The sequence below is a fragment of the Podarcis bocagei genome (assembly GCF_964188305.1).
Source record: "Podarcis bocagei genome assembly, chromosome: 8".
NCBI lineage: Eukaryota > Metazoa > Chordata > Lepidosauria > Squamata > Lacertidae > Podarcis > Podarcis bocagei.
This window is the reverse complement of record NC_138133.1, coordinates 55,554,814-55,626,902: the sequence shown is the minus strand read 5'-3', so window position 1 is coordinate 55,626,902 and position 72,089 is coordinate 55,554,814. Positions and strand designations below refer to the sequence as shown.

Genomic DNA, 72,089 nt, shown 5'->3' with positions numbered 1-72,089 from the left:
GTTCTTGTATGAAAAGTTGCTTATTGTTTTTGTGTAAATGTTGGATAGGAAAAAGTTCCATAACTTATTAATTCTAGTCAACATTGTATTTTCACTCTTGGACTAGAAGGCTGTTAATTCACCATCGTTCAGAAACGTCACTAATTGCAAGTGTGATTTGATATGTTATGAGCCTAGGATACATGCAGATAATGACTGTAAAATCAGTAAAGCTAGTTATTTCTTATTTCTATTTATTTATGAATTGCTTCTTATGAAGCATCTCAAAGTGATTTCACAACATAATTTTTAAAAATGCATTTATAAAAGCAGTGGCTTGCATCTAATGCAGCCCTAGACAAGTGTCCTGTCGGCACAAGGTTGTTCACTTTTCACTTGTGCCTCCCCTAAATCTGTTCTAGGGGTTCCCTTGACCCTCTGGAGCAGATTTGAAGAGGGTGTGGGAGGAGCAGGGTGGGGACAGCAGGAAGCCTTGCGCTGACGGGAGCTTACTTAGCGCTGCACTGGATACAAGCCAGTTAAAACAAACATAGGAAAACAATTACATATACTGTTGAAACAATTTCAAGTCCAGTGCTGACACCAACTGGGATAAAAAGTTACCCACGTCCTGTGAACAACACAGGGCACTCAACACTGTAGCGACAAGCTGTCTGTGACAGTAGCATTTAAGCAATAAAAATGAACGGAACAATGATTCATGATACTTCAAAATATTCCTTTTTTACAGCTGCCTCAATAATATAATTGGTATACTTGCCACATGACTGGCTGCTTGCTGACTGGGTATTTCAGATAATTCATAAATTATGTTACACTTAAAAGTTCTTTTTAGCTTTCTGTTGGCATACTTTGCCCTGTTCCAAGCGCGCGCGCGCGCTCTCTCTCTCTCTCTCTCTCTCTCTCTCTCTCTCTCACACACACACACACACACACACACACACACTCTGAAATATTATCAGAGTCGAGAGTGGATTTCATGCTCTTTATTCAGCTCATAGTGGTGAGGAGGTATGGAAGTTTCCCAGAATGTCTGCTTTATATACCTTATTTACACAATGGGCCCCACGTGATTGGCTAATTCCAGGATTCACCTGTAGGCCAATCAGGTTGCGGATTCACTTCCACCTGGAGCTGGATTGGGTGGCTCCTGTGGACCAATCAGACTGCTGCATTTTGGATCCTATTGTTCTAGGACCAATCAGACTGCTGCATTTTGGATCCTATTCAACTCAGTACATAACACACCCACACTTACACACACCCCGCATTACCATTTTAACCAATTCTTCTGCCTGACAATCTAGCAGTGCAGTTGGTTCCCTGTTCTAGCCACCCACCACACTTCCCAGAAGCCAGGATAGCTGAGCTTCTGCTTTCAGGTTTAACAGCCAGCCATTTGACTTGAGACTGCCTAGATCAGGCATGGCCAAACTTGGCCCTCCAGCTGTTTTGGGACTACAATGCTCATCATCCCTGACCACTGGTCCTGTTAGGGATGATGGGAGTTGTAGTCCCAAAACAGCTGGAGGGCCAAGTTTGGCCATGCCTGGCCTAGATATTTGATCCAGCATGTCATCATGTCAGCACCTTACTTAAAAACAGGATGATACTGCCTCCCTTTTCTGTTATCTACAACTCTTCTGTTTTCTGTGCCTGCCTTTCCTTTAATTCTTTCTTTGGACTGGTTTGTTTGTTTATGGCTGCCCTTGTTTCCTTTCCCCTATAACTGGAATTCTTCCTCTTGCGACACTCTATCACAGGCCTTTTCCTTTAAAGTGCATGTTAAAAACCTAACTTTTTTTTGTTCTCTTTCCTAAATATGTTGGTTTTATTTTTGTAAATTGGAAAAAGAGTTGTCATTGATTGAAGTGCCATTTTCTACAAATTACCCCTTTTAACTTTTAAACTTTTAATATTTTAATGATTTTGTTTAAAAAGTACAAACGTAACAAAAAGAAAGAGAGCAAACACACACAAAATATAAACCATAAAGAGTCACATCCTGGAAGGAGAAAAGTATAAAGATATAGCACAGCTCCAAAAGGATAGCTCATACAAAAATTCCCTTTACAAATAACAAAGATATGTAAAGACAAAAGTATTCCCCACCTGCTAGTTCTTTATGTGCATTATTGCACGTAAAGGTTCTAAAACATCTTCGTTGAACCAAATATTTGCATATACTGGTGACACTGAGTGACTGTGCACCTTACAATTTGTATAAGAAATAAAACCATGCCATATAGCAGGGATGTCCAACTTCCAAGAAACTACGATCTACTCCCACTAAAAAAAAACTAGCAATGATCTACCCATTGTATTGACCAAAATTGTTGAGCTTTTTTTGGGGAGCATTGATCACAATCAGGAATACGTGATTGACCAGGATCGACCAGGGACGCCCCACAATCGACCAGTGGGTTGCAATCGACCTGTTGAGCATCCCTGCCATATAGCATAAAAAACCCCCAGTCATTTGAGCTCTATTTACCATATTTTTCACTCTATAAGACACACCAGATCACAAGATGCACCTAGTTTTTGGAGGAGAAAAACAAGAAAAAATATATTCTGAATCTCAGAAGCCAGAACAGTGAAAGCAGCAATCCCCCTTGCTGTTCTGGCTTCTGGGATAGCTGCACAGCCTGCATTCGCTCCATAAGATGCACACACATTTCCCCTTACTTTTTAGGAGGGAAGAAGTGAGTCTTATAGAACAAAAAATACGGTATTTTATCTTTGTGCATATTCTTACCTCCTCCTCCTGTCCTTTGTCTGAAGAACTTGCTGGATCTGATCCAAGGCCCCTCTAATCCAGCATGCTGTTCTCACAGTGGCCAACCAGATGTTTTAGAGATGCCTAGAAGGAGAACATGAACACAATGGCACTGTCCCACTTGTGATCCCCAGCAACTACTATTTGGAAACATACTGCCTCTGATTCTGGAGGTAGCATATAGTCATCATGGCTAGAAGCTTTTGATATACCATATGCCATGAGTTTGTCTCCCCTTTTGAAACCATCTGAATTGGTGGCCATTGCCACATCTTGTGGTAGCGAATCTCATAGTTTAACTATGCACAGTGCTTGAAAGCATCCCTTTTGTCTGTCCTGAATCTTCTACCATTCCATTTCATGGATGACACTGGCTCTTTCATGTCAGTACCTAGATTGTCAGTCATCAGGAGAAGGTGTCTTTGAAATTTTTTTATCCCCTTCCCACCTCTTATTTGGCGATATTCATGTCTGTGAGTGATCCTGTTTGCATTCCTTGAAAATCTGGAGTCAATTCTGCATATTTTTCTGTGCACGAATGATGGCTATTTATGTGAGAAGCCTAACCTAATTGTCTGTGAGCACATTTACTCCGTATGTCATTTCAGGTCTCCAAAAATCTCATTTGATGTTCTAATTAGTTGCTTCCAAAAATGCAGCCATGATCTTAACAACATTCTAGATTTCACTTGATAACCTGAGTCCAAAGTTTGCTGTTGGCAACAATACCCAGCATCTTTCGGAACAAATGCCTGTCAAGGGCTTATCTGAAAAGATAACGTGACACTTATTATATTATTGGTCTCTTTTTTCCTTATATTGCTTATATTGCTTATATTGTTAAGGAACCATTATGTTTCATTTCTAGGATTAGAAATCAATCCACTAGGTGGAGAACTTGCCTCAAGTATGTATCTAACACTGAAGTATAGTCATATTAATTCAATGAAATTATATTTTTAGTAAGTGAATCTTAGTATGTCAGTCTTTTATCTACTGTATTTTCTAGCAAAGAGTTCTTGAAAGTTCCTGGGAAATATTAATTGATTAATTGCTGAATTATATGCATAATAGAAGGCTTAACTGCTGGTGCCTAGCAAAAATTGCAGAGTTGTTATTTTTCATTTATCAAGCATACTATTTGGTTTATTTACTGAAGATGTCAGACACCATGCAGCCAACCATGTTGGAATCCAACAATATCTAGTTCCCCATTCCTGTGCTCTGGGCATAAACAGGACTCTGAATCCATATGATTGTGTTTACTGCTATGTGAACTTTCATATGTAGCTAGCATTATAGCGCTGAAAATCACAGCGGAACATTTGCCAAGGAAAGAAATAGTCACAAATTAGAATATATGTGTAATGAACTTCTTTACTTTGCAAAGATTTTGACTGGCACCATCATTTTGTGCAAGGATAAATAAAGCCATTGCAAGAGTAAACTCTTAATAGCGTTGTCACTGAATTCATGTGGATACAAACAGCTACACTGCAGTGAAAACCAGCTGGAAATGAGATAATGGAAGACAAGAGTTTCCCCTGAGGAATCTTGAATGAAAAAGTCAGTTATAGTGTGGGGTTTTTTTTGGGGGGGGGGAGAGGAAGGCTTCTGGCAATTCTTAGTGTTAAGATAAAGCTCAGGTTGCACTCTCTTGGGAAAGTTTGAGAGGATAGCTATAGATTAAGGGATGTTATGTAGTATTTGCACATTTTTAACAAGTACATTTTTACTAAAGATCATCTATAACTAGGGAGTATCATCTACAGCCTATCATCCCTGAATATTTGTCATGTTGGCTGGGGCAGATGGGCACTGAAAGGGCAGCACATTGGCTACTCCTAATCTAGAGGCATTAGGGAAAGGAAACCATATTAAGAAGGAAGGAAGCAGGGGCACACAATCTTAAAATTACCTAACACTTAACTACACAATGCATTAATTATGTGGCTTGCTGCAGCAGTATCAGGTGATCTTAAAAAAATTAATCCCTAGCAATAATTAGCAATAATTAAAAGTTTGATTAAAAATGAAATACAAGCAAGGTCATGAAATGGCACAAGGCTTATAGTGAATACTGCCCAGTGATCTTCAGATGAAGGGTGGTATACAAATTTAGATAAACTGCAAATGGCTCCCCACAGCCGCCATGTCACACCCACTTTTGTGGACAGAACACAGTGAGATGTACCGTATTTTTCGCCCTATAAGACGCACTTTTTCCCCTCCAAAAATGAAGGGGAAATGTGGGTGCGTCCTATGGGGCGAATGCAGGCTTTCGCTGAAGCCTGGAGAGCGAGAGCGGTAGGTGCACACCACCCCTCTCGCTCTCCAGGCTTCGCGGACCTCTCCTCAAGCAGCGGGAACGCTCCCGCTGCTTGGGGAGAGTTGCCGGCATCCCGAAGCCTGTGCGCGCTGATCTCAGTGCGTCCAGGCTTCGCGGATCTTTCCCCAAGCAGCGGGAACGTTCCCGCTGCTTGGGGAGAGTTGCTGGCATCCCGAAGCCTGCGCGCGCTGATCTCAGCGCGTCCAGGCTTCACGGATCTTTCCTCAAGCAGCGGGAGCCACCGCTGGGCTCCCACGGCTTGCAGAGAGCTGCCTGTTTGGGGGCTGGGGTCGGGGGAAGCTCGGGCTGCCCCAGCCCCGCGCCTGGGGGGGAAATAATTTTTTCCCTTTATTTCCCCCCCAAAAAACTAGGTGCGTCTTATGGGACGGTGCGTCCTATAGGGCGAAAAATACGGTATTCATAGAAAAATGCAATATTCCTGATAGTGTGGAAAGCGCAGTTGTCCTTATAGCTTATAACAGAACAGAGATTATTGGGTAGTGCTAGGAGCCACATGGGCTCTGACTTCTTCTATGCTTATCTGTCAAAAGCAAACATGAAAGCCCCATTATCATTGGCTTTCTAGAGCAAGGAAGGTCCATTAATTACCCTGGCACTCCAGCAGATGACATCATCATTTCTGTTTTGGAGGAAAAGGTCCCGAGGGAGCTGTTCTCGCTCAAGTTCCCCTTCCACTATACTGCTGTATGTGTAATACTGCAAGACAAGGATCTCTTCTACCCTTGCTGAAAGTGGAGATTATTTTGTAGCGAGCAGCATTGCCAGAGACATCAGTTTAGCTGAGCATGTGATGCAAAGTCTCCAGGAGAAGCTCAGGATGCTGACCACCTCTTCCTCAACATGCTCAGGGTTGGATCCCAAAGGGTAATCATCCTTCATACAACATGACCACCAGTCTTCATCCACAGAGCTACTTTACTGAATCAGGGTGCCTGTGTATAGAATTCCAACTGACATATATATATAGTACAGCAATAGGCTCTGGCATTTTAATACCAATTGTTTGAAGGAACTAGTGAGGAAAAGCAAATCCGAATTACTTCCCCCCTTCTCCATGCATTTTGAAAAGTTTAATTCAAAGGAAAAAATTAAGAAAGTGTGTGTTCAGTTTTCAATTTTGTATCCCAGTGTTGATACAGGTCTGTATCAAGCCACATTGCATGAGGAGAATATATGTGAAAAATAGGCCATGGGAAGGTCTGGAGCAGGGAAAGTAAATGAAGGCTTTATTACATATTGCCAACCTAATGTGGAGTCCACATAGTATGATGAATGTGGCAATATGACGATTGATCTAGTGATGAAGAGCAATGTCTTTTTAAGAGTGTTCCTATGATGTTGATAAATATGCAGCTTCCAACCAAAGCCTATTCCTTTGATTTATTAACTAATATTAAAATGATTTAAATGAGGAAATGGGGTTAATATAAGCAATCAATCCTGCTGGATTTTCGCTTAATATTTCTGCTTCTCAGGCTGTGTTGGCTTGGAGCTCTTCTTATGACAAAAGCACTTTCTCATACTGAGCAGCCCCCTTTTGCATGCCTAACTCCTACTGGCAGGTATAAACAATGAAAAGTGGAGATGACAAGACATCCCCAGAGACTGTGTGCATTGTCAAACCTGTGGTCACTTGCCGTATGAAAGAAATGCTATGGCTAACAACACCTTTGGCTATGCAGAGCATATCTATGGCAATATGTATATAATGCTAAGAGTAAAAGCAGGGGCTGCCCAGAAGTGAAATAGCCTCTGTTAAGATTAAGTAAAATCTTTGTTGGTCATGTGCATCTTACACAAAAAAGGAGCTGTTCCCTCAAGTACAGTGGTACCTCAGGTTCTGCCCATCACTTTCCCAATCTTTAAAACCGATTTAAAATCCACAAGGGAAGGGAGGGGTTTAAAATCTCATCTGCTTCTGTAACTGAAATAAAATAAATTATTTCGACACTGAAATAAGCATGTATATAATGAAGTGAAGGAGTAAGAGCCGGAACTATACTCAGCTAATAAATACTGTATTTTGAGATATATATTGACCTCAAAGTAGCATTCCAGTTGGTAATATTTTGGCAGAACACAAACATCGTCTGTTTTAAAATCCCATTCATTATGCCTATGGTTTCAAGGAAGATTACTTGCAAAAACAAAACTAAAACCCCTTCCCTTGGGGTCCTAGCAGGAAAGGTGGGGTGTGCTCTTATCTTTCTCACTTGCTGAATGCTTCAGTGAGCTGGTCTAATGCCATTAGGCTGCATAGATCATGTGCATGCCAGACATGAATGCTTCCTTTGTCTTCCTACAGCAGCAAAGCCTGTAAACCTGATAGAACTGCTTTTCATTGCTGAGTACGGTTGCAGTAGCGGAAAGTCACCCTCAACTGAATGTCTTCTGATCTTGCTCTTATTGAGGAATAGTTAATAGAAGCTAAATATAACAACTGTTAAAAAGCGTATTGTGCATGCTGTGGTTAAATTGCTTCACACATCAGGGGAAAGCAGAGATGCACAGAAGCTGATCTGGCAATCATTGTGTACTTTTCTTTTTTTCCAAAGAAGGTTGTGTGTATTTGTGCAGAGGGGAGGCAATCAAATGAAAACATATAACTTGTGAAGAGGCAATTGTGATCATGGTGAACAACTCTGGAAATTTTGAATCAAGGGGGTATAGAAATGTATTAAATGAATCAATAGATTAGACGGTTAGATGAGTTTGAATCTGACCCTGGAACACTTCTAGATAGCAATTTATCCTGGAAGACATTTAAACAACTTCACAACTGCTCCAGGAGAGGCAGATGGCGCTGTAGCTTGAATCCTGCAGCATAAGAAGAAAGGCACCAGCTGCGTGATCCCTGTCTAGTTTGCATGGCTGACATCTACAACATGGAGTGTAGAGTATCCATGCAAGGCAGGAATGGGGAACATGTGGTTATCCAGATGTTGTTGAGCTACAGAACCATAATCTCTGGCCCTGCTGGCTCTGGACTCTACCAGCGTTTGTAAGGTTGCAACTTCCCCATCCTTGCTGTAAGAAATTGCCTCTTTGGTTTCAGCAAAGGGAAATTAGGAACCTTTTGCTTCTTGTCATGATGAAGAGGCAACAGCAGATGAAATGCTTGCAGAGAGATGTTTGCTTCAATTGGATGGATTCCTCCTATCTGCCCAGCCCTGTCCAATTGGTTGCAGAAATCAAAGGTGGCAATATAAAAGTCTGGTCATGTAAGCCCCTCAGTTGTACCTAATCTGGGGTTGTGGGTGGCTGTAGTCAGGGACTGGCTGGGCGAAGAGGAGTGGTGGGAGGCAGCAGCCAGGGAACCCCCAGAGGAGGAAGGCTCAGAGCCAGGGGACTGGTGGTGGGACACTGAGGAGAGTTCAGAGGGGGAAGATTGGGAGGAGGGGCTGGATGCTGAAAGGGAAACAGGGTTTACTGAGCAGGAAGAGCTGGTGACAGGGAGCAGTTCAGACTCAGAGGCTGAAGCAGAGGAAGGTGGTCAAGAGGCTGCTGAAGAATCGAGGGTGTGTCCCTCTCCTGTTGTGACAAGCTCTCCTCCCTCTGGGCTTCAAGAATGTGCAGAATAATGAGGAGAGCAGAACGGAGGCGCAAACCATCCTCATGCCTTTCCCCCAAACTTTCAGATAACCCATCTAAGCTTTCCTGGCACCTCTGAGCTGAGCTGGCAGGAAGCCTCAGGTGGAGGTCCAGGTGCAGTTCACCCTTGAGCTCCTTAACTGCCACATCTGCCTGAAATGCAGGTCTAGGATGTGATCTTCACTGGGCACCAGTCTTCCACTTTTGTGCCAACAATGCCAGCTACTTATTGTTCTTCTTCCTTTCCAAGGGCTGGTGGCACCCCAGGTAAGTCTGACTTCCCCATGCCACCTCTGCACATTCCTCAATGTGATCCAGGCTATGGTGACATCAGTTCAAGGCCATGTGGTTTGTGTTTTCAATCTGTGGCTGTTTGTCTACAGCATTTGCCATGTCTCGGCCAAGTTCGTTTCACAGCCCTGCTGCAGTCTTGCTGGGTGAAAGGTGAGTGATTCTTTTATAAAACTGCTTTTATCTTGTACTGAATGTCAATTGTGTGCTAGGTGTTGGTACACAAACGATTTATATATGAATACTGAGCACACACCCACACTCTAATAGTGCAGAAGCAATTTCTAACTAAACAGAAGCACAAACAGCTAAACAAGCATTGCAATGTGAACTGGCAAACTTGCCTTTTTTCCGAAAAACAAGCTTGAATGTGAGTTGTTCTCTGGAGTGTGCTTATGGGGGAGGAATAATCCTCCAAAAATAAAAATAGAAACCTCTGGCACCACTGCACACTAAAAAAACTAATTCCCAGTCAAGTGCACAATTGTGCATATAGGGTTAAGAAGTGGTTGACAATCTGGCTACAAGTTTATTTAAATTTGCTTCTGCCCTCCTAGTCTCTACTGAAAACTTTGTTGGTGTGGGGCACAGAATACATTGGAGGCTGTAGGGCAAGGATAGGAAAACTGTGGCCATCCATATGCTTCTAGACGACAACTACATTAGCACCAGCTATCTTGGTCTACATTCAGGGATGATGGGAGTTCCACTCCAGCAACATCTGGAGGGCCACTGCTTCTCAATTCCCGGTGTAGCGACATTAGTGATAGACAGCTTTCTGAAGGAGCCCTTCCCTCGCTTGAGTGCCTTCTTCACCATTTTATTCCACCCACTGTGGACTCACACCAACCCGGCTTATATATTTTTGTTTATTTGCATGTGCCATTAAACCTTATAGTATGGTGATTTCATTCAGCCCTGTGAAATATGTAAATTAGGAGCTCAGATCTGTGAGTTTTACAATTTCCACATCTTAAGATGCAAGCAGCGTGTTTTGACAAGGCACGCTGAACATTAGACACACTGTTTTCTTTTGCCTCAGCACACTACAAGAAAAGCAGTGTGTGAAATTAGTGCTTCAAAACAACAAGAAACGGAATAGGCAGGCTTGCAAATGTCAATTTCTCAAAGCTTTCATCACTATTTAGTACAGAATTGCAGCGTAGTTCTCACAGGCAACATGACTGTGGGTATGCTATAGGTGTGTAGAAAGCATCCAGACAGGCAGGACCTCTGCTCAGGCTGCACCCTAAATGACATATATCACACTCTTCCTACCATCCTGTCCCCACCCAGATGGCTATTGGAAAAGCACAGACAAAGTAGCCCCAAAAGGTGAAACACCTGTTGGTTCTTCGCAGCTAATGTTTTATGCTTCCCATTTTACAAGGAGCAGGATGGTTCAAGAAGCAGATTTTTTCAACTTCCATTTCATTATGAGAAGAGAATACAGTGGTACCTCGGGTTAAGAACTCAATTCATTCCAGAGGTCCGTTCTTAACCTGAAACTGTTCTTAACCTGAAGTACAACTTTAGCTAATGGGGCCTCCCGCTGCCGCCACACAGCTGCCGTGTGATTTTTGTTCTCATCCTGAAGTAAAGTTCTTAACCCGAGGTACTATTTCTGGGTTAGTGGAGTCTGTAACCTGAAGCATCTGTAACCTGAGGTACCACTGTACTGGAATACAATAGTGCTGTTTGTAACATCTGTTTATCTGGAAATACACAAGCTGAGCTCAGGGGAGGAGACAAGGATTAGCGGAGTAGTGTTAAGTCTTCAAACCAGTGTCAGTTTTTGCCAAAGCAAACAATAAGAGTGTGCACTAACCACAGTGTGGGGTTTAGACTCATCTTTGTCACTTCATGGAGCACTCCAGTTTGGTCTGAGGTGTTTTGAAGTCTGCTCAGGGCCTATCTGAGCCTAGTTCATTTCTCACTACGACCTCTGCCACCTTTGGCTGTTGAGAAATCAAAAATAGCTATAATGTTTTTCCTTTTGGCAGAAGATGATAAAATTTGCAGGCAGTGTCTCCCCTTCTAAATACTTGATTTTCCTTTAAGGGTAGTCTATGCAGTGTAAAAAAAAAAAGAGAGAGAGAGAGAAATAAAAGAAATAACTTAACCTCCCCATGTGTCTTGTGAGCAATTGGTCTGTAAGGTGCCCCTGGAAAAGAAATCTGTCAAATTGCAGGCAGATAGGTCCACAAGCATTTGAACTCAATTTATTTGGGGTTAGGAGGAACTCAGAGAAATTCACAGTCTGGGTGAAGTCATCCCCCCTTGACTACAAGCCAGGGCTATTAGTTGCAAGGGAGTTCCCCCTCCTGCCTTCTGGTTCTTGTGTTTTCCTTAAACTCCAGATGTAGGTATTAATTTTGCAAAGTTGCTTCCTCCTCCACCCCATCCACACTCTGGTCTTTTCCTCACACAATAAGCTTATAAACTTAGAGACATTGTTTTCCTTTTAGTAGACAGTTGTCTGTAGCTTTTTGGAAAAAAAAAACAAAAACGGATTGCCTAAATCACCACAAAGTGCTTCAGGACTTTTCCTGCTTCAACTAGTGAAAAAGCATAAAGATCCTGCTTTGTCTTGGGCCAGCCCAAAATCCCTCTGCCTCAGTGCAGGATTTATTTGAATCCTCTATACATCCCTAGTAAACAACATACCCTTGGATCTCCTCAGGCTTCTCCTTGATGGATAGTTGTAAAACACCCCCATGTTTCCTCCATCTTTGCTTTCAGAAACTACAAATTGTATTTCTCCAGCTTCCACTCAAGCAGCTAAGGTGTGCTTGGTAGCTATAAGCTAAAAGAAACCCACTATTGCTTGTTTAACCAAGCCTTTTGTAGTCATCAGTTCCCCATGAACTGACCCTTTTAGCCAGTCAGCTCTGCAGAAAGCCAAGAGAAAAGGTACCAATAGCCTCACTTCAGATGGCCATAGTAATCAAAGTCTTGAGCCTGGCTGAGAACAAAGTGACCCTAGTGGACAGACAGTGTATGGCAGGGGAGTGACGGGTGATAAGAAGTTCAACAGCCCTCGTCCTTGTCCCCATTTGTATTTTAAGACACCTGTCTCACATTCCAGCCCTCCCGCCCCGCCCGCCCGCCTATGACTGGGGGAAAGCTGCATTTAAAGACATGGGTCTGCCACTGTCGTGTGTCCCCTAACAACAACTCAGGGTGGGGGAGGGCAAGCATCGACAAAAATAAAGCAGGTCATTCACATGCCTATTCATTCCTAGAAATACAGTAACAGATTTGTGGTTTTGTGTTCTGCACTGCTCACACAGATGCTAACAACAATTAAACTATGTTTCCATAGTAGGTTTCTTTGCTTTGTTTTACAGATAAAGAAATTTTACAGACTAACATTTCACCCATTCGTAATCTTGGCTAGCTTGGCAAAGTCTATCAGCACTATGATTACCCCACCCTCCATTAAAGTTTGTTTGTGGTTTTTTTAAAAAAGAAAATGAGAGAGAGAATGCAGCAGAAAGAAAACAGCTTCAATGAACATTGCCATTTCTTATATTTGTGGCACATGGCTCTTTCTGCCTTTATAGGGGTGTTTTACTGCATTGCCCTTCAGAAAGCTAAGATTTCATTTCAAATTTGTCAACAAGAAGGTTTAATGTCACTTTGGAACTCTGTTCATTAGGGTTTTTTATATTACTTATAAATGCTGAGTACATTAATGTTTTGGAATATAACATCTCATCATCACACAGGCAAATGAAAAGAACCCAAATAAGACTCTCAGTACTTGCAGTTGCTCTAAATTTAAAGCCAGTTAACAAGCTAGAACATGAACAATTAATTATAAATGTTAGCAATAATATCCAGCACTTTAGTATTTTAGAGTGCTCAGAGGTACCCAACTAAAATGGAATTTTAACTGCTATAACAATTTACTTTGTTAAAAATCCAAGAATTGAGGATTGAAGTATGAAGAAATGGTGTGCCAGACCAGCTGCAGGATATTCTGCCTCCCTGTTCTACAATCTTCTGTTTAGCATTTTGAGTTGTGCAGAAGCAATTTGTGTTTCACTGATGAAGCAGATGGTCCTCTATAATGATGATCAGGTTCAGAAGTAGCACTAAAACATGAATAGGAAACCTGTGGCTTTTCAGAAGTTGGTTTATTACAGCTGCCATCATCCTTGACTATTGGGAATAACAAGAATGAGAGTCTGATAACACTTGGGACAGGTGGATGTGGGTAATCTTTAGTAATAAAAGTAAAGGGACCCCTGACCATTAGGTCCAGTCATGGCCGACTCTGGGGTTACGGCGCTCATCTCACTTTACTGGCTGAGGGAGCCGGCGTACAGCTTCCGGGTCATGTGGCCAGCGGGACTAAGCCACTTCTGGTGAACCAGCGCAGCACACGGAAATGCCGTTTACCTTCCCGCCGGAGCAGTAGCTATTTATCTACTTGCACTTTGACGTGCTTTCAAACTGCTAGGTTGGCAGGAGCTGGGACCGAGCAATGGGAGCTCGCCCCGCCGCGGGGATTCGAATCGCTGACCTTCTGATCGGCAAGCCCTAGGCTCTGTGGTTTAGACCACAGCGCCACCCGCGTCCCTAATCTTTAGTAATATGGGGCCCTAAAAAGGTAAAGGACCCCTGACAGTTAAGTCCAGTCACAAACGACTCTGGGGTTGTGGTGCTTATCTCGCTTTACTGGCTGAGGGAGCTGACGTTTGTCTGCAGTTTTTCCAGGTCATGTGGCCAGCATGACTATGCCGCTTCTGACGAAACCAGATCAGTGCACAAAAATGTCGTTTACCTTCCCGCTGGAGCTGGACTGAGCAACGGGAGCTCACCCTGTCGCGGGGATTCGAACTGCTGACCTTCTGATCGGCAAGACCAAGGCTCAGTGGTTTAGACCACAGCGCCACCCGTGTCCCTAATATGGGGTCCTATGTGAGGCCAAAATTTGGTGCCCCCAAATAGATCTTCTCAGTTTTGTTCAGCGCCCTGTGTGTGGGAACTGCCTGCACTGCCCTAAATCTGGCGTTGCACCTGAAGAACCACAGGTTCCCCAGCCCTGAGCTAAACCATCGTTTAATGCTATATGTGTGAGCCTAATCCCCAGTCCCATCTCCTTCAGTGTAGATGCAAAGAGGAGATGGGAAGCCTCCACTTCTGCTTTAAACTAACCATTTTGTTGTTGTGTTCAAACTAAAAGCTGTGGTTAGTTTTAACTGAGGTTTATCTGAACAAGGCAGGATCTTGGTTTGGTCTTGGCTTGTTCTAGCAAACCATAGTTCAGATGAAACAACGTTTGCTAGCTTAAAATGGGAGCAGATGGTTCTGATCTCCTACATGCAGAGGAGGAAAAGAGTAGTGGGGGAAACAGAAGAGACTGGGGGTCATGTACATAACATTAAACTGGTTTATCACTGCATATCACTATATGTCCAAGGGCAACTTTTGCACATTAGCAAACAGCCCGATGAGGCAGAAAATGCTTCATTTCAGCTAGGTGGGCCTGATCAGCTTTATACATTACTGTGAAGAACATCATACCTCTATGCTCCCAAGTAATGTCTGAGGAAGCAGGCACCACTGTGAGCTAAATGTCTCCCAATGGAGAAGTGCAAGCCACAACCGGTTCTTACTCAGAAGCATGAAAAGTTGCGTTGCTTTTCGATGCTTCTGTGTTATGTCCTAATAAGCAATATTTACAGGTACTTGATGGGGCATCTCACCCTTGTTCTCACTACCTGTGTTATACCCAAAATATTTTCCTCTCTTAATATGTTCAACAAGTGGGTTTCCTTCATTAAAAATGGTCAGAGACCATGGCAACTTCACCATCGCTCTGGGACCCGTTCTGGGGGCTGGGGGCGGGGGAAGCTCGGGCTTCCCCAGCCCCACAAGCTCCAGGAGCAATGGCGAGGTTGCGCAACTTTGCCTTCACTCCCGGACCCCCAGCCCTGAGGCTAAAAACGAAGCCAGGACAGCGAGCGGGATCCATCCCGCTCGCTGTCATGGCTTCTTTGCTCTTTGGGGCTGGGGGGGGGAGAGGAATAATTCCCCCCTTTTATTCCCCCCAAAAAAGTGCGTCCTGTGGGCTGGTGCGCCCTATAGGGCGAAAAATACGGTAAGGATTACGTAAACAGACAAAACAGGAGGCAGGCTAGGCAATAATTAATTCTAATATTTGAAATTCATTATTTCTTTGGTTTTAAAAACTGCACTTATATTATGTGACCTTTTACTCCAGCCCTTGTTTGTTCACATGAATCTTTAGCTTCTCTCAGCTCACTCAGTTACTTTAGGTAATATTTAATTTCTGACCCCACCACAATAAATAAAAAGACCAACTGAAGCCAAGAGTGTCCCAAATGACCTGATTAGTCTCCCTAATTCTTTCAGGAATCCCTTCTGGCTTTCAACCTGATTAAGATTAGGTGAATGATCTTTCAGCACCTCATGACTGCAGTTTTTGTTTAGAAAATCTCATTCTATTCCTTTTATTGAGTTTGAGTTATGGTAAAGGACATAGCTTAGTGATAAAGCACATATTTTTATTGCAAAAAGGTCTCCAGGTAGGACTGGTGACTCCTGCCTGAAACCTAGGGCAGGTGTTACCTCCAGACAGCATAGACAAGTTACGTGGGCCAATGGTCTGATCTGGTACAAGGCAACTTTCTGCATCCTATGTTGCTGTGCATTTTGTATCCTGCATCTTTACTACAAAGACATCATGGATGAAATTCAGCATCATGCTATGACAGACATTCCATCTGCACCAGCATTTCAGTCTTCCAAACAGAATGATCCTCGCTCTCTTCCCCCTGTGTCTCGTTCTGTGGTTTCTACTGACCCCTGAGCCAATTTAGTGGAAGCCTCTGCACAGGGCTTCCACTGATGGAGCTTGTTTGGTTAATCCTGCTCCATATTGCTATTTCATACCCCTTGTTATGTGTCAGCCCCTTCCCTTGCTCTGCGTTACAAAGTTCTTGTTTCCTCTTTTGTTTTCCTCTTTGGCTAAATATTTTAGAAAGTCTTTCAACTATCTTGCCAAACTGAATTTTGTTGTAGCTGTAATTTCCCCCCTCCCATAGTGTTCTTCAGATTTAGCATTGCCTTGTTAAACATGGAACTGAATCACTGCTTGTATATATGCATATTGGTAGGTCATCACACACACTATAAATCAATGGATGTATCCTTCATATTTGATAGCCACCAGGATTACTAGCCTGAGTCTACTAACCAGCAGTCAAACAATGTAAAGATAGCCTAGGAGTGTGTAAAGATAGCCTAGGGGGTAACAGATGCCCCCTTTTCCCCTTTAGAAAAGTAGCTTTGATCGACTGGGATCATGTGGGTCAAGCAGGGAAGATTCACAACCATATGTTTATTCCAAAACTTCTCCTAGTGACTCTCTACCCTTAATGTTCAAAATGAGTGCTTTGTGCAGGCAGTAACACTTCTGAAACCTCTTGGGAGAGCAAAAAAGGGCAATTTGGAGAAGGGTGTTGAGATAATTAAACACTGTTTCCCTCACATACGTAATTCCTCTACTCCCAACCATCTCCTCTCAGAGCTGCTTTTCCTAAAAACAAGTAAAAGTGATGGGTATCTACTATACATAAGTGTACACATTGTGTAACCCATGCTGGTGGGCAGTACAATAAAATTCCCCCTGAGTTCTGGCCCAGAGACAACCTTGAATAAGCAATGTTACCTTCTTTATTATGGAAAACCCCTATTATATAAGGTATGCATTTCTGTTTTTGTTTTTCTGAAAAGTTAATCTTTCCCCCAAGCTTTGTTTACACAGCCTCACTGCCCTTGTGGCCATGTAGACTTATAGTTGGGCACATCCTTGTTTAAAGCAAATGTAGAAAGAGGAATAACCTTCTGGTCCCCAAAGGGTCAAATTAGATTCAGCACATTGACTCACTTCAGAGTCTTGCTCGTTGATCAAAGAACAAACAACAAAGGTCCTGCAAAAAGAAGCTTGTGTTGACATTTCTGTTTCAGGGTTTGGTGTTCTTTGTCTTCTTCCTCTTTGCACCTTCCTCTAATAAAAATGTACAAGCACAAAATGTAGTTCATAATTTGTTCTCATGTTTCTGAGCACCTTCTGCAGCTGCGTATAATGTGCCTACAATTTTCACTGCCAAGATGCACGCTAAGGGAAACTTTGGAAGTCACTCAGGACACTATGCATCACTGCTACGAAACAGCCATGTTGAAATCCACTTTTAAATGATGTTTGTGGCATGTGTAAAGAACTACAGGCAGGGCTTTTTGAAGGGTTCAGCTGGGCTAGTTCAGTACATCAGATTGTGTATGGCAAGCAATGTTGATCTGTTCCACAATAGGTTGACTAATCAGTGGCTTCAGGATAGGCCCACTACCTGCATATTTTATTTACTGTTGCTACTAGGAACTTCTCCTAAATTTCCAGTTTGGTTCCAAGGCATGCACAGCCTAAGATATGGTTGTTAAGGAGTTTTCTTATAAAATTAACCCGAGAAGTCATCCTGCTCTCCACAGTGATCATTACAGGCTGGAGGTTTAGGATAATTGGTACCTAAGTAAAGTCCTGTCAAATTGGACATGCATTTGAGTGTGGCAATTGAGTTATAAGACAATGAGCATTTGTCTTGTTCATTCATCCTGATATGCTTGTAGAGCCTTTACACATGTCTTCCTACTAGTCGTTCATTCACCCCACACTTTTTAGTGCATTTTCACCATCACTTTCCAAATGGCAAAAAGTCATGTTTTTTAAAAAAATTAATTTGTTGCAGCACGGTTTTAATCCATTTTTATTACACAAATATAAACTTCAGATATGTACTTGAACCCCTCCCTCAAAACAATGAGAGTCTGGAATGCTTAGTAATAGCATTCTAGGGCATGAAAAAGAAGTAGTCTTCCTTTCTTAAAATGCAAATGAGTCTAAATCAAAACAGAGCGCTAGAGGCTCTCCAGCATACAGAGTAAACTTGCTACTCTGGAGTCATGTGGTCAGTGCTTTGGTCATTGTGCCCCGGGACTTTGCAACATATCTTTCACCAGTCTTTCCACATAGCAATATAGTGGTACCTTGGGTTACATACGCTTCAGGTTACATACGCTTCAGGTTACACACTCCGCTAACCCAGAAATAGTGCTTCAGGTTAAGAACTTTGCTTCAGGATAAGAACAGAAATCGGGCTCTGGCGGCGCGGTGGCAGCAGCAGGAGGCCCCATTAGCTAAAGTGGTGCTTCAGGTTAAGAACAGTTTCAGGTTAAGAACTGACCTCTGGAACGAATTAAGTACTTAACCCGAGGTACCACTGTACTTTGTTCTTTGAACAGATGCATTCTAACATGGGACAGTTCCTGCTCAAATGTCGGCTTAGCTACAAGTCTAGACACAGCTGGACACACACGTCACAGTTCTCCAGTGAGTTGGTTTCAAACAGGGAAGTTGTGGTCCTTCAGATGTTGTTGGCCACAACTCCCATCCTCCCTCTCCATTGGCCATGCAGGCAGGGGCTGATTTGAGTTGAACTCCAACAACATTTGGGTCCTCACCCCTGTTTTAGAGGCTCCTGGAGGCAAACAAATCCCTTCACCTTGTAGAGCATCTATCTTTCTTCACAGCCTAATTGTTTGCCTTAAATGCCTGGATTTGATTGCTCCACATGCCCACCCATCCCTGTACTGTATTATATTTCATTAACCCATATCATACACTGACTAATAATACCATCACATTTCAGGATTCTCTAGAAACGTATATAAAAGTGACAGGGGCCAAACAAACATCAACCAAGCTTCCTGACTCTCGTATGTGTTTCTCACATGCAGTCATAGACGAGCTGTTCTCCAGTGCAAGTCTCCAGCTCCTGCTTTGCACACACACACACACACACACACACACACACACAGAGAGAGAGAGAGAGAGAGCCTGGCTGCCTGCAGAGAGCAGACTTCCGCAAGGCAGCCTTCCAGAGACAGCCAGAGTGCTCAGAGGGACGGAGCTGCTGGAGAGCGCCTGGGAATGGCTGACAGCTACATTGAGGAATCGGATCTCTTTCCTGAGAAAGAGGAGACTTTGGAGTGGGGTTATGAAGAAGGTAAGGAGGTTGGGGCTTGAAACTGTGAGCTGCTAGGTGGGCTGAGCGAGTGAAGCATTTTCATTGTGTGCCTGAGTGTGCGTGTGTGAGAGAGAAAACTTAAATATAAAGTTCACATTTAGTCTTGTCACCAATACGCCTTGGAAGGTGTCATTTTAGCACATTGTGTTTCAATGTGCAAACTATCGGGTTAAGAAAAGCATGTTATTTAATTTTAGGTTAAAAAACCCCCAACCAACACAAAACAGAAACTCTAGAACTGCTTCAGCAGTAAGCCCTTCTCTTTCCGAAGGCAAAGATGCAGCATTTCCACAAATAAGTTGCACATTCCCTTGCTGTGTTTGAAAGTCAAACACTGTAGCTCTGACAGCGCCACTGGCTGTACACACAAAAAGCTGGGTTGCTTTTGTTGCTTTTTACTGTCCAGTGAGCACAGACTGAGGGAAATCAAAAGGGATTTCTAATCTCTCACATTTGATAATCCAAGCTGAATTTAATAACATGGGTACAGAAATGTTTATGGCTAGGACTCACAAATGGCAGCAATGTGTAAATGAAGCAGACAGTTACAGTTGCATATTCAGTTGTGGAAATGATGGTCTTGTGACAGAAGGCTAAGAAAAACAAAAATTGCTGGTTAGATGTGTTAGCCCACTAGCGGGGGATCCTAAAAGATAGCAAGTTAGCAAGTTAGTAATACCTCTTTATTAAAGCCAACTAAACCTTCACGAAGTAGTGGGTGAACTTTCAAGCTTACAGTGTGTGTGTGGGGGGAGGGGTATGGGTATTACCCGCAGTGTTGCTTGGATATGGTGAAAAGATCCAAGTCTACAGTTTCTATGATGAAGTGAAGATGTTATGAAAACTTAATGAGATTAGATTGTGTTAAGCAAAATCAAGATCTTGGGTGCAAGCATAGTCTGACATTTTCTTCAATCCAAAGAAGCATTCTGGTGAACACAGATACTTGCTTATTTGCTTCATGATGTTTTATTTGAAACTGATTTTGTCTCAGCAAAAGTTTCTCTTCAAAACCAGAACTGGGTTTCCATGATTTGGGCTTAACTGAATCAGATGCTGGTTGAAAAGACATTGCTGCCCAGTTCAGATGGGTCAGTGATCATGGCAAGCATTTTACATTTGCTTCTTGGAATATAGAAATGTTAATTTCTTTTTTCAAATATATTTTGTCCCCTAATGAAACTTCTTTGGCATGTCTCACAGCCACCTGGACCAAATTAACTGTGCCCTTTCATTTAACGTGCATGTTTTAAAAAAATATGAACGGCAGGAGCTGGGCTGGGCTGGGCTGGGGGGTGATAAATATCAGGACTGCAGTTGATAGGTAGGAGAGAATAACCTGATGAAAATTGCTCTTTGAAGTTTCTGTTTTCATGGCAAATGTAAATTTCCTCCTAATGCAAAGAGCAGCTTTCAATGAGTGTTTTCCCATCAGGACTACAGCAGGGGAGGAGAGCGTTAAAACCCACCTCCCTATCTGTTGTGGATCTTATTACTTTTAGCACCCTAACAGTTTTAAAATAAAGGCACAGTAAATGTAAAGATTCACTTAACTAGTAGTGGCTAGGGTGGTGCTGCAGAACCACCCTCCTCACACTGTCATTACTGCCATTTATTTGGATGATGCGGGGAGGCAGGGGACAAGATGTCAGGGCTGTGTTGGCACTGATGGAGTAAATCCTGCACTCCTGCAAATGTGCCCACAAAGCTCTGAACGTCACCACTACCCTGCCGCACCAGTGACACTAGGGTCAGGAGGCCAACAACGCTCCCCGCTATGAGGACAGATTCTGCATTTAATATCATAGATATAGATACGGATGATATAGATATATAGGTAAAGGACCCCTGACACTTAAGTCCAGTCACAAATGACTCTGGGGTTGCGGCGCTCATCTCGCTTTGCTGGCCGAGGGAGATGACGTTTGTCCGCAGACAGTTTTTCTGAGTCATGTGGTCAGCATGACTAAGCCACTTCTGGCGAAACCAGAGCACATGGAAATGCCATTTACCTTCCTGCCGGAGTGATACCTATTTATCTACTTGCACTTTGACATGCTTTCGAATTGCTAGGTTGGCAGGATCTGTGACTGAGCAATGGGAGCTCACTCATTGGCGGAGCTTCATGCTCTGGCACCGGGGGGCAGAGAGCAGGCGGAAGCAGGGCGTGCGGCCGCAGGGGTGTGGTGCCCAGCTTGGGAGGGGGCAGTCACGATGGCACCCTGCTGGGATTGCGCTGCCAAGGGCAGTGCATCCCCCCCACACTCCTCTTCCTCCACCAGTGAGCTCACCCTGTCATGGGGATTCGAGCCCTAGGCTCAGTGGTTTAGACCACAGAGCAACCCGTGTCCTCTAATATCATATATAGTTTGGCCCTGAGCCTAGGACTTGCTGATCAGAAGGTCGGCAGTTCGAATCGCCGCGACTGGGTGAGCTCCCATTGCTCGGTCCCTGCTCCTGCCCACCTAGCAGTTCGAAAGCACATCAAAGTGCAAGTAGATAAATAGGTACCGCTCCAGCGGGAAGGTAAACGGCATTTCCATGTGCTGCTCTGGTTTGCCAGAAGCAGTTTAGTCATGCTGGGCACATTACCTGGAAGCTGTACGCCGGCTCCCTCGGCCAATAAAGCGAGATGAGCGCCGCAACCCCAGAGTCGGCCACGACTGGACCTAATGGTCAGGGGTCCCTTTACCTTTACTATTTTGTACTTTGGACATCTAGAAGGAACAGGAAGATTTGGGCGAATCCTTTTAAGAGTTTTAAGAAACTTGCATCAGCATAAGGAAGTAGACGGAATATATTTTAGGGCTCATGATTCGAAGAGCATATAGAAATAGTTTAATTTTTAATTTCAAACAAGTATGTTTTCTTTTGTCCTAGGGGTTGAGTGGGGATTAGTCTTTCCTGATGCTAATGGAGAATATCAGTCTCCTATTAACCTGAATTCAAGAGAAGCAAAATTTGACCCCTTGTTGTTGGAAGTATGTTTATCACCAAACTATGTTGTGTGCCGTGACTGTGAGGTCATCAATGATGGACACTCAGTTCAGATCCTCTTAAAGTCCAAATCAGGTATGCTTTCCTGTTCTTTATTGTTTGCTTTGGGATATGTCCAAACAATCATTGCTGTCACATTTTAAAATTATGCTATCCTTATCAACAACAAAAAGCAGACAGTTTCATACACATTAGCTCAATATTCTCACAAGCACCCTGTAAGGTCGGTGTTATTATCCCCATATTACAGGTGTGAAGACTGAGGCTGAGAATGGCTTGCCTAAGGCCACCTAGCAAGTCTACAGCTGAGGTGAGCATTGAACAAGGGACTGACTGACATGCTTCACACTCTTAGCTACTTCAGACACAGGCTCCCGTTCCATTTCATTTTTTTACCTTCATTGTGCAAGTCATAAACCACAGACATACCCTTCTTTTTTCTTTATTGAAAAACTCTCAGAGAAAAATCTGTGGATGCTTGTTTGTAACATAAAAATGGTCAGATACAAGTCATAAGACTGCGAAGAAGGTCCCAGAAGCGTTCAAGCAAGGAGTGCAATGCTTCAAGCATATGTGTTTTCAGCCACTTTCTGCCTGCCTTCCTCTGGTTCAGACACATAAAATAGGGAGAAATAATGCTAGAATTGGCTTCTAACAAACAGAATTGTAATAATCTGTAACAGTGATGGAAACTGGCTTGGCAAAAATGGGCAACACTTAAGATGCCCTCTCCATGTTCTTGGGTCTTCGCGTGCATGTCCCATCCCCAAATTTAAAATTGTCTCTATGTTTTTTGGTTTTTTTTTACTTCTAATAAAAAAGAGAATTCTCCAACTTGCCACTATATGCTGACATACGACACCAGCATCAAGAGTTAGCAATAGGAAGAAAGCCTTTTATTTATCATATTCTTGGCAGTCTCTAAATGCTACGAAGCAGCTGGGAGACCACAAGGAAAGTTCTCACTGTGTCTCTAGCTGGCTGGTCAGCAGGAAATATTTGTCAATGGACCCGTACCGGATGCTTGCAACTCTTAGGTTGGGAAGAACACAGGAAGGCGGCTCAGTCCTTTGGTCTATCCAGCTCAGTATTGTCTGCACTTACCAGAAGCAGTTATCCAGATTTTCAGGCAGGGGACATTCAAGGATTGAACCCAGTACCTTCTGCATAGCTCTACCTACTGCTGAGCTATGGCCCTTGCCCACCTGCAGTCCCTACCTGCAGGCTCACAATTGAATAGACATGATACCAAGGGGAAAAGGAATGGGAGGGAAGAGGAAAACCTTTGGTGCAGGTGCTCCTTCAGTGGCCAATGGATAAAGCCAGTTCAGTCTCTCTTCCCCTTGCCAATTTTCTTCCTGAGAGGCAGAGGGTGCTGATGTTACAAGAGCCCTTTATCCAACAGTTGCTGGTGGGGGTATTTGAGGGAGGCTCCCTTTCTGCTGCTCTTCTTAGAGCCACTTAAAATATTCGGCAGAAGTGACTGGAGAGGAAGTACAATTGATTTGTGCTTCATCTGCCCACACTTGCAGGCCATGTCCAAATTGGAAAAAAGCATCTAACTCGTATGGGAAAATATCTTCAAATTCAGGGCAGAATGCACATCCTCAGGGATGCACATAGATTTCCCCCCAGCAATATTATCTGGAAGCATAGCAGATCACCCTTCTCTTACTTTATGTGGAAAATGTCTGAAATGGTCCATGGTATTTCAATATCAGGAAGAGGGCTATAAAAATCACTAACTTTTTCACTGCTGCTAGTATCTCATGGGAAAAAACCTAACATTTCAGACATTCCTCACTGAAAATGTCCTTACTGCACCTCTAGAACTGATCATTCATGTACAGTATATATCTACTTTTCAGCAGAGAGCAAACCATGAATAGATAATATGGGTAGAGTTAACTTTTAATAGCAAAAGAGATGTGTTATATGGTTAAAGGTGGAAATGTGCATATTTTGTCAATATATTCTATGCATGTTCTGGAGGAGTAGCCTTATTACAGTGAAGCAGATGAAGAGTCTTATAGCACCTCAAAGACTATCTGATTTGCTGCAATGTAAGTCTTTGACAATGAAAGCCAGTATCCAGCAGTTCCTGCTGCAATAAACGAGTTAGTCTTTGAGGTGCTATAGAACTTCCTTTACCAGTTTGGAAATTTGCATTCAGTTTTCAAAGGGAGAAAAACTATGAAGAGGAAGCTGACTGTCAGCCTTAAAGGTAGCAGTTTTATATACAGGATCCAAGAGAGTCTCGTGTTTTGCCACAGACTCTGCCAGTTTCCGTAACCAGGGGAACACAGGATCACTAATTGCTCATGTAATGGCTTTTCTATAGACCATCCTCTGAGTCCCAGCTCTGAATCTACCGGAAGCCGTCCTGGAAGAAGTGTTTCTAACATGGGACTCATAAAATACCCATTAGAATTGAGAGAAGTTCTTCATAGCCTATCCCTACTGAGTCTACAGGCATGTGGCAAAATAATGTCTTTTGAAAAGTCAGCCTTGGGAGATCTTCCTTACTTTCTCTGCTCTGAAAGGACTGAATCAACTCTCTGCAGAACGTCATGGTTACTTTTCTATTATCATCCATTCGTATCCCTTCCTTCTGCATATCTCATTACAATCTGTGTCAGTCAAACCTGGGTCACTTTGGTGCTTTTATGTAGACATGTAAAAAAACCCACAGTGTTCTTGGCAATATTCCAAATATATAATGCTGTGACTTGTAGATCCAGGCCATATCACTGTAGATCATTCACTCAGTGTTCTAGTTCTTGTAGAAATTATATTCAGATATATATTTTTATTTTCTTCATCTGGGCTCTGACATTTGGATATCCTGGGTTTGTGAAAGATTAGCAAGTTTATACTTTTTTAAAAAAGTGAGGTCATAGAATAATAGATAGTTTATTTCATGCCTTAGATGATATTGCTGAGGATTCAAGCTTATCTTATCTATCTATGTCTGTCAGTTAGGACAAGCTGTTGGTTTGTTAGCTGTTATGGGCCCAATTCAGATGAGCATGGATGCAGCACTCATGTTCAGAGCGACCCTGCCAGGCTCAATAGACACATGTTTTCTCCCGACATGCTGGATGGGGAAAACAGGGCTCCATTAATCTCTTTAATGCATACAGGTGCTGTGCCTGCACTTGACTAGACTTGGCCCATATATGACTCAAATGGTTGGGAATTTGTTTTGTTTTTTCATGTTCAGCTTCCTCACAACAAACGTAAGTTACATAGTATGCACAGAACTCCATCAGCTAGTAAAGATGCAGGCCTGATGTATGGATATATACACATTCACACTTAGAAGGGATAAATACAGACAAGCAAATTTATCTTCATGAAAACTGCTCTGCCTCATCAAATAAGAACGCAACAAGAAGTGTGCAGCCATGGAGCACAGTTTGTCACATGTGACCTCTCTCTCATTCTCACTAACTATTGTTCTGTTGGCTGAGAAAATCTTCAGAAAATGGCAGGCTATGAATGTCACCTGCTATTATTTGTGTTCTTTTGCAGCGTTAGCAGGAGGACCCTTGCCTCGGGGGCATGAATTTGAACTGCACGATGTCCGGTTTCATTGGGGGAGAGAAAATCAGCGTGGCTCTGAACACACTGTTAATTTCAAAGCTTTCCCCATGGAGGTAAGAGTGGTCTTGCCCTTATCTAGCCTTACACTTTTCCTGTGAATTTGAAACTAATGTCTAAAAACCTGTTGGTTTGATTTTAACCCTGCAGCTTATTGATTTATAGTCACTTTTAAAGGCTGTCATCTTAAGTATGCATTGGGAACTTATAATTAACATGTATAGCATTGTGCCTCTGGTGCAAATTCTACTGCATGATTAATCGGTCATAAAGTTAACCTTCAGCACTATTAACTTCTGCATTAATAATATTCTAACAACCTCTGCTAAACTTAGCATTTCCTTGACTACTAGCTGGAACATGGGCAGAGGCACACCTGGCTTCCTTTTTTTTTAAATTGACAAATAAATGTAAGCCAAGCCAAAATTATCAATGGATTTGTTCGGAAACAGCTTTCACTACTTAAAAGCAAAGTCTTGAATGGTACTGATCCACAGTGGCTTTCCAGTTTCTAGTGAAAAACAGGTATAGGGTTACTGCAGTCCACAATGTGAGCCATGTGCGGTAGTCCAACTCCATGCGTACATTTATGGTGCTAGTTGGTGATATTCAAGTGTTTCCTCATGCTATGCAGTTAATCTTTTTATATTATAAAAGCTCTTTCAGTGCATATTTGTTTGGCTTTAAATATTTTCATGCTATTTATCTTAATCCCCTTAGAAGCTTGAAAACAAATTTCCTTGCCATTTTAATTCTTTGTGGGATTTGTTACGAAGCACTGAGCTGCTGCGATAAAGGCTTGTTTTTAAGTACTATGCCAAAAGGATTTTGGGCCCACTTCAGACATTAGCTCTGCTCTGTCACTAAAAGGGAAACGTTAAAACAGTTGAAAATCTGCACAAAACCTTGAGCAGTTAATTGAGAAAATTAAAAGTGGGAAGGGCCAGTTCTGTTCCTTTAGAACGTCAGGAATTTCATCGTCATTTGTTCTGAAAATGAGCAAAAATCACAGTGCAGATGTCTACTCAGGTGTAAATCCCATTGAGGTCTAGGTAAGTGTGCCTACTCAGAAGTAAGTCTTATTGAATTCAGTGGTGCTTACTTCCAGGTATGTGGTGTTAAGATCACATCCTTGGTGTATGAACTCCCTGGGAGCCAGCGTGGTATAGTGGTTAAGAGCGGTAGACTCGTAATCTGGTGAACTGGGTTTGCTTCTCTGCTCTTCCACATGCAGCTGCTGGGCCACCTTGGGCTAGTCACACTTCTCTGAAGTCTCTCAGCCTCACTCACCTCACAGAGTGTTTGTTGTGGGGGAGGAAGGGAAAGGAGATTGTTAGCTGCTTTGAGACTCCTTAAGGGGAGTGAAAAGCAGGATATCAAGTCCAAACTCCTCCTCCTCTAAACATGCATTTTAGGGGAAAACTTTTCTACTGGAACTAAGGAAGTTAAACACAATTTGAATCTTTGTATGATTGTTGTGCAACAATCTGAAAGCACAAGGCAGGCGTTCTCTTACAGAGTTAAGTTCAGAACTGTTTTGTCTGCTCTCGAGCCACAGGTTGCTTCCGGGTGACCTGTTTATTGAGCTTCATTCTGATTTGCTTGTGTGGAAGCTACACAACTTCCCATCAATCGTTATCCCACATTTACTAGTCATGTATGTTCCAATGGGATCAATGGGAGAGGATGCTATTTCTTTTGGCCCAAACATTCTGAATCTTCTGGAGCACATGAGATCTTGCCTCAAATTAGCCGTGATGCTAATGCTGCTTCTCAACTGGTGGTGGAGGTGGCGGGGCTGGCAATGCAGGCAGCAGTGGCAAGATGGCATTTCCCGTTTTGGCTCAAGTGGTGAAACAGGATGCCCTGCTGATCTCAATGGGCACCAGCCCCCATTGCCTAATAATATGAAAGAGAAAACATGCCCTTTAAAAACTGCATGCATAAGGTGGAGTAGCACGATTGGCTTTGGATCTCTGCAACCTATAAATTGCACATTATCATTACCTACCTCTCACTGTATACAGTAAATAGACTCATAATATACATGTAGGTGTGTACTCATTCATTTCATAATTTGTGAACCTCAGGTCTTCATGTATTTCTGTCTCCTCTAGTTGTACAAAAAATAAAAAGAACATTAGCTTAATTTACAGAATTATAGGCCCTAAAATTTCTAGCTAATACAGAGTAATGTTAAAATACATTTTTAAAATCCTTTTTTTTTTTTGCCTTGGAAACCTGGAATATATTTTAAAGACTGGAATATATTTTAAAGACTGACAATGAATAATCTGGATAAAGTTTTAAGGAGAAAGCTAATCATGTGGTACAAAAAGAGATTTAGCTAAATCTGTGAACAGCTTTAAGACGGGAACCACAGGCTTTAGCTACTGAATGATGTTAGATATCTAAATCTACTGAAGCCAATGGAGCAAATGACAAAAGATTCTAGCTTTGCATATTCACTTGCTTTTTCATTTTAGTTTCTGCCAGAAAGCTGCAGAATACCAAAAAAATATCCGTATAGAAACATTGAGAAGAATGTTATTATTATCTTTTCCAATACTTGGAGGAGCTCAATACTGCCAAGTTCCATGTTATTTTTCATTTGTAAAATGAGAATAAAACAACATCCTGTATCTTTAAATGAAACAATGTAATTTCATTCTTACTGCATATCTGGGAAACTGGTACTCAAGGTTAGGACTTTTTGGTTCATGGCTTAACAGATTAGCTAACTGGAGGTTTCCAGTATGACCTCTGGAAACTGACATGCTCAAAATTAATCATTGCGTTGTCTTTTGACCAAATCTCCTTATGCAATTCAGAAGTTGTTCTTGGATGTCTTTGTTAACATTCAGTAAAATCTTCACAAAAATGCTCTGGACAGCTGCAGCCAGGCATGGTATACCAGAGGTAGGCTGAAGGTAGATTGGAATTTCCTGGTAGACCTCTGGATGACTTGCAGGGAATAGTCAAGGGTGTCTGATTCCCAGTTGCTTACTCATAGCCACAACTAAATAAGCTCAGCCCTCTCCACAAAAATCAGCTTGCTGAGAAAGAATGCTTTACTCCTTTGCCCCACTATGGTCCCAATCAAAACTAGGACCCCCAGTGCCTGCTAGTTGCTCCAGGAGGAAAGCTTCCATTCAATGAAAGCTTCCCCCCTGGAAAAATAGCAAAAGCTTGGTGTCCAAATTCAGATTAGAACTGTGGGGGGGGGGGCAAACGGTTAAAGCTCCTCTCCTCCCCAGGCCATTGTCCCTTTCCCATCCCACCCTCCACCCCTGTTGAAAGGCATTTTTAAAGTCACTAATGTAAGGGCTCATGACACACTTAATACCCCATCTTGTTTGACCCTTAGAGCAGGCATAGAGAACAGCGCAACAGCAGATGTTTCACAGTCTTACGTTCACAGTTGTTAAATGCATTCAATGTTTTCCTAGTAGCAGATTGTAGAGAATGGTAAATTTGTATGCTTTATAAAATTGAAGTCTTATCCTTAACCTTCTGTCACAGAATGAAAAGTGTGTGTGTGTGTGTGTGTGTGTGTGTGTGAAGCAGTTGATACCACCCTTAAATACAAAGAAGAGGCATGAGAGCGTAGCAGTTATTTTATTATCTGTTGATAAGGTCTTCAGAATATTGGGTTTGTTTGATCAGGTTTTATTTGATGCAAGTGGTACATTCACAGGGCCTGAGATGGACTTTGGTTTCAGGTAATTGAGTAATGAGGGTACTGAATACTGCAGCTGCTAATTAACTAAGACATATTAACGACACATATTACTTGCAGATAGAACACTTAACAACTTGGCGCTGCACTGCTGTCATGACCTGGGGCATGTTCAAAAACTGGTCTCCTTTCCTGGGAAATGCTGCAGGAAAAGCTAGGGTGGCCTCAAAAGCTAAGCCATCATCCAAAGAAGAGGACAAGGATTATACAGATATGTATAATGTGCGTATATATATATATATATATATATATATATATATATATGCATCGATGCTAATTTAAAATACTTCAAATAATATTTTAAATAGCAGTATAATAGCATAGTGAAAAAGGCCACGAATTAGGAACCCATCTGCACTATACATTTAAAGCAGTATTATACCACTCAAAGCAGTATTGAACCCTATGGAAGTAAGCAGATCACAGAAGAGCTGAAAGTGAAAAGACGTATCATTTTAAGGCTCCAGGTTCTCCATATTTTCCAGAGCTATTTCTTTGCATAGATATAGACAGATGCTGCAAACCTACAGAGGCACACAGAACAAACAACAGATCCTTCTAACTGCTCTACGGCTACTTTTGAAACAATAACATTAGAATTTTGATTGGAAGTGGTGTTTTTCTTTTGATCTGTTCTGCACATAAATGTAAGACAAGAGAGTGAGAGTGATGCAATTTAAATCTAACACAACAATATTGCCACAGCTAGGCTGCTGAAATAGTACAGGGAACTGCAGAGCAGAGATTTATGGTGGTACCCTCACTGCCCCTCTTTCCCCTCTTCTCAACTTTTTGTGGCACCTCAGATTTCTAAGCAAAACCAGAATAAAAGGGTTTGTGTGTAGGGATTAAAAGGGGTTTGTGGATGAATGAGTCATCTATCCTTCCTTCCTCCAAGTCAGGGCAGCAGGGCAACGGGGATACGTGAATGCAGCTAGTGAAGTGTGCAGACTGGCATGAAAGCATAACCTCTCTGTGCTGCACATTCAAAGAGGAAGCCTTTGGTGGTTGGCTGCCCTTCCAGAGGGACTGATTGTTAGGAGTAGGCTTCGTATCCTATCGCCATGCTCAGCGTTATTCCTCTTACATTAGCCGAGGCAGCAATGGGTCTGAAGATAAAGAAAGCAGTGGTGTGTAGCTTCTCATAAGAAGCCACATGGCTTCTGATTGCCTTCCAGAAGTGGATAAGGTGACATGAGACGTTTCATGCTTTGCTGAAAATTAACAGTGTGCTACAAAAGTAGCCGGAACAGATCTACCCCAGGGTGCTTTATTCATTAGACCATGTTGCCTAAGTCAAAAGCATGGTCTCTAATCTCATATTCATGAAAAATAAAATTCCCTCCTGCTACATAGTTTGCTAGGCTGAAAATTCTTTTCCAGCATTACATGGCAGTCCCATTAGGTGTGTGCTGTACAAATTAAGCCGATCCACCCTCAGGAAATGGGAGCTGAGGAAAGGAAACAGATCTTAGGTAGTGCCAGAGAACCGAGACTCTGGAAACCTGTTCCCTGACAAGGTACCTAGTCTGGACTAGCCTGGACATACAACAGCTTACCATATTAAATCTCTGCCCTTGTGGGAAGTTCTTCTGATAATGCCATACTACTTAAAAAAAAATTATTCTGTTTGGTTTGAAATGAGGTTACTAACATGTACACTCTTTGATTAAAGTAAAGATATCCCACTTCTACTTTATCTTCCACACTTGTTTCCCTGCACCAGAACTTTTGCTGTTGCTGTTGCAGTTGTTAACATTGTACATAGAACTTTTCCTGAAATGTTAAGAAGAGCGAATGGATCAGGTCAGTTTATTTCTTGAAATCTTTTGAATTTCAGGCAAGCATTCTGTCTGACTATTTGCTCCAAATTCACAACAAATCTTAACTTCATTGCCTGTAAAACTGTTGCAGCTGCTCTGTGGATAGGAATGGTGTAAAATCTGTGCTCTGTGTGGTGCTTAATGCCCCATTCAATTAAGCACGAAATAATTCCAGTGGTCTCTGAGATTTCCATATCATTAACTATTCATCGTTTCCCCAAAACCAATGTCCTGAACAAACACTGATTTGGCACTATCCCATCAACAAATCCATTCTCTCAAACTGGCCATTTTTCCTATTCAGAGCTTTCCTGCTTTTGCCCACTTTATCATTCCAGACATATAATCAGCTTCATCTCACCGAGTTGCTGCTATGTTTACTGCAATAACATTTCACTGTTAGTTTGAGGCTTGTCTATTGTATTTGCTTGCTATCTCTCATTTCAAGTTGTAAGCTCACTCATGCCTGGCATTTCTGGGTGTGCACTGCTATCTTTCATAATTTGGCATGTCATGGGTTTAGATCATTATACACGGCTGGGCTTACTTTTCAAGGGGATTTACTCCCAGGTAAGTGGGATGCAGGTGGCGCTGTGGTCTAAACCACAGAGCCTAGGGCTTGCTGATCAGAAGCTCGGCAGTTCAAATCCCTGCGATGGAGTGAGTTCCCGTTCTTCGGTCCCTGCTCCTGCCAAACTAGCAGTTTGAAAGCACATCAAAGTGCAAGTAGATAAATAGGTTCTCTGGCGGGAAGGTAAATGGCGTTTCCGTGCGTTGCTTTGGTTCGCCAGAAGTGGCTTAGTCATGCTGGCCACATGACCCGGAAGCTGTCTTCGGACAAACGCCAGCTCCCTTGGCCTATAGAGTAAGATGAGCGTGCAACGCCAGAGTCATCCGCGACTGGACCTAATGGTCAGGGGTACCTTTACCTTTAAGTGGGTATATAGAACTGCAGCCTAAACAGAGTGATCTTTAGCAGGATTTCGTTATAAGTCCTTTGAAAATGGATAGCTTTTATATTCAATGGGGATCCTTTTCCTGAAAAGCTTTCAGTGAGCCAGGAGGCTGAGAACTTGTGGTTCTTTAAGGCAATTATTGGAAAGGGTTTTTGTGGAAGGGGATGGCGACAACCTAGGGGCCACCCCCTCTCCTTACTGCATAGTTGGAACTGAAGCTCGATGCTGCCATGCCAGAGAGGAACTGGCTGTGAAGCACGCTGCTCAGTCAGCTCCAAACTGGTGAGACACTGTATGCATCTGCTTTATTGTAATGTTTAACTTTTTGTGAGCTGTCTTGGGAGACAAAGTATAAAAAAACTGAATAAAATGCATAGCTCTGAGGATGAGCCCCAAAGTGCTGTAGGTTGGCAGGACTGATTGCACAGTAAGCTAGCCATCTACATGAGCAGTAGAGTTTTATCAGAGTTTCTTGATCCATCTCTAAGGATGGGGGGAGAAAGTGAAGAACACCACCTTTCTTCTGCATCAATATTTTTAACTGTTTCTAATATTCTGTTCTTTTGGGAAGGCTTTGTTCATGTGCATTCCTCATGACAGTTTGGGGAAAGGTTTGTATATCCTTTTTAAAAAATATTTTTTTAAAGTGTGAACAATTTTTTGTTCATACCTAACAACTCTTCAAAGGGCTCCTCCATGCTGGTGGCTTTTTTGGGGTGTGTGAGAATTTGGCAACATGTCATTGATGTACATGTGCATTGATGTGCATTAATGGTGGGATTATACTGGACCGTCCACAAATCATTCCATTAAATTGTTCTGCAATGCTTCCCCAATGAGACAGCATTATTGCTGTCTGGAGGAGGAGCACCATTGTGCTACAGCACAACGAAAGTGGGACAAAAGCACACCCCAAAAATATCTGTGGTATGAAAAGTCACAGAGTTTCAGCAACGATTGGGAACAAAGCACCATGTCTACTCTGAAACTTTTATTAGCCAAAAAAGTATTGAAAATAGGATTGCCTAGAATCCACAGGGATGCTCACCACTTCGGAGAGAAATGATGGTGCAACAGAGGAGGTTAGTAGTTCCTGACTGGCAAGGCAAAACTTTGGAGATGGAGTCAAGGTGTTGGTTCAGGATGACCAACTGTGCCCCTGAAGCTGGGGTCAAACATTCAAGTTGTTTTAGTGAGGTCTTGGAGCAACTGGTTGAATTTCTGGCAGGGATACATAGTCATTGACTGGAGGCCTCACCGCTTGATATTTAAAGGGCTGGAACCTTCTTTTGTCATTCCATTGAGGTGGGGAGCTGTGCGGTTCCCATCTCAGGGCTCTCTGGAGCCCCTAAGGCGTCTGTGGACCAGCCCATCAGAGTCTGGTGGCACCAATGTCTCCTCATGGCTCAGAGGAAGGGAGGCAGGCTCTGGTGCCTGCAGACCCACATTGTACAAACCAGGGGGTGGATCCATTTCCTCCTCAGAGCTGCAGCAGTTGAAGGACAGTGCCTCCAAGGAGTCCTGGTCAATGGCCATGACAATGAGCACCTGTACTCATTCAGAATTTGAGCAGAAGCTTGAAATAAATGGAAGCCATGGTGCCATAATATCTTTTGAAAAATTGCCCATAGACTCAATAAATGGCAATTATTTGGAATCAAAGAGACACTTTGACAGGAATCCAGCTGTAAGGTGGGATGGAGTCAGTCAACCTACTACCCAGAACACTGAAATGTTCAGATCAAAGATTTAGATTGCATAGGATTTTGTTTTCATGAAGTCCATTGAGGTTCAGAGTGGAACAAATTGTCCAGAGTTTAAATAAGATGATTTAGTACCGCTTACGGTAATTCCTTAGGATGACATGGGCTGGAATCTCCATTGTCCAATCAAGCAAAAACCATTCAAATCCTGCTACTTTGAGATGACTATATAAGAATACTTAGATTTAATCAGGTGTTGAACCATGATTCCTTTAATTTCTTTTTCAGTTATAACCACTAACACTAAGATCCATATAATATGTAAGAAATTTCCAATGGTTTTACAGACTGGCAGTGTGATGTTATGCTGCCAGTTCAGCTGCTACACTTCAGGGAGGAACTTTGCCCAGTTGCAAGTTACATACAGCGGGCAGAACCCTACAGTTTTTCTCCACTTGCTTGTTGAAAATGCTTTGCTGCGATGCCTTTTCACTGGCACAGTGCAGGCAAGTTCTGGGAAAGTTGCCATGTAATTATCTATTGCAGCTAACAGAACAAAGATTCCCATGGCCAGCTGGGAAAACTAACTAATTTATTGCAGCTTGAACTTTTGTAGAGTCTACAATCAGATGCATCATGCATGGAGGCAGGGGTGCTCCAGTGGCTTTTGGAAAGCTGTAAGGAACTGTTGTTGGCGCTGCAGCTTCCTTCCTTGTCCCATTTCCATGCTCATCTGTGCCATGTAGTTACTTAGATGGACTGCTGCTATAGTAATGCTTGTGGCTACAGCTACACCAGTCTTCTTTTTGGGGGATCACTCATAGCCGAGTAAGATTATCTTCCATAAACACAGTTTTAACAGTGAGTCCGTAAGTGACTGTGGAGCCAATTCTGGATCCACACGTCCTTCCACAGTGGAGGCATAGGTTTCCAGGTGGGAGTTGATCATGGTGAGGGTTTGCCAAGCATGCCTTCTCCCTTTTGTCCTGAATTTGAGCATCTTCAAAGCCCATGACACCTTTAATAAAGGCTGTTCTCCAACTGGAGCGCTCACAGGCCAGTGTTTCCCAGTTGTTGGTGTTTATACTACATTTTTAAAGATTTACCTTGAGAGAGTCTTTGAACCTCTTATGTTGACCACCAGCATTACGCTTACCAATTTTAAGTTGGGAGTAGTGTAGTTGCTTTGGAAGATGATAATCAGGCATCCGCACAACATGGCCAGTCCAACGAAGTTGATGCTGAAGAATCATTGCTTCAACACTGGTGATCTTTGCTTCTTTCAGTATACTGGCATTAGTTCGCATGTCTTCCAGGTGATGTGCAAAATTTTTCAGAGACACCGTTGATGGACTCTTTCAAGGAGCTGGAGATGACATTTATTAGTGGTCCATGTTTCACAGGCATACAGGAAGGTTGGTAGTAAACAAGCATTTGGGATCCCTGCAAATGTCCTGGTCCTCAAACACTCTGCACTTCAGTCAGGAGAAAGCTGCACTCGCAGAGCTCAGGCGATGCTGGATTTCGGCATCAATGTCTGCCCTTGTGGAAAGATAACTGCCCACGTAGGAGAAGTGACCAAATTTTCCAACGTTACACCAGTGCAGGAGGGATAGGGCATATGAACACACAAGAAGCTGCTTTAATCAGACTATTTGCCCAAGCCTGCCGGTAGTTCAGCCTTACCATAAGCCTGACAAAGACCAACATCCTGGGTCAGCACGCTGCCATCACTCCACACACCAGCACTGGTGACCACACGCATGAGGTGGTAGATGATTTTGTCTAATTAGGTTCCACCATAACCAGCAACCTCTCCATTGATGCCAAGCTGGCCAAGTGTTTTGGTAAGGCAGTTACAGCGATGGCTCACCTCTCCAAAAGGGTATGGGAAGAATGTAATGCTAACATCCAATACTAAAATGAAAGTCTATCAGACCTGTGTGTTGAGTATGCTGCTTTATGGAAGTGAGCCATGGGCAACTAACAACTGCTGGGAGCGATGCCTCAGTGCCTTCCATATGTACAGCTTTAGGAAGATTTTGGGTATCACATGGCAGGAAAAAGTCTCAAATGCAGATGTGCGCTCCCAAGCCCACATTCCCAACATGTACACACTCCTGTCTCAGCGACATCTACACTGGCTTAGTTATGTCCACAGAATGGAAGATGGCAGGATCCCCAAGGATGTGCTCTATGGGGAACTGGCTTCAAGCACCAGGCTTGTTGGCAGACCAACTCTGTTCTACAAAGATGTCTGCAAACAAGACATGAAGGGTGACAACATCAACCCTATCATGTGGGAATCCCTTGCAGGCAGCTACAGTGCTTGGAGACAGATACTCAGATTGTGTATCCACAGCAGTGACCAGAGGAGAAATGACCACTGAGAGAAGTGCAGAGAGAACAAGCATCTGCCCCAGCTTCAACAAAACATGTCTCTTCTGTATTGGTCTCTATAGCCAAAGTGAGCACTGGAACTCTTCAATGATTTGACTTCATCCCCAAATGTGCACTCCTCCATTTTCTCCCAAGACAGACAGATGCCAGCTATAAGGCCTACTATTATCTACCTAGTGTCCCACAGAGAACTTTCCCAATTTTACTGCATTTCAGCTGGAGAGATAATGGACTGAACTTATGAATACAAAGCACATGGTCTACAATTAAGCTATGAGTCCATCACAGCTTAGGAGCTTTGCTGATAATTGGATTCTGTACTTTACCAAAACGAAGGGTCAGGTTACCCAATGGTTATTCTTTCCCCATTTCATAGACCATGTGGGCTTCAGTCACAGCCCCCTCTAATGCAACAAAATCAGTTTTGCTCCCACAGCCTGTAAAATATCTGCTGCCATGGAGAAAGGAGAACAGGAAAGACAGCCTACATTTCCCCCAGATTTGCATTTGTTCAGTTTTATTTCTCTTTGGCTAAATTTCACTTTTAAAACATGCATCTTTAGTTCTGCTGAACTCTTGCCCCTTGCCATTCTCCATTTGCTCTTTGATGCAAAATGCTTTTTTTTTTGTTTTGGGCAATGCCAAAATACCACTACACTGTTTTCTTAAGCAGCCCACATACTGATTCTATGAATTTTAATTCTGTTCCTTTCCTCCTCCAGGCGGTTAATGGCTAACATATATTGTTTTAAATCACCTTTATTGAAATTGAATGCTCTAGTATCACCAAGTCAGAATGAACTCCTATGAAGATATGGAGCTCAGTTATCATATCAGGATCCTTAGTGGCTTTCTCAATTGATATAGATAAGTTTTCAACTTGGTACTAATGTAGATTCTTGTAAATTACTAGATGTTATTTTTATTTATAGAAGCTGGTTTTCCAACTTTACATTTTGCTAAAATGTTAAGTAGTTTATAATAGCTATTGATCAACAGATATAGCTTCCCACCATTGCTTCTATTAGGCTAAATAGCAAATGCTTTTAAAATCACTGTAGCATTTGTAGGTTCAAGAGGTCATCTAGGTATTACTACTATGCTGAAATCAACTCCTATATTTGGCTCGATAATAATAATAATAATAATAATAATAATAATAATAATAATAATAATAAAAATAAATTTTATTTATATCCTGCCCTCCCCAGCCGAAGCTGGGCTCAGGGCGGCTAACAACAATCAAAATAGTCCAACATTCTAAAACATTCATTATAAAATTAATTAAATCAAATTAAAATCAAATTAATGGCAACCATCAAGCAAAATTTTGTGCAGATTGCCAGAGGAGGGGGTCAGGCTGCACCCTAATGAAAGGCCTGGTGGAACAGCTCTGTCTTGCAGGCCCTGCGGAAGGATGTCAGGTCCTGCAGGGCCCTAGTCTCTTGTGACAGAGCGTTCCACCAGATTGGAGCCGCGGCCGAGAAAGCCCTGGCTCTAGTTGAGGCCAACCTAACCTCTCTGTGGCCTGGGATCTTTAGGGTGTTTTTATTTGCAGACGATAAATTTCTCTGTGGAGCATACCAGGAGAGGCGGTCCCGTAGGTACGAGGATCCTAGGCCGTATAGGGCTTTAAAGGTTAAAACCAGCACCTTAAACCTGATCCTGTACTCCACCGGGAGCCAGTGCAGCTGGTATAGCACCGGGTGAATGTGATCTCGCAGTGAAGACCTCGTAAGGAGTCTCGCTGCAGCATTCTGCACCCGCTGGAGTTTCTGGGTCAGTCTCAAGGGCAGCCCCACATAGAGCGAGTTACAATAATCCAGTCTGGAGGTGACCGTCGCGTGGATCACAGTGGCTAGGTCAGGGCAAGAGAGATAAGGAGCCAACTGCTTAGCTTGGCGGAGATGAAAAAATGCCGCCTTTGTTATAGCTGTAATCTGCGCCTCCATCGAGAGGGAGGTATCGAAGATTAGACCCAAACTCTTCACGGACGATGCTGGCACTAATTGCACCCCCGCAAGAGACGGGAGTTGCCCCCTCAATCCCATATCGCTCCGTCCCAGCCAGAGGACCTCTGTCTTCGAAGGATTTAACTTCACCCGGCTCCCACGTAACCATCCAGCCACAGCTTCCAGACATCAGGTCAGTGTATCTGGGGCCGAGTCAGGATGGCCATCCATCAACAGATAGAGTTGGGTGTCATCGGCATACTGATGGCAACCCAGCCCAAAACTTTGGACAAGCTGGGCGAGGGGGCGCATAAAGATGTTAAAAAGCATCGGGGAGAGAATCGCACCCTGAGGCACTCCACACACCAAGGAGTGGCGCAATGACAATTCCCCCCCAAGCGCCACCCTCTGTCCCCGACCGGAGAGAAACGAGCGCAGCCATTGAAGGACTGTGCCTCTGTCCCCGACCGGAGAGAAACGAGCGCAGCCATTGAAGGACTGTGCCCTGGATCCCCACGTCGGCAAGGCGGTGGTCCAGAAGTTCGTGATCGACCATGTTGAAGGCTGCTGACAGGTCTAGAAGAATCAGCAGCCCCGACCCGCCTCGATCCAGCTGCCTGCGGAGATCATCTGTTAGGGCGACCAGAGCCGTCTCGGTCCCATGACCAGCGCGGAAGCCGGACTGGAATGGATCGAGAGCAGATGTTTCATCCAGAAACCTACCAAGCTGTTCAGCAACCGCTCTCTCAATCACCTTACCCAGGAATGGAAGATTTGAAACCGGGCGGTAATTGGATAGATCTAAAGGATCTAATGATGTTTTCTTTAAGAGCGGACGCACCACTGCCTCCTTCAGTTCCCCTGGGAATATCCCAGTGCCAAGGGACAAATTGATGATATCACCCAGGGGGGCCTGCACCTCGTCTGGACACGCTCTAATCAGCCAGGACGGGCACGGGTCAAGAGGACAAGTGGTGGGCTTTCCAGCTTGGAGGAGTCTGTCCACATCGGCTGGGGATACCCGGTCAAAGTGGTCCAATACTGGACCCGAGGACAGTCGAGGGGCCTCCAGTTCCTTTATTGTATCCAAATTGGCAGGGAGGTCATGGCGGAGCAACAGGACCTTCTCCGCAAAAAAGCTCGCAAATGCCTTGCAGCTGTGTGTCAAATTGTTATTTAAATTTGGCTGTCCTTCAAGGGACGTTAAAGACCTAATTATACTAAATAATTGCACCGGGCGAGAGCTAGCGGAGGCAATGGAGGCCGAGAAGTAGGACTTCTTAGCGGCCTTCACTGCCATCTCGTAGGTTTTCATAAAAACCCTATAAGATGTTCTTGAAGCTCCATCACGGGCACCCCGCCATACTCGCTCTAGCCGTCTGAGGTCCTGCTTCATTTCCCGAAGCTCCTCGGTAAACCAGGGAGCCCGGTTTCTGCGGGGTCGCAGAGGGCGCCTAGGTGCGATCTCATCGATGGCTGCTTGGAGCTGGTTACAGATAGGTAGCCGTGTTGGTCTGCCATAGTCAAAATAAAAAAATTCCTTCCAGTAGCACCTTAAAGACCAACTAAGTTAGTTCTTGGTATGAGCTTTCGTGTGCATGCACACTTCTTCAGATACACACCTATTTATCTACTTACACTTTGACGTGCTTTCGAACTGCTAGGTTGGCAGGAGCAGGGACCGAGCAACAGGAGCTCACCCTGTTTTGGGGATTCGAACTGCTGGCCTTCTGATCGGCAAGCGCAAGAGGCCCTGTGGTTTAGACCACAGCGCCACCCGCGTCCCCTGTGAGGATCGAACTCACGACCCCTAGTTTACAAGACCAGTGCTCTAACCACTGAGCTATGGAGCCACCCATACATGCTGTTAGTGCCCTGCAAAACTCACTGGGGAGAGTATTTCACAGACAGGGAGCTACAGCTGAGGTGGGACCTCTGATGACAATCTAAGGGTTTAGGTAGGTTCATATTAGCACACCATTAAAGTCACTTGTATGCAATGTATTCCCAATTCAACACCTTAACTTACAAAAAACCCAGCCTTATTAGCTCAAATAATAATGCCTATAGTATTAGCATTTATGCATCTACTTAAAATTTATCTCTTCACCTAAGCTTTCCCTGAGGGGTGATCTAGTTATGTTGCTGTATTAATCTGATCCAGTGTTTACATGTGTTTTGTATTTGTTTTATGAATGCAATTGATTTTATGCTGTTCACTGCCACAATTTCCCCCCTTAATGTTGGCAGCACAGAATTTTAAATAAAGAAATTAGAAAACAGAATGTAAGGCAGGAATGGCGAACCTGTGGGCCTCCAGCTGTTGTTGGACTCCGACTCTAATAAACAAAGCTGGCTGGGGCTGATGGGAGTTGTCAGAACAACATCTGAAGAGCCACAATGTCTCTATCCCTGGTGTAATGATATATACCCCAGAATAAATTTACAAACATATTTGTCCAGGTGTGTTTCAGATCTTCCCTATACATTAAAGCACATCTAAGAATCCTGGGAGTTGTAGTTCTTTAAGTTTGTTAAGGGTGCTGGCCAAATGTATTTCTCTAAGGACAAAACTACAGTTCCCAGGATTCTTTGAGGAATGTCATGTGTTTTAAAAGTGCATTGGATGTTCTTTAAATTTTTGTTGTGGATCTACCCATCATTTAAACGTATGATGCAAAAGGTAGAAAAATGTTTTGGAGCATCCAGAATTTTGTCATCCTACTTCACAATGGTGTATTTCTCAATTGCTGCTTCTTCCTACACCTATAGCACCAAGGCTATAGGTGTAAGTAGGCATACGCAAACTCGGCCCTCCAGATGTCTTGGGACTACAACTCCCATCATCCCTAGCTAACAGGACCAGTGGTCTGGGATGATGGGAATTGTAGTCTCAAAGCATCTGGAGGGTCGAGTTTGCCTATGCCTGGTTTAAGTGTATACATCATACGTTTAAAGCACATCACTTCCCCCAAAGAACCCTGGGAACCATAGTTCCAAACACCCTTAACAAACTACTGCTTCCAGGACTCGGGGGGGGGGGGGAGTCATGTGCTTTAAATGTGCTTTAAAATGAATGCTGAAGGAAATGTGCTTCTAGGAAGAGGAAGGACCTACCATCTGAATCCCTCTACTAGTCTTGGTTTCGTGCAATGGGTGCTGAGACCTCTGCTCTAAGCCTCTTCAGTCTGTCTGGACTAATGGCGTGGAATTGCCACAGACTTCCTGTGATGTGCTGGCATCTGGTGCCCAGATCCAGGGTCACTGTGTCCTTACCAGTTTCTTATACTTCTAGCAAATGATGTGAACCGACCTTTCAAAGGGGGTGGGAGAGAAACAGCTGAACTTATTGAGTCAGCTTCCTACCATGGTTTCTGTTTCATGTCCTGCTCATATACCATAAATGTGATGAAAACTCCTTGAGCTTGGGCCGGAATATGTATACCTCTGGGATTCTTAAAGAAGAGGTAAGCACCAGGACCCCCTGGAGAAGCACCCCCAACTTCTTGCCTCCTACTGGCCTTTCCTCCAATACTCATTTTTCCCCACCCATTCCTTTCAAATTCCAGGAAAGGAAAAGGAGGAAGCAAACAAATGAGAAGCAAATGTCTACCCAGGTCTTTTTTTCTTTTTTGGCCCAGGGCTCCTTGGTGGTGGTGATAGTGGGCTGTTTGTCTTCTACCTGTGGTTTTTCTTTCCTTTTGTGTTTTTGCCAGCAGCAATTTCGATTCAAATGTCTCCATTTGAATTGCATCAATGGGGGAAAAAATCTGCACTCCTTAAAACCATTGTCAGGGACAAATGCCCACACCTAGCGAAAGGGATCGCGAGCCTTTGTCCCACACTGTGTGGTTTTCTTTGTGGTAGGCCCTTTCTGTGCACTACTCTGAGCAATCCAGTGTCAAAGCCTTTGAAAGAGAGACCTTATTCGGCTGTACTAACTTGTCCAAAGCTCCCATGATCTCTGGCTGCCTGCAGATTACCATACTCTGCACCAGGCCCGTGCAAAGCTTGTCTGAGGCCCAAGGAAGGAGTCTTGTTTGAATGCAGTTATAAACTCAAACAGAAAAGCAGCCGGTTTAATGGCAGGACCCCCATGGGCTTAGCCCTCTGAGGCCCAGGGCAAGTGTACCTAGGCCTGCTTTGCACTGCCAGGAGATTTCCATCTCCTGCTTGGTGAAGCTGTCCTTTGAGGTGGTAGATCAAATTCAGATTGGCCTGGAAAGGAAGCAAGGCTTTTCCTGCTTTCAGGGGAGAAATGCTTCCACTTGCTTCCAGTCCAATGCAGTGTGAGAGATGAGTGGCTCATCTTTCCCTGGGTACAATCCCTAATTGCAGAGCTAAGTATCAACTTGCCTTAGTATGCAAATTGCAATATGCTTACATTTGTTTGGGGTGCTGTAGTAAGAGAAAACGAGCTGTGGCTTTTTCACAGGGCATTGCTACATAGAAGCTTGTCACAAATGATGTACTTTTCAAGAATGACGGAAGGAAATGAGAGAGGCGGGGTTCATATTGACCTCATTGCTCTTTGGAGGATATGGTCAGCTAGGAACAGTTTGGAGGAACAAGAGAACTACGTTTCAATCTTCACTTTGTATTCCTGGATGTCTGAGTTCAGGCACCTGAGATAGTATTTCCTGGCTGGGCTTCTTGGTGTCTATTCTGGTAACAGGGTTAAAGTGCATGCTCTTAGATCTTAATATAATATTTCTGTTCTCTGAACTCACAACCTTTGCAAGCCCCACATTAAAAAAATGAAACTTATTTTTCAAAAGCAAATACTGTCTAAATAAGCTTTGTTTTAAATGAGAAAAACTTGCCCTGAAACTTCATCAGTAGGACTGACAGTCCATTTAAAGAACTGCTTTTCTCCAGGCCATTTTCTTTTGATAATGAAAATAATTGTTCTGGTATTCCAAAATACAGAGCCCTTCTAAATGGCTCATTGGATATTGCAAGCAGGTAAGTGGGAGCAGCATTTTTAAACTTGCCATCTTTTCAGAGGGTAAATCCAGATTAAATGGGTGGGTGGGTGGGGGGAATGCAGGCTGGCATTTTGATGCCAATGCACCCACAGAAATTCTGCCAAAACACAAAAAACCCTTTCATGCATGAGCAGCACTGATCCTCCAATAAATACTCATGTGGAAGCACCCATAAAAGTCTGAAGTCATAGAACTGTAGAGTTGGAAGAGGTCCCCAAGGGTCATCTAGTCCAACCCCCTGCAATGTAGGAATCTCAACTAAAGCATCCATGACAAATGACCGTCCAACCTTAAAAGGAAGGATTAAAAACCTTCAAGGAAGCAGAGTCCATAATCTCCCCAGGGAACTATGCTATTTGCATGTAATTTTTCTAAAGAAGAAACATTTCCCCCCTTCCTACATTTCCAATTTTGAAATGGAAATTTTCCAATTTCGTACCAGCCACAACTGGGATATTTAGTTGCTTAAAATCTCTTATTTCCCTGTATTTTAAACACAAACAACTGTATGCCATAGAAGACCCTGTCTCAAATATTGTAACCATTTTCTGTAAATGTTTGCTGATTCAGCCAATTTTTTTTTCAGAACCCAATCCACTTCTACTTGAAATAATTCAGTAGCACAATAGCTGTGTGGCTTTTTGTGTATGTTTTTGTTCCTTAGTAACTTTGGAGCTACTGTAAATCAAAGTCTTAGATTGAGCAACTTGTACATAACCTTCACTTGTTTTCCTGGTATCTCTGGCTTGTTTGTACTGTGAATGATGGATGACCCAGTGCAACATAATGGCAAATTCCTGGAATCTGAGCCTGCTATTTGAAAAGATGCATGTTCATATTCACATCAGTTATTGATGTTTACTAGCCATACAGTCAAATCAGTGCAATATGTATATGTGTGTATTATATGTGCATAATATAAGTGTATTATATCTCCATGCATCCATGTTGCCCTCCCCCCATCTATTCAAAGATGAATTGGATGATTTCATGAACAGCTGCAACAGGTTAAATATTGCTGTGAATTTCAGAAGCGTTGTACAGCTTAATTATCTAACAGACCCACTATCTAAAAAGAGGTGTTAGGCTAAGCTGTAGTGTCTGACAACCCCTAGAGCTGGTAGGGTGGCCTGTGCCCAAAGTGGCCATGTAGGCAGGGCTAATGGGGTCACATGGGCAGGCCAAAGTTCTGGTTTTCTTCCCATTCTCATTCTATGCAAAGGTGTAGACACTACAGCCCTTAGTGCCTAACTCACCTGAAAAATGTCCAACCTTAACTATTTGAAATGATTCATAGATGGTACCTAACTCTGAGTAGGTTGGCTATGATATATAAAGTACCATCAGATATGTGTTGGACATGTAAAGAAAAGGAGGGGGCCTTTTTCATATGTGGTGGACATGTAAAAAAGTAAAAGAATATTGGGAAATGATTTATAATGAGTTGGAAAAAATGTTTACAATTACCTTCCCCAAAAGATCAGAGTCCTTTTTATTAGGAATAACCCTGACAGAAATTCCTAGGTGTCAGAAAAGCTTATTTATGTATGTAACAACAGTGGTCTGTGTTTTGTTAGCCCCCAAATGGAAAATAAGTGAGGTCCCAGACAAAGAGGATTGGCAACTTAAGATGTTAGGATATGCAGAATTTACAGGTTTAACACATAGAATAAAAGAACAAGAAGAACTTATATTTAAAGAAGAGTGGAAAACACTTACTGAATATATGGAAAATAATGATCTCTCTCTCTCTCTCTCTCTCTCTCTCTCTCTCTCTATTTCTCTCTCTCTATTTCTCTCTCTCTCTCTGTGTCCAACCTTGGTTTAGAAGTGGTCCCTGCTGTCACAATGTCTAGTATGGGATAATGTTGCAATAACCATATATTACTCAGAAGTAAGCCCAATTAAATTCCATGGGGATAGCTCCCAGATAGGACTGGAGCCTGAACTGGTTAGTCTTAAAGCTGCCACACAGAACTGTTTAACAAAGTCCCCTCTAAACTTTTATTCCTCCTGCCACCAACTTACTCGCTTCTATGCCTTCTTTCCAGAATGTGGGGTGATAGTAAATTGATTAGAGTGCAGGAGGACAGGGTTAAAATCACCACTCATTTATGAAATCTTCCTGGGTGACCTTGGGCTATTCCCTGTCAGCCTAGGTCTCAGGGTTGCGAGGGTAAAATGTGGAAGAGGAGAGTCATGAATGCCAACGTAAGGTCCTTCAAGGACAGAAATGAAATGGTTTAATTGGAGAACATATGTCCTCAAAAAATATTGCCTTACTGGCAAAATGAAGAATTAGGAAGGGGCCAATCACTCTGCTGGAGTTAGCAGAAGACCTCTCATGACAAGAAAGATGCAGCAGAATTAATATCAGTAGGAAGAGGACCAAATGTTCCAAGTATGATTGAATATGCACACACCCAACCAACAGAACTTTATGTGCATGAAAGGAAACCAGGCTTGCTTGTTTTTAGTTGGTTCAATGCAGAATAACTGGCCATGGGAGGGTAGCAACATGGACAAGCCAGTTACATTGGGTCTGTTCATTTATTAACTACATTTATATCACTTCCCAAAACAGGAATTCTCTGGGTGTGTCCCAAAGCAAAGCAAAACAGTTAAAACTGTAAATTAAAATCAAAGTGACAACCAGTGCCCATCTCAGTACAATGTTACCTGCTTAAAGCAAAGCTAAGAAACAACAGGATCCATATAGTGACTAGCACTTCCCAAACCAGCAGCAGGAGTGCCCGGATGCAGATTAAACAGGACAGTGGATACAGAGCTTTACTCTCAAGTTTTTGGGGAGTATTATAAGTACGTTTTGTGTTTCAGGTTAAAAGATAAAATGTGATTGCCCTGCACAAAATAGTTAGGCTCTTTTTAATGGGGAGTAGAATATTTTCTCTCATTTATGGAGCACACACACAAACATACTTTTCTTTTAAGAATCCTAAAATAACTCCCAGATATATATTAGTTTTGGGGACTTCAGTGCGGGGGTGGGGAGGGAGTCTGCTTCAGATCCTTACCTCTCAAATGTGACCCGTCAAGAAAGTCATGGTAGCTCCATCCAAGAGGTGGCAATGAGACTCAGGAAAGTGGTCACTCTAAACTTGGTTATTATCCATTGGAGCATTGTTATAGCCGCTGGTGGCAAGGTATATGTTGACCTTAACAAGATAACAATAGGAGTGGAACTGAGCATTGTTTTCCCAATAGGGTCAGTAGCTAAAACGTTAACTCTTTAATTCAACGAGTTTCTTTCCATACATGGAGTTTCTTTTTCGCGCTGTATATATTATGCTCATCAGGCGGCATGAGTGCCCTCTTGTGGCGATCCATTCATTCAGCATTAATCTTGATTTCTTTGTACCAAGTTTCCAGGAGATTAGATGCAGGTTGCTTCCAGATGGACCTGCTTATTAAGCATACATCCTGATTTCTTTTTGACTATTTAATAAGCATTCATTCCAAATCATTTGCAGAGAGGTCAGATGACGGTCACGCCCACCTCTTAGGCCACATGCACACCATACATTTAAAGCACTATGATACCACTTTAAACAGCCATGGCTTCCCCCAAATTATACTGGGAATTACAAATCCCAGAATTCTCTGTGAAGAGAGTTAAATCGCTCTGCACATTGCTCTGGGATGGGAATTGTAGCTTTGTGTGATCAGCACCTTTAAACTGCAGTTTGTAGGATTCCCTGACACTGAAAGCAGTATAATAGTGCTTTAAATGTGTAGTGCAGATGTGACTGACATTGCATATCCTACACTTTCCAGTTCATTTCCCCATTACTTTCCTTGTCTGATTTGGGAGCAGAGGAGAAACTGGGTTTGTTCTGCAAGAGCACCAAATCAACCGTAATTGTGCAACCTAAATTTGCCATTTTGTCTTGGGGCACCCATCACACATAGACTTCAATATCCCGTCTGAATAATGTGGTTTCATTTCTATTGCTTTTCCTGTAGAAGAGACTGGGGCTGAAATGTCAACATAGGATTTGGTATTTAAATGGATCATTTAACATTAGTCAAAGGTAGAATTAAGCATGCTTGTAAAATTGACAAACAACTGAAAAGAGCGAAGTATAACAGCATAATTTGCTTCTTCATATTCATTCAACATGCCACACTTTCTGAATACCAAGCTGGGTAATAAGTACCTGATGTTTAATTGTATATTGTTTAATCTGAAGATATATATAACAAAAGGAAAGCATACTATGATTACAGGTGAAGATTTTTCAATGTCCAGCACTTAACTAGCTGGTGGCGAGTAGGGCCAGCCCAAGACATTTTGGTGCCTGAGGTGAACCACAAAATGGCGTCCCTCTCTCTGCCAGGAAAGTAGGGGCAAGTGAAGAAATACATCAGGAACAGGGGGGAGGGGGGAATAATGGTCTATACAGTGGTATCACAGGTTACATACGATTCAGGTTACAGACTCCGCTAACCCAGAAATAGTACCTCATGTTTAGAGAAAACTTTACCTCAGGATGAGAACAGAAATCATGCTCTGGCGGCGGCGGCGGCAGCGGCAGCGGCAGCGGGAGGCCCCATTAGCTAAAGTGGTGCTTCAGGTTAAGAACAGTTTCAGGTTAAGAACAGACCTCCAGAACGAATTAAGTTCTTAACCCGAGGTACCACTGTATTGGGATCTGTGGCCCCTGTTGCCTAAGGTGGTTGCCTGAGGCAGTTGCCTCACCTTGCCTTTATGGGTGGGTCAGCCCTGGGGGCGAGTGCTTTAGAATTAGGCACTTAAATTTTGGAAGCTTAGGTTTCACTATTCATTTTTCATCTTGTAACATATACTTGATTAAGACACTTAACATACCTTTATCACATGTTAACAAGACTTGCAAAAGATTATTGCAAATTCTGAGAGTGGATGCAGTGATATACTCTTCCGGCCTCTGGTAGGCAGCAGCAGGGCTTAATGGCATGAGGGAGCCATTCCTGCATATGGACGCTTGCCTCTCACCCTGGGCAAGGCTCAAGGGGGAGGAATGGGGCAGATAAGATCTGCACGTTAGCTGCCAGCTACTGTCAGTGGGAATGCAACTGAGAAAGCCCTAAACACTCTAGGGCTGGATCTATACTCACTCTTTAAATGTTCTTAGAATGATATATTTTTTATATCACTTTAAAACATAAGGGCATTTGTTTTCACTTCCTTTTCTACAAGGTCTACCCACTTATTTGACGGGGCAAGCTCTGCAGCACCCTCTGGTGTCACATTCTGATAACACATCATTAACATTTTAAAGAACATTACAGTGGTGCCTCAGGTTACATACACTTCAGGTTACATACACTTCAGGTTACAGACTCCGCTAACCCAGAAATAATACCTCAGATTAAGAACTTTGCTTCAGGAGGAGAACAGAAATTGGGCTCCGGCGGTGCGGCATCAGCGGGAGGCCCCATTAGCTAAAGTGGTGCTTCAGGTTAAGAACAGTTTCAGGTTAAGAACGGACCTCCGGAACGAATTAAGTACTTAACCCAAGGTACCACTGTATATGGCTATATCAGGGGCCATCAAACTTTTTCAGCAGGGGGCCGGTCCACTGTCCCTCAGACTTTGTGGGGGGCCGGAATATATTTTGAAAAAAATACATGAATGAATTCCTATGCTCCACAAATAACCCAGAGATGCATTTTACATAAAAGCACACATTCTACTCATGTAAAAACACCAGGCAGGCTCCACAAATAACCCAGAGATGCATTTTTAAATAAAAGGACACATTCTACTCATGTAAAAACACGCTGATTCCCAGACTGTCCGTGGGCTGGATTTAGAAGGCGATTGGGCCGTATCTGGCCCTCGGGCCTTAGTTTGTCTACCCATGGGCTATATCATAACCCTTTAAAACTCAGTTTTAGTGTTAAAAACCACGTGTAGAGGAGTCCCAGGGCTAGGGTATCTGAAGGATGTCCTTTTTCTATGTAAACTTGGCCAAATTTACTGATATTATTAGAAGGCCTGCTATAGCTTCCCATTCCCTTTTGTGCTACTAGACAAGGACTTATCTGATGCAGCACCCCAAATTCCAAAAGAGCAATCTGGCGCAAACTCCTTTTTTCAGGTGCAGTGGGGAAATAATATTTTCCCGTAAGGAGCGTGCTGATTTATTATGGATTTTACAGTGTTTGCTTGGGTTTGGTTTTTTTTTAGTATGTTTGATGATGCTATATTACTGTTCCTATGTGATAGTTTTAAAATTTGTTTTGTGAACCATTTTGGAAATTCCTCTGCTAAGATAGGACAAAAATATTGTAACTCCCTCTCTGTTTCTCTCCCTAGCTCCATCTAGTTCACTGGAACTCCACAATGTACCACAACATTGATGAAGCAGTGGGGAAGAAGAACGGCATAGCCATTATTGCTTTATTTGTGCAGGTAACTTTCTACTGTCTTTGTCATAATCATAATCATAATTAAATTCATTAGATGCTTTTTTGCCACGGGCAGCTCATGACCATTTATCATGACTATTTCTTGTAAACGCTGTGTTCAAAAAATGTCATAATGTGTGCAGTAGAATATTTTGAAATACTAGGTTTAAGAGAAGAAAGAGAAAGGCATTCTGAACATAGTCAAACTTAGGTTATAAATTGTCCCTGGAAATGAAAATGATTATGTGGGATTATTAGTGGGCTGGTGAGAAAATAACATTATTTTTTATTTTGTAGTGGGCATTAGAACAAGTCTACACTTTAGAAAGATCAAAATGGATCAGATTTAATGACTTGGTTAATGAAATTTAGGATTTGCAGTGATAATATTTCAAATAAGGACAGCTGCAAATGGACTTATTTTTTATGATATGGCAAAGCTTATCTCTTTGCAGAAGAGCATGAATATGGTTTTCAAAGTTCAGCTTTGTGGTTTATTTGAGTTTGTAGATGACATACAGCAATCAGAACAGGAATAATGCAATGAATGAATGAATGAATGAAGGCAGCAATTCCCATTCTGATCTGTTTTCATCTCCATCAGCACTGTTTCCATTGCACTGCACTTTGGTTTCTGCCAAATACTGTGTTAATCATCTTGCTGTCTGCTATTTAATGTAAGTTGGATAACTTGTGTAACTATTTATGTAACTTCCTTTCATTTCCACGTAAAGGAAATGCCAAAATGTTTTTAAGTCATTAATTACGTATTGTATGTGTACTAACAAGGATGATGTGAACTACTACCAATCACTGAAGAGACTTCTGTTCCTGACCACAGACAAACATGCAAACTGATGCCAATTTCCCTTTCTCTTTCCATTTTTTCCCAGAATTCTCCAACATTCCTAAGTGAGAATGGTGTTTTATATTAAGATATAAATTGCCGATCTAAATTCAACTTTACACAAAACATGCTGCTTATCTATTTAAGTGCTTGGAATATATACAGAGAAATAATGGTTTGATTATGTCAAAGTGAAAGGGATGTGGGCAGTGCTTTTTTTCCTAAAAAAATGTTTAGGGGTACTCTCATTTTCCTACTCATATTGAAATACTGCCCCTCAATGAGGACAAACTTAGATTCAGAAAATGTTTAGGGGTATGCGTCCCCCTAGAAAAAAGCACTGGATTTGAGTGTAGTGGTTGTCTGGGGTTTCTGTGGAAAAACAACTTTACTGCAGAAGAATTCACGAGTGTTTATTGCTTTAAGTACTAGGCAAATGCTCCTTTATGAACCATATTTGTGCACCATGACCCTAACTATGTTTATGTGGAAGTAAGCCCTACTGATTTCAATTTACTTCCAAGTAAGTATGCTTAAGGACGCAGGTGGCGCTGTGGGTTAAACCACAGAGCCTAGGACTTGCTGATCAGAAGGTTGGAGTTCGAATCCCCGCGACAGGGTGAGCTCCCATTGCTCGGTCCCTACTCCTGCCAACCTAGCAGTTCGAAAGCACCTCAAAGTGCAAGTAGATAAATAGGTACTGCTCCGGCGGGAAGGTAAACGGCGTTTCCGTGCACTGCTCTGGTTCGCCAGAAGCAGTTTAGTCATGCTGGCCACATGACCCGGAAGCTGTACGCCGGCTCCCTCGGCCAGTAAAGCGAGATGAGCGCCGCAACCCCAAAGTCAGCCATGACTGGACCTAATGGTCAGGGGTCCTTTACCTTTACTTAAGTATGCTTAGGATTGCAGTTTTAGCCAGAACAAATTACCTTGTACGCTATGGAAGCAGAGTTGCCAAAGAAGACTGCACAAATCTAAGACTTCTATGCAGCTCAAACAGGTGGTTAGGCTACCCCTCTGCCCTTCACATATTTTGAGCTTCAATTCCCATCAGCCCAAGCCAGCAAGAACACATTGATGCCGGTTGATGGGAGTTGTAGTCTCAAATATCCAGGGGGCACCAGGTTGGTGAAGGCTGCCTTTTCATAAGTAGTTGTGCCATTTCGATATTGTATGGAAGGAGTGGGGAAAGTTGTCCTTCACGTTTCAAATTGATTCTGGGTTAGGTTTTTATTTATTTTTTTGCTTCTATTAATTTGTCAGGTTTTATAATATGATTATAAATGCCTCCAAGACTGTTTGAATGTAAAAGTGTATTGATTATGGTCCTGATGCAGAAATAGGACCGTTAAAAATAATGGAAGCAGCTCTCAGTTCACTCGGTTTTGTATCCTAGAGGACTGTTCCATAATTGCTTCTGAAGCAGCCTTCCAATTTCAGCAGAACTAACCTTGGAGTTACTCAGAAAGTTATGTAAAATTGTTAAATAAAACTCTTTAGCTTAATAATCTCTCTCCACTTTTTCAATTCAATTTAATCAAGGGGCTCCTACCCACCCCTTTTTTCTTTTTTTCGTTGCTCAGTATTTTTATTTTAATTGAAAATGTTTCTGCACTGTATCCTTAAACTGGATGGAGAGTTGGGTGCCCTTTGCTTAATGGCCTACTAGAAGAAAGCCAACTTCACTCAGTGGATTTCATCCAGCTGTAGTTGTCCTGTTTCAATCCCCAGCATCTCCAGGCAGGGCTCGGAGACATCTCTGCCTGAAATCCTGGGGAGCTGCTGCTGTCAGTCAGTGTAGACAGAACTGAGCAAGATGGAGCAGTGGTGTCACTCAGTATGAGACAGTTTCCTACATTACATTGAAATATTCAAGGAATAGCTTTCTTATCAAGCAGCTGAAAAATGAGGAATATTGGTCAACACTGCACAAAATTAGCATTTCTTCTGGCCAATGAAAACAAAGGCATTCCTGGCACCATGGCTACTTTTGCCTTGACAGCCGCAAAACAATGACAGATCTATTACAATTCTCGTAAATGGATAGTAATCAAGAAGCAAGCTCTTAAAGAACTTTCTGTGTACATTTCAAAGTTGCTGTTTGTGTCTCTGTTCCCTGATCGCTGAGATTTATTTATTGCTTAAGTGGTTACTTTGGTCTGACATTTTTCTTGTTATGGCCTGTGGCTTAAAGCAAATCTGATGCTAAGCTGAACAGATGGCAATATGCATTGGTACGTCTGCACTGGCAACACATGTATAAAGTTGTTTAACCATACGGATCCCTCTTGCTGGGTTGGGGTGAATGTTTTGACACTTGAAATGCTTCTAAACATGTTGTTTGAATTTGGCATCTGAAACAAATTTATCTAAAGTAACAGAAATCTTCTGACAAGAGTCCCGTGTACCCTGCAATGTTGAGATGGGAGTGTCCTCCATTTACTTTATCATGAGGGGTGAGGGAAGGCTTGGCACATTTGAGTTTTCTTAGTTTCTAATTTTTATCAATCTTAAATTCAGTTCTCCACATTTGTCCAGCAAGTTGTGAATTTTTCTTTTTTTAAAATCCTGAAGGATTTCTCCTAATAACCACAGTTCTGGATGCAGTTTTGACCAACATACACATTTTTGCAAGCAATTTCCCCTAGCATAATGCATTTCTGTAAGTTATTTTCAGCAATGCATTCATTTTTATTTACATTTCCCCCTGATTTACACATGTTCATAAGTGTTGTTGGGTTGGAGAATTACACTGCAAAATTCTGATAAGTGCAACTGCTGACGAATGTCTTTGATATGGTTCTCATATTATTTTTTGAAAGTGCAAATTGGACAAATTCAGTTTTAAATGTGAACTGATTGAAGTTCTCCTCCAACCCTACTCATGAGTTATGGAAGCCCCATATGTACACAGGACCCCCTGCAACATGACTGAAGTGACTGAAGGGCTGGCTTCCTGGCTTTCTCTGGATATATGGTATAAGGCAGCTTTCAGTGAAACCATACTGACCTCTTCAGTCACAATGAACCAGCTCTCTGTAAAGACTTCTAGCTCTCAAAAACCCGAGTGAGGTGTATGATGTTGGCATGCACATTATCCTCATGGTTCATAGCATATGGTCTTCAGCTACCTGTGTAGTAGTTAGTTGTGCTAGTTGTGTAGTAGGTTATATCAGATTTGAACTGGGGCTCAAACTCTGCAGTGAGGCTCCCTAAGGTAATCTTGGGCTAGTCACCTAAGGTGGTTGTGAGGATAAGATGGGGGGCGTGGGGAGGATATATATATATATATATATATTTGCTTTCGTAGATTTTCACGGGTACAGGAATGCAGGTTTTGGTGTCTTCGGGTGTCTTCCCGTGTAAGAGTTGGGGTGTCTAGGCGACGTTTCGACGAGGTCTCACTCGTCATCTTCAGGCTTTCGGTGAGACCTCGTCGAAACGTCGCCTAGACACCCCAACTCTTACACGGGAAGACACCCGAAGACACCAAAACCTGCATATATATATATATATATATATATATATATATATATATATATATGCCACCTTGAACTGCTCAGAGGAAGGGCAGGATACAGTGCCAGGAGTAAAATAATTTACTCTTGCCCTCTTTGTAATGTGCAGATCCACTCAGAACAAGAGGAGCCAAAGATCTGAACTTTATCCATGTACTTTTGGGAGATGAGCAAACGATAACCTTGCTCTCTATGTCACGCAATGATGCTTGATTATGACATAACATATGATAATTACTGAAACATTAAGGCAAAAATAGGCAAGTTGGCTTATCCTGAAGTTTGATAGCTTGGTACTCTTGTTTTTATCTTGTCCACTCTATTTACCTTTTTGTCAATTACTTCATTCTGCATCTTTGCTTGAACGTCATGCAAAAGGTCATCCAATTTGGTGGAAATGAATACGGAACTGACTTCACTTGTTGAGAACTTTGCAACCTGTGTTTTATCAGAGGAGGGAATACTGTGTGTTTATCTTTATTTATTGTGCATTATGTTTCAGATAGGAAAAGAGCATTCAGGCCTGAAGGCTGTTACTGAAATTCTGCAAGACATCCAATATAAGGTAAAGCTGTTAATTCTGCTTTCTAAAAATGTTTTGAAATGAACTAAGTATGATAGCTACAGGCTACATTTGAGTTCTCTGATTTATTAAGTAGCTTAGCTATATCCAACATAGGCGGCATTATTTTGTAAAAATAGAAACACTTAAAAAAAAGAGAGAGAGAGTTTGATAAATAATTTATCTTATAATTTGGTATTTTTATTAGATAGTCAATTGTTTCAAAATCTGCTCTCTCTTAAAAACAAGAGAGACAAGACTGATTTCTGTTAAATTTTCAGGGAAAGTCCAAGACAATACCGTGTTTTAATCCCAACACATTATTACCAGGTAAGTGCTTATTTGTATGCCACAAAACCATGCATGTACAAAAGACTACAGAGGCCAAGAGTGGTGCTGCCAGTGCCTGCAGCCAGACCCTGAAAGCTTTGATAGAGGCAAACCCATGGCTGTACCATGGCTGCTCTAGGCATGTTTCCTCTTTAGAAGGTAGTTACCTGGCCATGGAATGCGCCTTGCACAATGATGGCAGCAAGTGAGGAGCACAGGCTGACCCTCATATTTGACATGCTCAGACAGCCTGGATTTGGGGAAATCTGGGCTTTACTGAGGAAAGCACTTGTTATGGTATGGTGTTGCACAGAGAGACACATAAACTGAGAAGGGGCATGCTAGTGAAAGCCCTTGCTGGTAGTCCGTGATGAGAGGAGAGTATCCCATGCCAGTGGGGATTGCAGCCCATCTTAGACCCTTCTTGGGAAAAGCATTCAGATGCAGTTTGCTGCAGTTTGATGTTCCATTCAACATCTCTTTGCAGGGATGTAGTTTGGGGATGAAGTGCCTGCAGCAAAGTTTTCCAACATGCTCCTCGCCGGCTGCACCTGGCACAGCTCTAGACTGAAGATAGGATAATGCCCTTGATTTTAAAAAGAAAGATGGAGCATAATGGCAGGTTTTCAAACCAATCTCTTCCATTTAATTTCAGACCCCCTGCTACGAGATTACTGGGTGTACGAAGGCTCTCTCACGGTTCCCCCCTGCAGCGAAGGTGTTACATGGATCTTATTTAGATATCCTTTAACTGTATCCCAACTTCAGGTAATGGCTGTGCTTATAATAACCTTAGAATGTAATTCCGAGTGAAAGGTTATAGCGTGCAAAATATATTGCAGGGCAGGATACCTGCTTCATCTTGAAGATCTCATTAGATCAGCTGGAGCATGGCTTTTAAAATAAAGGTTAAATCTTTTGTGTCACTGAAAGCAATAGAAAGGTCAGAAATGGGAAAAAAAGAACTGTTGACTTTTATTCTATGCGCCCTATATATATATATATATATATATATATATATATATATATATATATATATATATATATATTTGCTTTCGTAGATTTTCACGGGTACAGGAATGCAGGTTTTGGTGTCTTCGGGTGTCTTCCCGTGTAAGAGTTGGGGTGTCTAGGCGACGTTTCGACGAGGTCTCACTCGTCATCTTCAGGCTGGTGCTTTCGGCTTCTTGTTACTGGAACAGAGCAGGATCTCACTGAGATCCTGCTCTGTTCCAGTAACAAGAAGCCGAAAGCACCAGCCTGAAGATGACGAGTGAGACCTCGTCGAAACGTCGCCTAGACACCCCAACTCTTACACGGGAAGACACCCGAAGACACCAAAACCTGCATATATATATATATATATATATATATATATATATATATATATATATGTGTGTGTGTGTGTGTGTCTGTGTGTGTGTGTGTGTGTGTGAAAGACAAAAAAAAAATCACAGAGTAAAAAAGAAATGTAGCCCCTTGTCATCGTCTGCCTTTAAATAATTACTGCTAGTTGTTTGAACAAAGGCACACAATAGCTCTGTTTGTGCAGTGAGGTTTCCTGTGGGTACTGAACATCCCCGCCTGCTTACATCTGACCCCCCCCCCCCCCGCAGACACAGGGCTCCTGTTCTATTGGGGATGCATTATGCAACATATAGTATTGACAAAGTAACAGTACATTAGTGGTAGATTTCTTCAGCTTTACTTTGTTCTGCAACACTTCCGCAATCCTACCAGAGGGGCTGTAGTGCAACAAAACCAAAATTAAACCAGGATATTTGTGGTATACAAAGCTATGGGATTTCAGCAGGGTGCTACAAGAAATGAGCTAATGTGAAACGAAGCAGTGTGACCACCCCAAAACCTTTGCTGGCATGTGTGTGTGAGACTGCTTCTACATTAAGCATTTAACTTCCAATGGTATCCTGCAACCTGCTGCACTTTGGGTGGGTGCAGCAGAGGCCCCCATGGGGGTGGCCAGTGTGGTCACTGGACGAAGGGGACTAGGGTAGTCCCCTAAATGTTCCCCTGGTGTCTCCTTCCCAAAGCCCGGGAAGCTTCTGCCTGGCTTAGGGAGGGAGGCACGATGCTCACATGCACAACGTCAGGACATCACAACACCCCATGCATGACACTGACCCCCCATGCCCCTTGCAAGCTAGCACCTCTGGCCCTAACTGTTCCCCTACGAAAAATTTCACCGCATGCCACTGGTGGTGGAGTCCCCTCATCAGAAGAACCCAGTGAAGGGGCACCTCTGCCAGATCCTCCCCCTGCTAACCACCTTAGGATTTCTCTGCCCATTTATGTTCTGTTATGGTTGTCCGGAGTAAACAGTTGCTAAGTATATCTGGTATTCACTTCTCCTACTGAAGTAAGGACTGAGAAGTGCTTCCCACTGAATGATGTTGAGTCTCTCCCTTATCGAAAAGATCATTAAAATAAAGCTTTTGTTACAAGTGTGAGGCACTCTATTCAACATGCATTTATTTGAAGGTCTCCTAGTACTACTCAGAAGTACTGCAACTGTGATGGAGCTTTTTTCTCATCTCATTTTTGTTTGCTTTATCTCTCCAAGACTCCAAAGATTGAAACTTTTGAAGTGTGTTGGAGAAATCACTTTTTCCTAAACTGCAATGACATCAAACTATCTTAGTGAAGTTTCAGTTCAGGTTTCATTTGAACCATGTTACCTCTCTGTAAGATACTCAAGATCTTACTGTTCTTCTGTAAGATACTTACGTTTTCAGGGAAACTTTTTTTTTCTTAATCCACTTAAATAGACATAAAATCAATGAACATCTTCACAATCTGAACTTTCCCTTTTAAGTATCTCCCAAGAACCTCCATCATCTTCCTTCCTTTCATCTCCTCTATGAAAGCTGCTCCATTCTGCCTTTCAAAGCTAAAAAGAAACAATATGGATTTCAAAAGCACTACTCTGAGGAACAATAATCTTAGCAACCCAAGCTGTTCATCAAATAAACAAGCGTATTGAAAGAAGTCAGTTTTGAAGTAGATGGCAACCACAATTATAGTTATTTTCTGAAATGTCGTTGTCCTTGCACTGTACCAATGTGAAGATAAATCTTGAGTTGAATCTGATCCTACACTGACTTGCACACAGAGAAGCCTCCTCTCCCCGTTCTTAAACCTTGGCAATATTTTCTATGAGGAGTAAAATTTGTCATCTGGGTAAGGGCAAGAACAGATTGTTGTTGTTGTTGTGTTTAAAGCATGGGGGTGTGAACGTACGTCCTGTGGAATATATGATACACCTTATGGAAATGCTATCTATTTTAGGGGTGATTTCCCCCCTTAATTTTGGGTTCAAAAAAATAGGGGTTGTCTTATCATGGGGACTTCTTATACATGGAAAAATACAGTACAGTTGTACCTTGGTTGTCAAACAGAATGCATTCCAGAAGTCCATTCGACTTCTGAAAACGTTCAACAACCAAGGTGCAGCTTCCGATTGGCTGCAGGAGCTTCCTGTACTCAATTGGAAGCTGTGGAAGCTGCATCAGATGTTCAGGTTCCAAAGAACATTTGCAAACTGGAACACTCGCTTCCGGGTTTGTGGAGTTCAGGAACCAAAACATTCGAGCTGCAAGGTGTTCGAGATCCAAGGTATGCCTGTACTTGCTTAGCATATAACCCACATTTTCATAAAAATATATCAAGAAGGTGTAAACCTAATAAGAATAAAATCAGAAAAAACTGCATTAAAATATAATTGAAACATTAATAAGAACCAAGTGGTTAAAAAAAGAAAATTCATATTGCAGAGGTTTGTCTAAGCAATATATATTTAACATCTCAGCTATTGTGTGGATCCCAAAGCAAATGGCTCATTATGTAGTGGGAGCTTTGGGAGAAAGGAGCTTAAGGAAGAGCTTAGTAGCAAATCACATGCTTTGTATGCCGGAAGTGCCAGGGTCATTTCCTGGCCTTTCCAAGCAAAGTGTGGAAGGGAACACATCTGAAGCCCTGGCAAGCTGCTGCGCATCAATGTAAAGAAGTTGTTGTTGTTCCTGTTGCTTCTATACAACCTGGCTTCCCATAGGAACCCAGGGCAGTGAACATCATAAAAACAATCCATGAAAATGTGTTACAATACCACAAAACGGAAAAAACCCATATGCTAAAAGAATACCACCAGTTGAAATTGCAGTCAATACTCATGTCTCAAAGGCCCAGGAGAACAGATATGTTTTTCATTTGTGTTTAAAAGCCTGTATGGGGGCAGACGTACCTTCCCAGGGAGGGAGTTCCACAAGCTGGGCATTATCACAAAGAATGCCCTGTCAAAATGCGGCAAGGCAACTTGTGGGATCTACTTTGTTTTTTTTAGAACCCTGAGATCTGCCAACCACAGTCTGGCGCAAAAGACACAAGGCACTTAAAGAATTCTGGGCCTAGGAATTAGTACCAGCACTGAACTGATGTCACAGTCCTTCCATATGAAAACTCACTTGTAATCAAAACCCTGTTTTCTACAGGATTTGGAGTAGGAATGTGTAGGGATTATAATAAGATTCCTGATTTTATAAGGTTTTCTAAAAAAGAAAAGAAAAGCCATAGCACAAATAGTAGAATGGTGGGATATAGTTTAGAGAGAGAGAAAAATAAACAGTATTAACATTTCCTTACAATGGAGCTGATGTATAAAACAACAACTGTTTCCTTGTTTTTATTAGATAGAAGAGTTTCGAAGACTGAGGACACATGTTAAAGGCGCAGAACTGCTAGAAGGCAGCGATGGAACACTAGGAGATAACTTTAGACCCACACAGCCACTAAGTGACAGAGTCATAAGGGCTGCCTTCCAGTAGCAAAGATAAATAATGGAAATAATCATAATGTAGGTAAGTAAAAACAAAATAGAAAGGGACATGTGGGAGTGGAGACCAAATGCAAAGGGCGCAGAATTCTTTAAGGTTTGTGTCCAACTTAGATTTTGGGCAGGTGTAGTTTGCCTCCATCCTTACAGGACAAGCTACACCTGTCAAAATCCACTCTTCCACACAACTGTTGAAGGCCTACAGATAGAGGAGTGCTGTCTCCCTTATCATGAGCAGAGAAGAAAAGAGAGAGTCGTGCATGGCATAGAAATAGCAGTGTTTCTTGCATTGGCACTCAGTTAAATGTGAGTCCCACATCTGAAAACTTTGCAGATGACTGCATAAGCCAAGGAACCACTGCCCTCTCTTCCTGATTTTTTGCTTGTTCTCCCGTTGTGTGCCTACCCTTCACCATATTGGAATTTCAATTATATAGTACTCTTCTGCAGTTCCACAATATAATTACTTTGTTTTTGGAAGGAGTGATTTCAAATGCATCTGGATTCCTGCATAGAGATTACTTGAGGGGGAAGTCACAGACATACTCATGTAAATTTTATTTGTGAGAGAATGAATAATGTCCTAAGGCCACTGCCGGTAATTCAAATATCAGTAGCACCAAAGTTATTTGAGAAGATGACTTTGAATTTTAAGCATGCAAGAGTTACTTCTAAAAAGTATTGATCTGAAATGGCAAATCTCTTTCAATACATTTAACAGCATCTAAAAATAATTCTTGGGAACAGCTGTGTCAACCTGCCCCTAATTTATAAGGTAATGCTTAGATCCAAAACAATATAAGTGGGTATTCACCGAAAGGTTGAGCCAATTAAATAATTTAGGAATTTAGAATCAAAAGAATGTGTTTTGCCACACATTATTTTATCCCACACAGCAATTTAGTATCCTTCGGATCCTGTTAATCTTTGGTTCCCTTCATCCCTGACTGACCACAATAAGCACCACATTGACAGGCGCACTGTGGTCAGCTTCCCAAACCAGGTAGAGATTAAATAATACAGGACACGGGTGTGGGTAGAAACAGGCCACAATATTTATTGACCAAAGTGAGGTAAATGGGGGCTGGCATGGCATTGGGTCAGGATTCATTAACCCCCTAAGATCTGAAGCTGGGGAATGCTGTGCGAGTTGACCAGCGTACAGGGGCCCAATGTGCTGCACATCATGTGACTGGAATCCTGCTAGTAACCTGAGATGAATGGCGCTGGCTTTGGCCTGGACAGAGCTCAGTTGGAGAGCTGGTGTGCCCAACTCAAGACCACTTAAGAGGGCCTTGAGATCCTACTCAATGCCATTTAAGCCCAAGTTATGATCAACAGCTATGTAGATGATGCCTAACAGTCACCTGCTAGCCACTGAAATAAACTTCTCAACTTGAAGGCTAATTGTGGTTCAAGAGTAAGATTACTTTCCAGCTCTGTTAAGTAGCAGCCACTCAATGCCTCAATGGAAGACTTTAAAACCGAGGACCTCTGTGTGTGTGTGTGTGTGTGTGTGTGTAGGCTAGGAAAACCCACCTCCAGCCACAAGGTGAGGGACGACTAGAATGGCCCCAAGATCTTGTTGGCCATGCAAGAGGAGGAAGCCCCACAAGATCCCAGGGAGTATTGGTCCTTCCCTTGGCCATGGTTATGTCACAATGCTGGGCCAACATTAATGCTGAGAAACTGGTAAAAAGTGTGCACCAATAGTAATCAATACAATATTAAAGTATTCATGTTGTGTCATGACAGAGCTCTTCATAGTGATCTTGAGTTAGGGGATCCTGCCCTGGGGATTCTGTGTCCCCTAGATTTACGTAAACAGATGAGTGGGCAGTACACCTCAAAGGCAGCACTTTCCAGGAGGACATGCTGCTGCTGCACTCTGTTCTCAAGAGCAGTCAACCAGATCTTTCCAGCAGGGATTCTGAATCAACACACCAACTCACCTATTACTGTTTGTTCCCCTGTAGGCTCTCCAGTAAAGATGACTGGATGTGGAACATTAGGCCATTCATCAATGTCACAGAGCTAGGATGCAATCTGGAACACAGTTCCTTTCAACCTCAGCTTAGACAGCCTTCAGATTGCACTGAACTCAGATGAATTTTAGCCTTTATTGGAGCAACTTCTGTTACCTGTGAAGCTGTTCTAAGTTTGGCAGACCTTTGGTACCCTTCTACACTACTTGCTCAGTTCCAATTACAAATTTCCACCACCTGCTGGTAACCTCAAGCACCTGAGTCAGTCATCCATGGCCTAGCTCAGGATCTAGAAGTTGTCCACTGCATCTGGAATAGGACATCTTGTGCCTGGTTGAATACATGATTATTACTTTTGCTGGAGGAGAGCTGAAGGAAAATGTATCTTGGAATCTGTTCCCATATAGGAAAAGTCCAAGTAGTTATTGTATCCTTCTCAAGTGTTATTTCATTTATGTTACTGTCTATTTTACTTCTGCAATCAAATAATGGAAGAATAGGCATGAAGGTAATTTGAGGCATCTACAGGTATGCAGAAAGTGAGGCGTCACTACACCCCAGAAAAACATTTGCCATTTTTTTGTCACACATAGCTAACCCAATCTAGGGCCCATCTGCACTATACATTTAAAGCAGTACTGTACCACTTTATGGCTTTCCCCAAAGAATCCTCGAAACTGTAAGGTTGCTAAGGGTTCTAAGAGTTGCTAGGAAACCCCTATTCCCCTCAGAGAGCAACAATCCCCAGAAGTCCCTGGGGAAGAGGGGGTGATTGTTACTGTATTTTTCCATGTATAACACGACCCCATGTATAAGACTACAGTATTTTTGGGAGCCCAAAATTTAAAAAATTAAAAATTAAGGAAGTTGTTGAATATAAGATGAACCCCATTTTATTACTAAAAATTTTAAGAAAAAAAGGTTGTCTTATACATGGAAAAATACAGTAAACTACTTTGAAATTTCAGCTCTGTGAGGGGAACGGGAATCTCCAACAACTCTCACCATCCATAATAAACTACAGTCATGACTGTTTAGGTGGTATAATACATCTTTTAAACTATTTTGCAGATGAGACCCTAACATCCTCTTGGAAATAAGAGTTGAAAAGTGCATAGTAAAACCTGTGTAATGCTGGTAAATATATGACTCCCTCTGTATCCTACACATTTTGAAGTGATTTACGATTCATATGCTTTGATAAACAATTATACATGATACAGTATATCCCTGTGAAATAAGATTGAATTAAATAAGTTGATTTCTGCTGGTTTGATGTTTTCTAAGAGTCCTTGATGCTTCGAGTCTATATGTATTTATTCTATCCTGATTACTAGAAGCCTTTGTGGATTTCTGAGCCATACTAAGGAGTGGCCTGAGGGAGAGGAATATAACGTTTTAGAATTCTGTCCTTTTCCAAATGTTAACTCAGTAGCTGGAATGGTCTTCCATAAGTCATTCTTCTCTCTTTCCTGTTTTTTTATTTAATAATGTAAACATAAGCCTATTTGAAAATATGAATATTAATTTATTGAAAGTAATGAAGAAATAACAATGAGGGAAAGTCAGTATTTCTTTATTTCCAGAATCTAGAGATCAGACGGTCTCTACCAAAGGGATCAGATGTGCTCCTGCCAATATGAAGAGGCCTGACAGGAAAGATAAGAGACAGAGAATAAAGAATTCTCTAACACGAAGAAGAGAAAAATAGGACTTAGGAAGTAACAAATCTCACTCTCAGAATATTGAAAAAACATGAGCCCCTTTGAACTTGCTTCAACGTAATCTGTCCACAATATGTATTAGTACTAATTATTTGAAATATTGTTTACTGATCAGCATGCACTATAGCAAGAAGAGTATGCATCTCTATGCCAACCAAATCATAATTACATTTAAACAGCATTGCAAATGATGAGGACTGTTTTTCCCTCGATTAAACTTATTAATAACAAATGCTACATTCATTGGTTTTCCAGAAATTTCCTGGGTTTTCAGCCAATAGTTTCACAATTACATTTTTGGAAGCTGTAGAATAATCTCCAGTTAAAAGTAAAGCAGACAATACAGTGGTACCTCAGGTTAAGTACTTAATGCGTTCCGGAGGTCCGTACTTAACCTGAAACTGTACTTAACCTGAAGCACCACTTTAGCTAATGGGGCCTCCTGCTGCTGCCGTGCCGCCGGAGCCCAATTTCTGTTCTCATCCTGAAGCACAGTTCTTAAACTGAAGCACTATTTCTGGGTTAGTGGAGTCTGTAACCTGAAGTGTATGTAACCTGAAGCGTATGTAACCTGAGGTACCACTGTATATGTAATGTATTGATGGAACCCTGAGCTTCCAATATTCTGTAAGCTTTTTCTGACAGGGTTATGCTAATATTTAATTCAAATGAATGTCATTCAAGTCAGGACATCACACAGGCCTTTAATATTTATTTATTGTATTTATATGTTACGTTTTCTCTAAAGGTGCATACATACACAGTTTTCTTCCCCTTCTGTTATATTCTCACAACAACCTTTTGAGGTAGTTACAAAGAAAGCACAGATCAGGCCTAATATCACCCAGGAGTGGGAATTTGAACCCGGGTCTTCTCTGTCCTAGTCCAACACTCTAATTATTGCACCACACTGGTTCTCATCAAATATAACCTGTGCTATAATATAGGTGGAACATAAATAAATAAACCAACAAAAATAAATAACATGAATATATGAAAAAGGGATATAAATCCATATCCAAAATCAACACCTAATGTTGGGATGTGTTTATTTGATAATTTCCAATAAAACGTTTTCCTAAAGCATTTCTAATTTTCATATTAAGATTTGTTTTTATATTGAGACTTTTACCTTTAAGGAAAACTATAGGTCACACATTTCTTTTCAATTAACCTAATTTATAATTAACACGAAAAGCTGTTTGTGTCGCCTCCTGTTCAACACAGCTATAATAAATGCAATAAAATACGCTTTCACGTGGCTCCTTACAGTTATGTTTCATTTCTTTAATACAGTGGGTATATTTCACATGTTGGTACAGCTTAATTTCATTTTTGAACGAATATTCTGCTTGAACAAGTGAAAAGGGTATAATGTGTAAATTCAATTAAAGAGTAATTAGCTACTCAATCACTCTTACATCACACTTGGGACTGGCTAAGAAAGAAAAAAGCCACTGTTCACAAGTATATGGGAGAGCAGTGTGTTAATTAGTTTAGTGCTAATTGAAGCTGAGAAAGTATGTGACTGCCATGAGATAGATTTTAGCAAAAGCTGTCATAACAACAGTGCTTCAGTTTATTTCTGCATATTGTAACATGGAACTTTCACAGTAAGCCACAGCCCAAATTAAACTATGTGTTTTCATCTTCTCTGAGGAGTGCTTGCTTGGGGTGTGTGTGTGTGTGTGTAAACTGAGCTCTCTTAAATCAGTACTGTACTAATTTTCTCATTTAGTCAATAGCCAAACAATGAGCCAAAGATTCCTGTAATTGTATCCTTCTATTATTTACAAGAGATGAGCCTGATTCACTGAAGGTGACTTGTGATTTATGCAACTGAAATCCAACACAGCTAAGAATTTTAACTTCTATTAATATGACCCTTAATACAGTTCATTCTTATTATTTATTAGACTTATTAGCTGCCTGTTATCTAAAAGGTTTCAAAGCAACTTGTAATATACCATGGCGAGGGGGAATAATATATAATATCAACATTTTCATGCAGCACTGACAATTCATTCACAATCACCACATATCTACCACCTATAACAGTCACACGAAGCTTTGGAAGCTAACAGTAGAACAAAACCAGCTTAGTCCTTCAAAGGTCTGGGAAGTGGTTAGATGGTTCTTTATCTCATTGTTTCACTGGTAATTCTTTGAGGACCGCAGGTGTGATTCTGCTTGACTTAGTCAAGTGCCTAGCAATGGCCTGTGATGCAATCACCTATTTGGCTACATGGGTGGAGGGAAAAAATCGCTCACACTGAAAGGTGGCTTGCACTTTCAAAGCAAATTTTGCCAATCATCTGTTGGGTGGCTACATAGGTGCAGTTGCACCCAGTTGTACCTTGTCAAAATATTATAGTACAGACTTGTTTTGGACATTGTTATGGAAAACTGATACATGAGTCACTTAGCTGGGGAAACCCAGCCAGATGGGCGGGGTATAAATAATAAAATAATAATAATAATAATAATAATAATAATAATAATAATAATAATAATAATAGCTGAAGTGCTGTTAGTAAAGTCTGAAGCCAGTATGTATACTATGCCAAAAGGGCCTGGCAAAAGTACCAACAGCCGATAATTCAGAGCATGGAGAAGACTGCGATAGTAATATGGAAAGTACAGTGGTACCTCGGGTTACATACGCTTCAGGTTACATTCGCTTCAGGTTACAGACTCCCCTAACCCAGAAATAGTACCTCGGGTTAAGAACTTTGCTTCAGGATGAGAACAGAAATCGTGCTCCGGTGGCGCGGCAGCAGCAGGAGGCCCCATTAGCTAAAGTGGTGCTTCAGGTTAAGAACAGTTTCAGGTTAAGAATGGACCTCCGGAACAAATTAAGTTCTTAACCCGAGGTACCACTGTACAATGTAAGTTTGATATGGAAGAATAATTTCTAAATCTAAGAGCTCGATCCAGGCCATGTCCTGCAGGTGTAGGGAGGAAGAAATCAACAGTAGGGGAATATCACACATGGAAAAGCTACAAGCATGAGTGGGAAGTAATTGGTTAGTGATGGATCATTCTGTAGGTTTGGATATAACACAGGACACTGGAGGTTATAATTAGAGGCTAGAAGAAAAAAGCAAAACCAGACTTCTGATCATGGAAGCAATCAAGAACTTCTAGAATGTGAGCTACTGAAGAGATCCTGTAAGGTATAGAGAGGAACTGGGGACAGCTCACACTCCAAAGGTGAGGCAACAACCATCAGACATACTCAAATTAATACTTGTGAGATGCTCAGGAAAAAGAGTTTAGGCAATCAGTGAGCTCACAGGTGACCTTGAAGGCAGTGCAAGCAAGTGTGAAACATCTATTCAGTAAAAGCGAGAGCTGCAGTAAAAGTCAGTGAACAACAAACATCTTCACAGTTCCGATGATAAAAAATAGCAATTAGCAAAAACTCTGTGCAAGACTGAAAATAAAAGACATCAGTTGACAAGACATCTGTGGAAATCTGACTACATGTGCAAAATGCAAGGCTGCTTTCTCCATAATGCTAATTAACCATTCCATAATCATTAGAGTTTGGTGCAGCTTTCCAATTATAAGCTAGGATGGTTTTTTGTGTGTGTGCAGCAACTAAGAAAATCTGCAACAATAGCTTCAGCTTCCAAATAATTCAGAAGTAAAGTTAACACGTCAAATCAAAGCCTTATACCAGTTTGACTATGTAGACTATGTGTGCCATGAAAGGCTGACTTTTTTCAGCTATTCAGTCTACCCCACTGCTGTTTTGAAGGTGCTGCTGGTGGAGAGAGATTCAAGAAGCATGGAGCCCTGCAAAGGAGAGAAGGGGAAGGGGAAGTTCTACTGTGTAAATGGAAGTCTGCTTCAGGTGTGGAACAGCAGTGTTGGACGCAGCGAAGTCCCACTTCATTTTGGGACTTACTCCCAAGAGTAACTTCTTGTGAAAGGAGAGCATGCTGCTTAAGATAATCTCTGTGCATTTGCTCTTACATGCTTATAATATTCTTGGTGCAGAATTAATATCAATAAAGAACACTATTAAACAGACTGATATAATCTATAGTTGCAGCTGGGAAGTTACCAAGGAATTATGGGTGGCTATTCCTGACTCACCCCAGGAGTGATAGATCATTTGCTTTAGGAGCTGTGGGGATCTCATTGTCCTCTATGTGCACATCAAAAGGAACTAAATGTATCATATTCAATGGGAACTTTAAACAACTGGACTCCTATTAGCTTTTTCCTTTTTCCTTCATGAAGGGAAACTTGGTATTATAGTTGTATACAGAGGATTTGTTCAAAGCAAAAACTGTGGGAATTTCCAAAGTTCTGTGCACCATTCAAGACATTGCTGTTTTCTGTTTCTGTACAAAACATAAGGCTTTTAGGTTACATTTGGAAAGAAAGTACGCAACTGATTGAAAGTAATAAAATCCACAGTGCACAGAGTGAGGCAACTCGATGAAAATGTCAGGGATAAGTGAGACTTGTTCTAACTAGTTCCACTCCATTAGCATTAGTGGATTTTCTCCTGATTTACACTGCTGAGAGAGAGGAGAGTCAGGCCCACCATACTATTGAAGAATATATCGAGAAACCTCCACCCCTGCTGTCATGAAACTCCTTTCAGTTTTCACTGTCTCCCTGGCTGGACATAAACAGTCTTTCAGGCTCACTGTGGAATTTCAGTAACATAATTGTTCCATTCTCTTTTCAGAGAGGGGGAAGACAATGCCCCCACAGTGCCTTTGGATGAGAAATGGAAACGTTTGAGGCTGCAGCTTCAGTCTCGCCACAAAGCCTGCTTTGTCTGCCTTCATCTAATTCAGCCTTGATAGACAGCTATGACAGTTGCCCTGTCCACACGGTCCAGTGAAATTCTGGGAATGAGCTTTATATTACAAGGAGAAAACACATTAAAACTCCCAACTAGCTAGTCTTAACTTTTTATTGCTCATGACATCCAGGTTTTGCACTGCACTACTCTATAGTAGTCTGCAACTCCCAGCATGTTTGGTGGGGAAATTATGAGTGTAAACAACACACCTCAAAGGGATTGTATAAATAATGGCAGCTCTCAACATCTTTTTTTTAGTATTCTCCTCTCTTGCATCATTCTAGTATAAAAGGTGCAGATGCTCCATCATCATCATCTTCATCATCATCTGCCTACCTTTTCTCCTGACAGGACCCTCATTAATGGAAGGCAACTTGTACTCATTGACATGATCTAAATGGAAGCCCCTTCTGCAAACAGAGCAAAATGACAGATCCAAACCACTGACTGCTTTTATATCCAGTGAAAAGTGATGCTGCAAAAAAGGAAGCTCTAACCACCACAAAGAGATTTAAAATGCTGGCTAGGCAAACCTTATGGCAGGCCATACTTTTGTCCAGATTTGTCCCCTGCAGAGAGAGCCAATGTGGTGCCTTTTAGAAGCTGTTCTTCAACTTTCAACATCCCAGACCATAGTTGGGACTGATGGGAGTTGTAGTTCAACAGTATCTGGTGAGTACCATAGTGGCTATCCTTAGTCTACCCTGCCTGGCAGTGGCTTTCCTGAGTCTCAGACAAAAATCTTTCCCAGCACCTGTAGCATATTCCTTTTAACCGGAGATGCCAGTAATTGAACCTGGAAACTTCTGCAGCTGAATCACTGAATTAGGGTCCTTTCTCAAATGAGAACAAAATTTATTTACAGTTTAGATCTTGACTTATATATCTGGGTACATAGTTCAGTTCACTGCTATTCTTTGCCACACTGCACAGATTTGACTGCACAACTGCAAAATATTAGTGCAGAACTTACACCTCCTCTTTTGAAGCAGCTAGGCTATTGGGTAGGGGATGAAGTCAAAGGCCAAAGCTGTTTCAGCAACAACAATGCAATCCTCTACATATTTACACAGACACAAGGCTACAGTCGTACCTTGGTTTACAAACAGCTTAGTTCTCGAATGTTTTGGCTTCTGAACATCACAAACATGGAAGTGACTGTTCTGGTTTGTGAACTATTTTTGGAAGTCAAACATTTGATGTGGCTTCTGCAGCTTCCGATTGAGTGCAGGAAGCTCCTGCAGATAATCAGAAACCGTGTCTTGGTTTTCAAACTTTTTCGGAAGTTGGATTCCATTCAAGAAGCAAGGTACAACTGTACTGAGTTCAATGGGTTCAATGGGACTTAACTCCCAGGCAAGAGCATATAAGATTGTAGCCAAAAACATTATAGGAGTTGGCCAGAGATATCCCCTTCATCACAGGGAATATTAAGATTATATTATTGAGATTGGAAACCATATAAATCATATTTTTGTGATTGTGAAACAAAGGGATAGCTGGTAAGACCAAGTTATAATGAAATGCAAAAATAATAAAAATATCCTGAGGCTCACCATTCATGAAGACATCTGTAATGGTTATATATCTCCCACCTTTGCAATAGTCATTGATGCTAAACATCATATGACCTGAAAGTATGACATGTGCATTCAGTAACACACATCAAACTCTCTTACTGTCTGAAAATTTGCAAATACCCTATTGGAGAAAAGCATGGGAGGTGATGTGTATTTGTGGGTGTGTTTTTACAGGATGAGAGGGAAATAAACTAAAACAGCTCCTCCCCTTCCACTCATGGTAGTCTATACTGGATAGAACCCATTCTAGGAATGGAAGGAAAATTTACATAAAAATAAGGACTCTTCCATCTGCTGTATACACTTTTACATTTATATTTATGTAAATGTATATAACATGTAGAAACAGGTAACAGTATAAGGATGGCAACATTTTTCTTTATTTCTGCTGTGTTCTTTGAAATGTAGTTCTGAAGACAGATCCAAAGCACCCCATCCCCCAGCTACGCTTTGGGCAACCAGAGGTTTTTTACACTTGGCGTAATCTTACCTAATCAAGTTTTCGTGACACCACTTCCATTTAATCTTAAAACCTATTACAAAAATGGAAGACTGGGGCTTTTATCCAGCAACATCTTTCTCTGTCCCTGACCCCATCCCTTTGTTTTGTTTCCAGTTAACATGAAGCCTGACAAAGAGTTCTGACTTTTCAGTTAATCCCAATAAAAGGTGTTTAGGAAGTTTATTGTGGTAATAAATCAAGACGGAATAAGGTAGCCACAATGACAAAGTCATGCAAATGTAAGAAAATTCTGTTGCATTTTCCACAAACGTAGAAAGCTTGCCTTGTACCAGGGTTGAGCTAAGCCTAAGATTGTAGGCTCTTTGGCATCTTAGGCCAACACCATCATTTGCTCCATCATACTTTCAACTGGGTTTGCGAGGCATTGAACCCGGGACCTGTTGTTGTTATTTTTGGAGTATTTATGCTGCCTACTAACTGAAGTTCTTGAAGTAGCTTATAATGTAGTTTAAATGCAATATAATAGGCAATGATACAATAGTAACTGGAGTTGGGCAAAGGTGTCTATAAGTTCCACCTTAGGCTTTAGATGTTCCAGCTGCCACTCTGCATCTGAATCTCAGGGCCTGGAACAGAGTGTTGAAGCAGCCTGGTGATAGCTCTCCATAGGCCAAAGTTTCCCTCCCTGGGCTACTGCTGATGTCTCCCATAGCCTCTGAACCTGGGGGCAGATGCAGGAGGTTCTGGGGCAGCAAAGATGTTAGAAGTTCCCATCTCAGTCCTTAGATGTCCCGACTGCCATTCTTCTGCAGGATTTTTGGCCTCAGCAGGTCAACAAGGAAATAAATCAAGCTCAGACATGGCTGCCTAAGCAGCTGCATGTTAATTCTTCACAGGCTCTTTAAGCATCCAAATGCCCCATTATCATTTTCTCATTTTTTAAAAAGAGACAATTTGTACTCCTGAAACCTTCAGGATATTCTTGTAAATAGTCTAGGACATTATTCTTTTAATATAAATATGGTCATTTCAATTCAGGAAGGAAGATCCATAGACTGGGCTAGGCTGCCAGGGTTACAAGTGCTGCAGAGGCAAATGTCTATCTGGATACGTATTGGGGTAGCACAAGATTCATAAGGGTCCAGCATTTGTTGACTCAAGAAAATGTAACTTGATTCAGGACAGATGGCAGGGAACAAGGCTTTTTTCTTTAAAAGGGGGCATTTTTAAAGGAAACATTGAGAACAGTTATCTCAGATAGCAGACCATGTGTGTAGCATCCTGTGGGTTGGGGAAGGGTACTCACTGTGTGAGGAAACCTTGCAATGAGTCTGCCCAAATACTAGGAAGCAGCATGAATCAAGATAACATCAAAAACTAGATTTATTAGTACAGAGTAATATTCAGCATAGGAGCCTGGACTTATAGGGAAGACTAAGGTTCTAACCAGTTCCCTCTTAACTATGGAGGGAACCACACCCACTGTAGGGTTGCCATATGTCCACATTTTTGTCAACATAACCGAAAAATCTCAGCTTTGGGAATTTTCTTTAAAAAGCTCTGGATTTTCACTACTTGAAATATGGCAACCCAAGTTACAGACCAAGCATGCTTCTTAAAGAGTCTGTAATGTGGATGTGCATCCTTGTCCCAGGAGCTTTTCATTATCATGCATGACCAGCACTGGATCTGGGCCAATGTG

General features: G+C 42.1%; 1 protein-coding gene and 1 long non-coding RNA gene across 5 annotated transcripts; one reads left to right on the top strand and one right to left on the bottom strand.

Moving 5' to 3' along the window:
- Window positions 1-18,905: 18,905 nt before the first annotated feature.
- Window positions 18,906-63,748, top strand: CA8 (carbonic anhydrase 8). 3 transcript variants are annotated; one of them, XM_081205118.1, is made up of 9 exons: window positions 18,916-19,108; window positions 22,010-22,201; window positions 25,661-25,785; window positions 49,613-49,708; window positions 54,572-54,634; window positions 54,913-54,961; window positions 55,617-55,729; window positions 59,665-59,832; window positions 63,386-63,748. In XM_081205118.1, the coding sequence occupies exons 1-8, from the start codon at window positions 19,033-19,035 to the stop codon at window positions 59,797-59,799; spliced, it is 849 nt and encodes a 282-aa protein (XP_081061244.1). In that variant the 5' UTR covers window positions 18,916-19,032; the 3' UTR covers window positions 59,800-59,832; window positions 63,386-63,748. The 3 variants fall into 3 exon arrangements, with proteins under 3 accessions (XP_081061245.1, XP_081061244.1, XP_081061246.1); XM_081205120.1 differs by having other exon boundaries at window positions 18,917-19,108; window positions 61,784-63,748; XM_081205119.1 differs by lacking the exons at window positions 54,913-54,961; window positions 55,617-55,729 and having other exon boundaries at window positions 18,906-19,108; window positions 61,784-63,748.
- Window positions 19,602-61,850, bottom strand: LOC308593105. Of its 2 annotated transcripts, none has more exons than XR_014010716.1 (4): window positions 61,760-61,850; window positions 57,707-57,869; window positions 46,326-46,466; window positions 19,602-19,722 (listed from the first exon to the last, which is right to left on the bottom strand). It is a non-coding gene; the product is annotated as an uncharacterized lncRNA (long non-coding RNA). The 2 variants fall into 2 exon arrangements; XR_014010717.1 differs by lacking the exon at window positions 19,602-19,722 and adding an exon at window positions 39,951-42,967.
- Window positions 63,749-72,089: the final 8,341 nt, after the last annotated feature.

What these genes read in the sequence shown, in the direction of transcription:
- CA8 (XM_081205118.1), top strand. Translation starts at nt 19,033, where the DNA reads ATGGCTGACAGCTACATTGAGGAATCGGATCTCTTTCCTGAGAAAGAG. An exon ending in TTATTGCTTTATTTGTGCAG is followed by an intron (nt 49,709 to 54,571) that starts GTAACTTTCTAC and finishes ATTATGTTTCAG; the next exon opens with ATAGGAAAAGAGCATTCAGG. An exon ending in TGCAAGACATCCAATATAAG is followed by an intron (nt 54,635 to 54,912) that starts GTAAAGCTGTTA and finishes TTAAATTTTCAG; the next exon opens with GGAAAGTCCAAGACAATACC.